The 50,913-nt window shown below is 40.1% G+C and overlaps 2 protein-coding genes and 1 pseudogene across 2 annotated transcripts; 2 read left to right on the top strand and 1 right to left on the bottom strand.

The window, feature by feature from the left end:
* Nucleotides 1–16,978: 16,978 nt before the first annotated feature.
* On the bottom strand, nt 16,979–40,433 carry REST (RE1 silencing transcription factor). The gene is given in 5 exon segments (XM_032632864.1): nt 16,979–21,646; nt 21,648–22,635; nt 28,704–28,787; nt 32,643–33,546; nt 40,405–40,433. Coding segments are annotated over 4 exon segments (2,931 nt in total). The 5' UTR covers nt 33,538–33,546; nt 40,405–40,433; the 3' UTR covers nt 16,979–20,682.
* On the top strand, nt 34,673–35,452 carry LOC116754329 (annotated as a pseudogene).
* Nucleotides 38,850–41,064, top strand: LOC116753958 (translation initiation factor IF-2-like). Its single transcript, XM_032631983.1, has 2 exons — nt 38,850–38,917; nt 40,251–41,064. The coding sequence occupies exons 1-2, from the start codon at nt 38,850–38,852 to the stop codon at nt 41,062–41,064; spliced, it is 882 nt and encodes a 293-aa protein (XP_032487874.1).
* Nucleotides 41,065–50,913: the final 9,849 nt, after the last annotated feature.

Genomic DNA, 50,913 nt, shown 5'->3' with positions numbered 1-50,913 from the left:
CTCAGCAAAAACAGGCAGGAAAGCCAGGAAACGGTGTTTACAATACCTCAGACAGAAAAGGCCCTCAGACCTCAGACAACTGTGCCTAGACAGTTGAGAACTGGTGCTATGATCTGCTATTAATTTACACCACATTCTGCCAACCTAATGCAGCCCAGGATCACTGCTGTTCTATCCAATTGACCCACAATGGGTTTTGGTTTAAGAAAGTTCTCTTACTGTGTTGGTTTCTGAGCATACGTCAGCTTACTGATACTCCTTAATCCATTGATCTTAGTGTGAAGAGTGCCCTCCCATCATTAATCATTTACACTATGACAGCAAGCAGGAATTAGTAAAGAGTAGAAATTAATGGCAAGGTGTCAGTACAGCCCCCTCATGTCCACAGAACAGAAGTTGTTTTGAGGGGCTAGAAAATGATTTAGTAACTTTATACCAGTTGGTTCTGCAACCTTGTTGTGTTCAGCATGTCACCCTTTTGTATTCATGACACCTTAAAAGGAAGAAAATATGTGCCATCAAAGAGTTTTTGACTTCTATGTGATATTAAATATGCATTTTTATTTTTTAAAGTTCCATCATATCTTTCTTCCCCTCTTTAAAACAGGAGCATTTCCTTCAAAGTTACTGAGACAAAGTGAAGTTTAAAAATTTTGCATTTTTAATCACCATAAACAGCAAGCCCTACTAATCATTAGGTCTTTACCGTGTAGTTCCGCAGAGTCTAAATTTGTTTATGTTACTTGCAACAATTCCCATGACAACCAAGGAAAAGTGGAGCACAGATGCAATCCTGTGTGCTTGTGTTTCTTGATCACTCAGACGCTTTTTGCAAAATGGAAATCAAGGCTAGTTTCCTGCAGATGACTAACTTGGAGCTCCACCTGTGCCAGACATGGCAGAGCTGTTAATCACTGAGTAGGCACCCAGCACTGAAGCTGAGGCGAGCTGTTTTGTCGATGGCCTCTGACCATTTACCCTGGCATCCCTCCCACTTGGCTCTGTCTTGTGGAGCAATAGAATCATTTCCATTCTTTCTCAGAATGTTCCATTTTCTCTTGGCTGCTCTTCTCCTCCTCGGGGGATTGTTTTCTTTCAACTGTCAAAGAGTAGTGCTTAAACAATAAAAAAAAAAAAACTTCAGACTCACGTGAATCCAATCGATAGCACCTCTGCCTGCTCTTAATGTCTCTGTTATGTTGTCTGCCCCACTGATGCCCTGTAGTGGGTGGGAATGGCTAAAGATTAACATTTTAACATCATGTAGGAATGATGCCTCACTTTTCCCCTTCATGTCAAAGACCATCGATATTCTCTCATTTAATACAGGAGTTTCATGATCTGATTATTAAGTCTAGACCATCCTTAAAACACTGTTTTGCAGAAGCTTCCTTTTGCTTCTCAAACAATTATCAGAATTTACCTTCTGGCTAATCAACCTAGTGGAAGAATTTGGTTATAATATTCTCACTGGTAGGTGCAATAGGTGTGATGCTTAATCACAGTCAGTCAGTACCTCTGGCCAGTAACTGTGGTAAATCTGAGAAAACTGAGGCCACACACACACACACACACACACACACACACACACACACACACAAAGACACACATGCTAGAGAACACATCATCAGATGATTTTGGACATGAGAGACTGCCAAGATCCTTTCTAATTTTTCAGTAAGTCCCTCGAAAATAGCCAGCATTCAATGCATGAATGAATGAATTAGGAGGAAGAGGGGACTTTTTTGTTTTGGGAGCTGGTTTTTGCCTTCCCTGAAAAATAGCAATAGAGCAGACTTAAATTTGCTTAGTAACTTGACATTTTTCTAGGGTTTCTTCCTGTACTGCCTAAAGACAGTACCTCAGGACAGTTGTATGTGAGACTTCGCAGCTGCTATGATCATGATAGCCCATATAGCTTCTTTTTATTCCTTTACATTCTTATAATAGTAATAATAGCTAACTCTTATTTAAGCAAGCACAATGAGCCTGGCGCTTTTAAGCACTTTACATGATTAACTGAATTCTTACAACAATCCCATGCAGGTGGTACTGTTATTACCTGCATTTGGAGATGAGGAAGCTAGGGAACATGTAACCAGCCCAGGGTCACACAATGAAGGAGTGATGGATCTCTGATTCAAACAAACCCCAGCAGCCTAGCCACAGCACCCTGTGGGTTTGTTTAATTATACAGTAAAACTGACTTTTTTTTCCCTCTTTCGATGTACAGTTCTATGGAGTTTTAATATATGTACAAGTTAATTAACAACCACCATAATCAGGATACAAAACAGTTTCACCAAGACCCAGGTTTTAACCACCACATAATACTTCCTCTATATACTAGAACCCATTACAAGGCTAAAGGCGAGAAGGCAAGAACTTTTCAACCTTAAGAGGTAAACGTGTTATCTTAGAAAAGAAAAGCAACCCACGTTGAAGACCTCAAAGGTTATGACACAATTTCCTTGGAAACCCTGTGTTACTGCCACTTAGTTCTCTTTCTATCTTCCTTTGAACCCTCCCATATACAACTCCAGCCTGAGAACGTTGCTCAGAGCTAAGGTGTGTGATGTGCTGCACCCTTGCTGTCTGACTTCAGCACTGCTGCCCAATCCTAAAGTGTCTCACTGTGATTTCCATGCTGTCTTACCCTCTCAGGTAGTTTTAAATTGAAAGTGCTTTCATGGCTGGCTGGGAATCTTTTCACATTGCTAGTGAGCTTTGTCAAGTACCACGGACAGATCACAGCATGAGTGGAGATCCTGACCCACAATTCTGATGAAGAAAATAACATACACAGGAAATTTGGAATGCAAACATCCAAAGAAACACAACAGTAAAGTATCCTAAAAAACAAAAACTGATATAAAGTCCTGATCCTGATGCTTTAAAAAGTGGAGTCATCTGCAGTTACAGAGCCAGAAGAGAGGTCAGCAGGCAGCAGCTTGACTTCTACATTTGTGCCTATAGCTGTGCTGGAAAATATGTTCTACTCAGAATTTACCACTTCTCATGAAGGTCTGTACTTGATCTAAGAACAAAACCATCGATGCAGCTCTACCCACCACCAGTCCCTCCCATCAGGAAACTTACACAGGCCTCTTAGATAGCCTCATCCACCAAAGGGCAGACAGCAGAAACAAGAAGAACTACAATCCTGCAGCCTGTGGAACAAAAACCACATTCACAGAAAGACAAGATGAAAAGGCAGAGGGCTATGTACCAGATGAAGGAACAAGATAAAACCCCACAAAAACTAAATGAAGTGGAGACAGGCAACCTGCCCGAAAAAGAATTCAAAATAATGATAGTGAAGATGATCCAGGACCTCGGAAAAAGAATGGAGGCAAAGATCGAGAAGATGCAAGAAATGTTTAACAAACACCTAGAAGAATTAAAGAACAAACAGAGATGAACAATACAATAACTGAAATGAAAACTACACTAGAAGGAATCAATAGCAGACTAACTGAGACAGAAGAACAGATAAGTGACCTGGAACACAGAATGGTGGAATTCACTGCTGCGGAACAGAATAAAGAAAAAAGAATGAAAAGAAATGAAGACAGCCTAAGAGACCTCTGGGACAACATTAAACACAACAACATTCACATTATAGGGGTCCCAGAAGAAGGAGAGGGAGAAAGAACCAGAGAAAATATTTGAAGAGATAATAGCTGAAAACTTCCCAAACATGGGAAAGGAAATAGCCACCCAAGTCCAGGAAGCGCAGCGAGTCCCATATAGGATAAACCCAAGGAGAAACATGCTGAGACACACAGTAATCAAATCGGCAAAAATTAAAAACAAAGAAAAATTACTGAAAGCAGCAAGGGAAAAACGACAAATAACATACAAGGGAACTCCCATAAGGTTAACAGCTGATTTCTCAGCAGAAAGTCTACAAGCCAGAAGGGAGTGGCATGATATACTTAAAGTGATGAAAGGGAAGAACCTACAACCAAGATTACTCTACCTGGCAAGGATCTCATTCAGATTCGATGGAGAAATCAAAAGCTGTACAGAGAAGCAAAAGCTAAGAGAATTCAGCACCACCAAACCAGCTCTACAACAAAGGCTAAAGGAACTTCTCTAAGTGGGAAACACAGGAGAAGAAAAGGACCTACAAAAACAAACCCAAAACAATTAAGAAAATGATAACAGGAACATACATATCGATAATTACCTTAAAAGTAAATGGACTAAATGCTCCAACCAAAAGACACAGGCTTGCTGAATGGATACAAAAGCAAGACCCATCTATATGCTGTCTACAAGAGACCCACTTCAGACCTAGGGACACATACAGACTGAAAGTTAGGAGATGGAAAAAGATATTCCATGCAAATGGAAATCAAAAGAAAGCTGGAGTGGCAATACTCATATCAGATAAAATACTTTAAAATAAAGAATGTTACAAGAGACAAAGAAAGACATGACATAATGATCAAGGGATCAATCCAAGAAGAAGATATAACAAATATAAATATATATGCACCCAACATAGGAGCACCTCAATACAAAAGGCAACTGCTAACAGCTATAAAAGAGGAAATCGACACTAACACAGTAATAGTGGGGGACTTTAACACCTCACTTACACCAATGCACAGATCATTCAAACAGAAAATTAATATGGAAACACAGCTTTAAATAGACACAACAGACCAGATAGATTTAATTGATATTTATAGGACATTCCATCCAAGAACAGCTGACTACACTTTCTTATCAAGTGCGCACGGAACATTCTCTAGGATAGATCACATCCTGGGTCACAAATCAAGCATCAATAAATTTAAGAAAATTGAAATCATATCAAGCGTCTTTTCTGACCACAACGCTATGACATTAGAAATCAATTACAGGGGAAAAAACATAAAAAACACAAACATACGGAGGCTAAACAATACGGTACTAAATAACCAAGAGGTCACTGAAGAAGTCAAAGAGGAAATCAAAAAATACCTAGAGACAAATGACAGTGAAAACACGACAAGCCAAAACTACGGGATGCAGCAAAAGCAGTTCTAAGAGGGAAGTTTATAGCTATACAAGCCTACCTCAAGAAACAAGAAAAATCTCAAATAAAAAATCTAACCTTACACCTAAAGGAACTAGAGAAAGAAGAACAAACAAACCCAAAGTTAGCAGAAGAAATCATAAAGATCAGAGCAGAAATAAATGAAATAGAAACAAAGAAAACAATAGCAAAGATCAATAAAACTAAAAGGCTGGTTCTTTGAGAAGATAAACAAAACTGATAAACCATTAGCCAGACTCATCAAGAAAAAGAGGGAGAGGACTCAAATCAATAAAATTAGAAATGAAAAAGGAGAAGTTACAACAGACACTGCAGAAATACAAAGCATCCTAAGAGACTACTACAAGCAACTCTGTGCCAATAAAATGGACAACCTGGAAGAAATAGACAAATTCTTAGAAAAGTATAGCCTTCCAAGACTGAACCAGGAAGAAATAGAAAATATGAACAGACCAATCACAAGTAATGAAATTGAAACTGTGATTAAAAATCTTCCAATAAACAAAAGTCCAGGACCAGATGGCTTCACAGGTGAATTCTATTTAATATTTAGAGAAGAGCTAACACCCAGCCTTCTCAAACTCTTCCAAAAAATTGCAGAGGTAGGAACGCTCCCAAACTCATTCTATGAGGCCACCATCACCCTGATACCAAAACCAGACAAAGATACTACAAAAAAAGAAAATTACAGACCAATATCACTGATGAATATAGATGCAAAAATCCTCAACAAAATACTAGCAAACAGAATCCAACAACATTAAAAGGATCATACACCATCATCAGGTGGGATTTATCCCAGGGATGCAAGGATTCTTCAATATATGCAAATCAATGTGATACACCATATTAACAGACTGAAGAATAAAAACCAAATGATCATCTCAATAGATGCAGAAAAAGCTTCTGACAAAATTCAACACCAATTTATGATAAAAACTCTCCAGAATGTGGGCATAGAGGGAACCTACCTCAACATAATAAAGGCCGTATATGACAAACCCAAAGCAAACATCATTCTCAATGGTGAAAAACTGAAAGCATTTCCTCTAAGATCAGGGACAAGACAAGGATGTCCACTCTCACCACTATTATTCAACATAGTTTTGGAAGTCCTAGCCACAACAATCAGAGAAGAAAAAGAAATAAAGGGAATACAAATTGGAAAAGAAGTAAAACTGTCACTGTTTGCAGATGACATGATACTATACATAGAGAATCCTAAAGATGCCACCAGAAAACTACTAGAGCTAATCAATGAATTTGGTAAAGTTGTAGGATATAAAATTAATGCACAGAAATCTCTTGCATTACTATACAATAACAATGAAAGATCAGAAAGAGAAATTAAGGAAACCCTCCCATTTACCACTGCAACAAAAAGAATAAAATACCTAGGAATAAACCTACCTAGGGAGACAAAAGACGTGTATGCAGAAAACTATAAGACACTGATGAAAGAAATTAAAGATGATACTAACAGATGGAGAGATATACCATGTTCTTGGATTGGAAGAATCGATACTGTGAAAATGACTATACTACCCAAAGCAATCTACAGATTCAATGCAATCCCTATCAAATCACCAATGGCATTTTTTACAGAACTAAAACAAAAAATCGTAAAATTTGTATGGAGACACAAAAGACCCCGAATAGCCAAAGCAGTCTTGAGGGAGAAAAATGGAGCTGGAGGAATCAGACTCCCTGACTTCAGACTATACTACAAAGCTACAGTAATCAAGACAATATGGTACTGGAACAAAAACAGAAACATAGATCAATGGAACAAGATAGAAAGCCCAGAGGTAAACCCACGCACTTATGGTCAACTAATCTATGACAAAGGAGGCAAGGATATACAATGGAGAAAAGACAGTCTCTTCAATAAGTGGTGCTGGGAAAACTGGACAGCTACATGTAAAAGAATGAAATTAGAACCCTCGTTAACACCATACACAAAAATAAACTCAAAATGGATTCGAGACCTAAATGTAAGACCAGACACTATAAAACTCTTAGAGGAAAACATAGGAAGAACACTCTTTGACATAAATCACAAAAAGATCTTTTTTGATCCACCTCCTGAAGTAATGGAAATAAAAACAAAAATAAACAAATGGGACCTAATGAAACTTTAAAGCTTTTGCACAGTAAAGGAAACCATAAACAAGACCAAAAAAGAACCCTCAGAATGGGAGAAAATATTTGCAAATGAATCAACAGAAAAGGAGTAATCTCCAAAATATATAAACAGCCCATGCAGCTCAATATTAAAGAAACAAACAACCCAATCCAAAAATGGGCAGAAGACCTAAATAGACATTTCTCCAAAGAAGACATACAGATGGCCAATAAGCACATGAAAAGCTGCTCAACATCACTAATTATTAGAGAAATGCAAATCAAAACTACAATGAGGTATCACCTCACACCAGTTAGAATGGGCATCATCAGAAAATCTACAAATAACAAATCCTGGAGAGGGTGTGGAGAAAAGGGAACCCTCTTGCACTGTTGGTGGGTATGTAAATTTATACAGCCACTATGAAGAACAATATAGAGGTTCCTTAAAAAACTAAAAATAGAATTACCATATGACCCAGCAATCCCACTACTGGGCATATACCCAGAGAAAACTGTAATTCAAAAAGATGCATGAACCCCAATGTTCATTGCAGCACTATTTACAATAGCCAGGTCATGGAAGCAACCTAAATGCCCAACGACAGATGAATGGATAAATAAGTTGTGGTACATATATACAATGGAATATTACTCAGCCATAAAAAGGAATGAAATTGAGTCATTTCTTGAGACGTGGATGGATGTAGAGACTGTCATACAGAGTGAAGTAAGTCAGAAAGAGAAAAACAAATATCATATATTAATGCATGTATGTGGAACCTAGAAAAATGGTACAGATGAACCGGTTTGCAGGGCAGAAGTTGAGACCCAGATGTAGAGAACAAACGTATAGACACCAAAGGGGGAAAGCCGTGGGGGTGTAGGGATGGTGGTGTGCTGAATTGGGCAATTGGGATTGACATGTATACACTGATGTGTATAAAATTGATGACTAATAAGAACCTGCCAAAAAAAAAAAAAAAAAAAAAGAAAAACCATTGATGGTAAAGGAGAAAAAAGGAAGTTCATTAAGTTTCTTATCAAAGAAACGGAGATGATTAATTTTAAAAATTTCTGTAGTTGTATTTTAAGTAAACTAATGTAATGTTAAATATATATATAAAGTCCTGATCCTATAAGTGACATAGAACTAGTAGTCCCTATTTATTCACAAATCAAATAGCTTCAAAAACCAAATTAATTTGGTTCTGAACTTGTTTAAATGGCCTTGCCTTTCTGCTTAAGCATTCATCCTGTTTCCTGTTCCTTTTCACATCTTAACTGATTTTCACTAAAAGGGGATCTTAGTTGTCCAACTAAAAGCTTTCTATTATCTCCAGTTTTCTCAACATTTAACATGTAGCCTAAAGAGATTTCTCATTTTCCACTGTTCACTTTAAACTTTATGGTTAAATATTCAACTGGAAGAAAAATTAGAGATATGGTGACCTCTTTCCCTTAAATACTAGATAGAGATATATTTTACTGAAACACTTGCTAAGGAAAATGTCTTTTTCACTGGATGAAAAAGCTATTATGTAAAGTTAATTCCAAGAAATGTACTGAACATTTACAGCATGGGAACTTGGATGAGACTATTCAACAAAAGAAAACAATGCTTAACAGTCCCACTTACCAACTCCCCCATTCAGCCTGGCTTCTATCAGTTCTAGGTACAGTTGCTCATTTGTCAATAGGAAATGCTTCTTTTTTAACTAGACTGAAGGCATAATTAGGTTTCTACCCACATCTGTTGCTGAATAACTAACCACCCCAAAACTTAGTGACTTCAAACAAGCTTCTATTTGCTCTTTAGTTTGGCATTTTAATCTGGGCTCAGCTCAATGGTTCTCCCACTCTGTGGGGATATGCATTTGCAGATCTCACTCCATGTCGGGAGCTTCAGCTGGGATGGCTGTAATAACTTGGAAACCTGGGTCTTCTTCCATGGGTCCCTCTCTCTACCTAGAATATCGTCCCGAAGTAGGCCAGTTCAGGCTTGTTCACAAGGTCATCGTGTTCAGAAAAAGCATGAGAGTAGAAGCTGCAAGGCCTCCGAAGCTCAGAGATCACGCAATGTCACTCTGCTGCATTCTACTGGTCAAAGCAAGTTGCAACGGCAGCGCAGGCTCAAGTTGATTGCAAGGCTGCAAAGAACCTGTAGCCACTTTCATCCATTACAAGGTTTCAGCATGTTCATCCCCTTGAGGAAAATGCAGTATAACATGCTATATATTCTGACCTATGTGAAGAGAATCCACTGTAAATTTATCAAATAAGAAATTTGATGCTGACTTAAACTTACCTCAGGAGTCAGATACATAGAACAGCTCATGACTGAGGAAAGGAAGGAACACAAGGCTGTGGGATTTTGATTTCATCATGAATCTTTTAGGAATAGTGTTTTAACTGTGCATGTATTACTTTCATAAATTTAAAGTGAAAAAACAAATCTGTTCAGGTGCAAACCTAGGCAATCTCTACTCCCATCCTGACCCACCCTCATGGAGCACTTACACTATCAGAAAGCTAAATCAGGAAGTCAGCTATCTGCATAGTCTCTGTTAGGGGAGGTAATGAGGACACAGAAATGAAGGAACTTAGTATCTCAAAGTAGTACCCTATTACTCTCCAAGAAGGAGAAAGGAGGTTTTAGGCAGAATCCAAGCTTAGGATCCTGAGGCCCTAGAAACTCTTCCTTTCTTTTCCTGGCTCTACAACCAGGGAGAGGAGTAGAGTGACATGGGGTTGGAAGTGATTTCAGAATCCTGCTCTTAGCATTGGCCACCTACCAGCATTTCTCCATCTCTGACGCCAAACAAGGAGACAGAAACCCACGTGGAGACATTTGTTGCTGTATGTCTCCACCACTCCCTACGGATTCTGAGAGACCAGGAGACAGGCACCTGATGTCAGGTGCCTGCAACTCAAGTGATATTCTAATAAATGGATCAAATGGGACAAATATCTGGGCCTACAATATAGCAGGCTCACAGGGCCCAAGAACCAAGGACATTTCAAAATAAATGCCGCTCTTCTCTTTAAATTATATGTTCTTCTGTTTTCAAATAGTTACCCACAAATCAAAACTAAAATGAAGTATCACCTCACACCGGCCAGAATGGCCATCGTTGAAAACTCCACAAACGGGACTTCCCTGGTGGCACACTGGTTAAGAATCCACCTGCCAATGCAGGGCACATGGGTTTAAGCCCTGTCCAGGAAGATCCCACATGCCATGGAGCAACTAAGCCTGCGCACCACAACTACAGGAACCTGCGTTCCAGAGCCTGCGAGCCACAACTACTGAAGCACCCACGCGCCTAGAGCCCGTGCTCCGCAACAAGAGAAGCCACCACAATGAGAAGCCCGTGCACCACAAAGAGTAGCCCCCACTCACCGCAGCTAGAGAAAAACCCACATGCAGCAACAAAGACCCGACACAGCCAAAAATAATAATTAATTTTTTTAAAAACTACAAACATTAAATGCTGGAGAGGGTGTGGAGAAAAGGGAACCCTCCTACACTGTTAGTGGGAATGTGAATTGGTAGCCGCTATGGAGGACAGTGTGGAGGTTCCTTTAAAAAAAAAAAACAACTAAATATAGAACTACCATATGATCCAGCAATACCACTGCTGGGCATATACCCAGAGAAAACTCTAATTCGAAAAGGTACATGCACCCCAATGTTCACAGCAGCACTATTTACAACAGCCAAGACATGGAAGCAACCTAAGTGTCCATCGACAGAGGAATGGATAAAGAAGATGTGGTATATATATATATACAATGGAATTATTACCCAGCCATAAAAAAGAATGAAACAATGTCATTGGCAGCAACAAGGATGGACCTAGAGATCATCATAGTAAGTAAAGTAAGTCAGACAGAGAAAGATGAATATCATATGATACTGCTTGTATGTGGAATCTTGAAAAATGATACAAATGAACTTATTTACAAAACAGAAAGTCACACAGTAGAAAAACTTAAAACTTATGGTTACCAAGGGGAAAGGGAAGAGGGGAAGGGATAAATTGTGAGATTGGGATTGACATATACACACTATATAAAATAGGTAACTAATAAGGACCTACTGTATAGCACAGGGAACTCTACTCAATACTCTGTAATGACATATATGGGAAAAGAATCTAAAAGAGTGGAAATATGTATAATTGATTCACTTTGCTCTACAGCAGAAACTAGCACAACATTGGAAATCAACTACACTCCAATAAAAAATTTTTAAAATACTATTTTTTAAAAAATAACTACCCACCTAATTTAGTCGCTTACCTAAAAATGCCAGCTTATGCTATCTCAGAACCGGGCATAAGTAGAATCAGGGAACAAGTGTATTACCCTACTTCACTTTCATTTCAAAAAGGTGAAGTTCATCTCACTACTGCTAGTGAACTACTCATGATCGTCAGTAAATATAAACTGGTTAGATGTTATGATAGAGAGAAGGCTGCTTAAAGAGTGACCTCTATATCATGTTAATATAATTAATACATTATCATAAATTGAGAACATTCAGATCAGGCTGAAATCCTTTTCACCACCACTCCTAATTTCCCCACATAAAATTCTTCACTTAATCAGAAAAGCAGTGTAACACAGACCTGCCACTTCCTACTTGTGTGACTTCAGGCAATTGGCTTGTCTGTAGGAAGCAAAGTGGGAATGACAATCTGCTTTTTAGGGATGTTGAGAGGATTCAGAGTTAATGGGATGTGCTTAGAAGAGTGCCTGGTACTTAGAAAAGGACTACTCCTAGATGCTAATGTGGGATCTCCAGTTCTGTGCAAAATGTTTCCCAATTATTTCCGGTGTCCCCAGGGTTGGCTCCCGTGGGTCATGAATAAGGCCAGCCTGCTCTTACGTGAAGTCAGCCATTTCCTTCCTCCCCAACAACAGCTCCCTTCAGTGCAAATTCGTACTTGTGCACACAGGACACAGAGCAGAAACATGCAAGTCTCACCACTCCACTGCTGCTGCTACTAACCTACAGAAAAATGATGTTCATTAGTGTCCCTACCAAAGAGGCTATCTCAGCACTTCTGACACACTAGTGCAGATTCCTGCCCTTGCCTCTCTCTGGTCCCTGGGTACTGCAGTCACTACAGCTACCTCTGCTACTGTTAACTGCAAGGCCTCATGCTTGCTACTAAGCAAACTTGCCTACGTTATTTTCAGTATCTGTAAGATGTGCTGTATCTCATCAGAAAAATTTTTGGTCTTAAACGAACTGAAAGGGAAAAAAAGAAAAAAAGTCTTTGTCCTGCCATGCAGATAAAACTCCTGCCGGGATCCCCACACTGGTCCACTAGACATGGCAAAATAACAGCTACCATTGTAGCTCGTGCTCAAGCAGGGACCTCTGTCTTATTAACTTGCAATTCCTTAATATACCATCATATGGAGAAGTCATTTCCCCCCAGTAAAATTAGCTGAGTTCCAAGGTGCCATTCCCCTATCACATCAATGGTGAATGTTAAATGAAAATGTTACTCATCATTCTGTTACTTTAAGCAACACTAAATTAAACATCCATCTTCTGTATTTAAAAAAAAACCACCTTGAAATAGGGTACAAGACTTAATTACTATTAGCAAATATAAAAGTTGTTGTACTTTAAGAACATAAGCATAAACATAACTTGTGGGCTTCCCTGGTGGCGCAGTGGTTGACAGTCCGCCTGCTGATGCAGGGGACACAGGTTCATGCCCCGGTCCGGGAAGATCCCACGTGCCGCGGAACGGCTAGGCCCGTGAGCCATGGCTGCTGAGCCTGCGCGTCTGGAGCACAGGCTCCGCAACAGGAGAGGCCACAACAGTGAGAGGCCCGCGTACCACAAAAAACAAACAAACAAACAAACAAAAAACATAACTTGTAAGGTTGTAAGATCCTTTGGATCCCCTGAACCACTCACTCCACTTGGTGTCCACTCTCAAAATACTTCCAGATGGTCAATTTTCACTATAATCAGTGATTAAACCATGATACTATGAAATATTATGCAACAGTTGTAAAGAATAAGGAAGGTCCTTAACTAGGACAAAGATCCTCAAATTCTACTCACTGCAGAATATCAATAACCTGAATTATGTAAAAAGCATAGAAATCAAGCATTTCAATATGCATACACATATGGAGGTTAAGAGTTAACAGCAGATCATTAACAGTAGTTAACTCTAGAGGAGAAACAAATGAGAGTAAGAGGATTAGTAGGAAGAGAGCTAGTCGGGATGAATTTTAACTTGCTTGAATTTTGAGTATGTAGTTGTACTTGCATTATGTCTTTTAAGAATTAGAGCACACCAAAAAAGAAATGAAAGGTGTGGTATTTTAAAATCAATAAAAGAATTAAAACATCATTCTCTAAAATTGCCTTCTGGTGGTAGAATCTCTACCACTGGCAAATTTCTACTTGCAGTTTATCCCTTAAGGCATTCCATCAAGCTTCCATAACTTTTATTGACTGTTATGACTTAAGCACAGAGAAATGTAGTATTTCTGAGTTTCAGTCGTTCAGTGTGATACTCAAACTGTAATAGTCTCGTTTAGCTTAAAAGGGCACCCCGCCCCCCCCCCCGCCCCGAACTGGGGTAAAGTGAATAACTCAGCTCATGAAACAAGAACCTAGGTCTATGGGGAAAAGAGAAAGCTGTTTTTGATAGAGAATATCAGTTACCATAGAAGATATATAATTGACTTAAACAAAAATCAGTAGATGCTAAAATCAATGGCTGTGTTGAAGAATAAGATCGTTTCACTATATCATCCTACAGAATATTAATTATAAATGGAGAAAAAAACTTTCCGATTGAGAAATGTGGTGGACAACACCTTAACCAAATAATAAAAGTTAACACAACCAATAATGGCATCATATGCCTTCTGATGTAATGCACCAGTACTTACTATTCCTACGAAGATGCGTAACCTGAACTGAAGCATGAGGAAAACAATTAGAATAACCCAAATTAAGGAACATTCTTTAAACAGCTGGCATACGCTCTTCAAACTCTTAATGTTGTAAAGGACAAAAGCACAGAGTTGTTCCAAATTAAAGGAAACTGAAGAGATGTGACAACGAAATGCGATGAGGGATTAGGAACAGGGAGATTGTTGAAGGTTAATATTAAGACATTTGGCACACTCTGAATATAGACTGTGTATTAAAGACTACACCCATCTTTAAAGTCATGAATTTCAACATTATAAGAGAATGCCCTAACCCTTAAGAGATAAACTGAAGTATTCAGAGATGAACAGGTATGCTTGCAACTTAATTTCTGGGGGTCCACCACATAATATGTAGATAATAGAAAGCAAATGTGAGTAGTGGATCACAATAAGGGGTACACAAGGGACTTCCTTGGTGATGCAGTGGTTAAGACTCTGAGCTCCCAATGCAGGAGGCCCGGGTTCGATCCCTGGTCAGGGAACTAGATCCCACATGCATGCTGCAACTAAGAGTTCGCATGCCACAACTAAAGAGCCGGCGAGCCGCAACTAAGGAGCACACATACTGCAACTAAGACCTGGCACTACCAAATAAATAAAATTAAATTAAAATTTTAAAAAATAATAAGAGGTACACAAGAATTCAGGGTACCATTTCTGTAACATCTCTGTAAGTCTGAACCTTTCTCAAAATAAAGTTTCTTTTTTTAACTTACTTATCTGGCTGCGCTGGGTCTTAGCTGCAGCACACGGGATCTTCATTGCGGCATGTGGGATCTAGTGCCCTGACCAGGGATCAAATCCAAGCCCCCTGCATTGGGAGCACAGAGTCTTAACCACTGGACTACCAGGGAAGTCCCAAAATAAAGTTTCTTCACTAAGTCTCTTTCTCAAAACTTACTATTTCCTGCTACTTGGGTGAACTCTCCTTGACTTGTTAATGCACCCAGAAAAAAAATCCTACTCTATGAACAGAGATTTCTGCATTATCAAAATCTTAAAATTACCACTACCATTGTATTATTAGTTGAAATCAAGGAAACACACACACACCAAGGCACCACGCACATAATTATGCTTGGCCTGGGCAATTAAAAACGATTTGCCTTTCCACGGGCCAGATACTGTTTTAGGTGCTTGAGGAAAGCAGTGAACACAAAAGCATTCTGACTGTTAATGGAGATTACAATATAGTTGAGTAAAGTAGTGGACACAAAAGCCCACATATAACATTAAAACTCCACTATTTTGCAAGACATGAAGACAAGCAGGTGGATTATACAATTTAATAATGTCAAATACAGGAAGCACACTATATATTTAAGGATACTTACTTGCTCTGTTATCTAGTGGAAAATGTCTTAATATTAAAACTACATGCCAAGCACTAGGCTAAGTGCTCAATAAGCATTTAACACTCAAAGCCACTCTATGGACAGAAGTACCATATGCCCCCATTTTCTGGATGAAGAAAGAGGTTTAATAAAGTTAAAAATGATTTGCCCAGTTATAGTAGTAAGAAGAGAGGCCCATTGTGAACCCAGCTCTAATTGCAAGGGCCACAGAGCACCTCATACAGCAAACATCGAAATCCTTTAAAAAGGCAATTTCATACCACAAACCTTCCCTGATTACCAAACATTAGCACATTGTTTTAGCAGCTTCACCAACCTGCCTTTATGGAGCTAAGGATGAGAGCTGTAACGTACCCTAGAGATCATACTACTGTACCGTTAACTCTACCTACAAACTAGTGTTAAGCCCTGACTGAGACCATGGGCAGAATACAAAGAAAGGATGGCCAAAAGTTAAGTGTAAACAGATGATACATATAAAAATCATAACAGGGTGAGCCTCTGAGAAAGGAGTAGCAAGGGACTGGAGAAACACACTAATAACAATTCTTTCCTTCCTTAAAATAACAAACCAAGTCACACATCAGTAACATTTATATATTCATGATAAATTTCCCATATATCCTTGCATTAGGCAGAAACTTACAGCTCCTCATCACTGATTCTACCATGCCAATAAAACAAATGCTTGGAAACTCATTTTGCTTTGTTCATGATAAGGACTCTTGCAAGAGGCAGAAGCAACAGGGGCAAGAGAGTGAATCACACTCATCGGTTCAACGAGAAATATCTATCCTTTCCTGACAGCTTCCAGGTCACTTGCTGCATCAGGACAGGATGCAATCCAGGTGTTTTGATGCTTTGCATCGCTTTCCCTTTTCCCTAAAGTCCACAAAAACACCTAAGCCTTCAACATACAGCACCACTGTTTATGTGAACTAACAAAGGAAAAAGAACCTTACTAGAATGTGGCTTATCACTTTTTCATGGGTTTCATATTCTTCTCAGACTCTCACTGAATACAGTAAAATCCTTAAAGTAGTGCCCGGGCTTTCAGTGAACATTCAATGTAACTCATTTTATTTTCTCTTCAGTGCATCTTTTTCCAATTATGAGTCAAAATTTACTAATACCAGGCCTGCAACTGAGAACGGACGTGTACATTAAAACTGTTAAAGGGACCTGTAGTTGGGAAGGAATTACTACGTAAAATCTCCTATAAACTGTCTGCAGGTTGTTTTTTCCCAACCTTCAGCTCTGCCTCCCAAAAAGCAAATTATAGAAAGATGGGCTTTAGACTACTACCCACTGGGATTGTTAACTCAAACAAAAACATCTGCCACAACCTTTCTACCTACCATGGGTTATCTGGGGTAAAAGATTTTGAAAATTAATACACTTGCAATTCCAGCCAAATAAATTGACTTCCTTGATACTTGATGTACCAATAATAAACAAAGGCATAAAATGCTTTTTAAAACTTTATTTCAACATAACTATACTTACAGAAATACACTCATATTGGTTATTAGAATGCAATTTAACTTATCCTACACAATTTGGACCAAAAAACTTGGTACATGGTTTGCTTTAAAAAAGAAAGAAAACGCATTTGCAATCTGGTTTATTTTTCCATCTATTACAAATGTATATAAAAGATCCACCATCAAATGCTGCTAAAGCAAACAGCATGAACCTTGAGAAATTAAACTTTGGTTTGTCTCTGAAAAATAACATGTATTGCACTGTAAAAGTTTATAAAATTGGTGCAACAAAACATTGTTGTAATGTTTCAATGCCAGTTCACAAAGTTCGATAACTAATGGATGTTGATGAGGGTGGGGAGTGCCTATGTGTACGTGTGAAAATATAAAAGCAATCCAATCTAGTTAATATTGCATGTAGATCACAAGTTTACTCAAATCAAGATTCAGATAATTTCTTAAATCTGAATTAACACTACCAGTCCAGTTCATCTGCTGAGGTCAACAAGGAAACTGCACAGTAGCTGTTTTTCTGATTTGTGCAAAAAAGAAAATGAAGTTTCTTCCCCCAGGTTTTGTCTAGAACTGAAACTACAGGAAAGGTATTCCTTCCACTGTCAACATTCATGGGGTGATAGGCGATGACTCAAGCTTAAATCTGAATTAGCACTCAGATGAGAAATAGTTCCCAAAGTTAAAGACCACATGACTTTAGAAGTGACTCTAGAGGGAATCTAAAGTCATGACAAAGATAAAATGGCCCTTCTTGGGAGACCAGAGTAAAACACCCAGCCATAGTCATAAGAAACCTTAACAAAAAATGCAGCCCTTTGTGAATGACACCTCAATTTAACTTTAAAAAAGAAAAAAAGGCAGCCCCACAGAAGCAGCTCTGAAAAGAGGAAGAAAATATAACTTAAAATACCTTGAAAACCAATGTGAATATAGGTTCAGAAGATAGTTAAAAGATATATTTTTATAAGACTACCAAGGATTAGGCTTATATTCTAATATTTCAACTTTTGCTCTAGTACTAAACATCAATCTACAAATAACATGTTCACTTTTCATTCCTTTATCAAAAGGGAAAATTCTAGCTTCAATCCTATTCAGTGGAGGGTATACTGAGAAAATAAAAAGATTCAAACAGTTCCATGCAAATATCACATTTTTCAAATGGAAGAACTCCCAACTAGACCAGAAGTTCTTATTACTAATGCACTTTTCATTGAAACAATTTTTAATAAGAACAAATACATGGCATTAAGGTTCAGAACCTAATATAGGCCTGACAATCAAGTCCTTGTTTTCTGGAAGAAAGGCCTCAAGTTCATTCAATTTCCAGTAACAATGTTTTCACAGATCACTTTCATAATAAGGAGTTTTAATTTCCTTCACATTTTTGTTTTTGGCATTCTAGTCTTAAAATCTAGATAAGAAAATTAGTCCAATTCCCCAGAAGTCAGATTTTTTTCTTTTGAAGTATCAAAAGAATCCACAAAACCTCTTCCCAAAACTGATTCCCAATCTGTAGTTTGTACTTAACATGAATCTTTTCATGTATACTGTAAAAGGTAACTTATATAAAATGTACCCATGAATATTAAAAAATAGTTGTTAGAAAGATTTAACTAGCCTTATAATTTAAGTTTTAAAACATAAATATTTGCAGCTTAATCTTCCATTGACAATGATTGTCGGAGCTTAGAATTCAACATCATTTACAAATCCCCAACGTGCACACAAAACACACACCAGTAACACAACTTACTCCTCATGTCTTGAGAGAATCTTCTGCTTCTTTAAATCTTTGGCCTCCCAGTCAATTCCAAGTTCAAATGTCTTTTAACTTGGACTTCACTCTCAGAATTTTAACAAGTTTTCCACCCATACTTCAATACTTTTCCTAATCTTTCCTGTTGCATTGCCAAACTCTGAAACCTGCTTCAGAGGTCATCAGACAAAAGAAAATCAATGAAATATAAAGTGGTTATTTCAGAATAGAACATGGGTGAACTGGAATTGTTCAGGGTTCCCTATGGGGATCATACTTTATTGGACTACAATGAATAACTGCTGTCAACAAGAAAAATCCTTTACTGGATTCTTTCATATTCTTTGGTGACTGGCCAAAGAACCTACCAACAAAGTTTGGAAGTACATACTCTTCCATACAAAGTGCCCCACAGGAACACGAGAATAGCTTCAGCTCATTTGAGTCCTCACCTGTAGAAAAAGGCAGTCACAGGAACAGCTAGGACACCTACTAGTTGGTGGAGATCCCTGAGAAAGTGTGATTTTTCTAATCTGGACTGAATTTAACTTTCACCAGCCCTTTTCACTGTATTCACAGGAAGTAGCAGCTGGTCCACCAGCACTCATACTACCTTTCTCATCATAGGTTTTCTGTAAAATCGCTATGGCTTTGGAATCTCACAAACTGATATTCTGTATAACTTGAAGGAGTAAATTATGCCTCCTAATTCCAGATTTGCAGTTTCCAAATAAAAATTACAGTTCTTTATTCAGCGGAGTAGACATAAAAACACCAACCATCTATGAAAGAGGTTTCCCTCTAAGATACGATTTAACACTGTACATTTAGGAAGTAGATGTACTAAGACAGGCCAAAAGTTTACTTATGGTTGGTATTTGAGATAAAAATCCATTCAGAAAAAAAAAAAATCCATTCAGTATAGACCTAGTGGCTTATTTATTGTAAAGTTCAAACTGAGAGCTATGAATTCATTATACGCATTTAAAATAAATAGCTTATATGAAATGCAGATTCTGGCATAGATATGAATATCAAAATCAATGAATTTAACCTGCATGTTTCATTTGCTCAGAAATTTGCACACACTAATATTCTGCAAAAACGACAATTGCAGCAAAGGAAAAAAGAAAACTGCCCTTTTGCAAACAAGATTAAAAGCATCCCTCCAAAGAGGAAAAAATAAAATGCAAATATATGTATAAAGTGTTACTATTCAACAAAAATGCTAGTTCTAGAAAAAAATGTAACTGCATAGATTAAAAAAAACCAAAAAAACAATGTGCAACATCTTAAGCTATTAAAGCACCGAAATAAAAAAACACACCAAAATCAATGTTTTTATGACGATTAACATATACACAAATAAGAAATACGTATTGATCAAAACTCAGGAAGTAAATACCTGGGCTGATATACTGTCCATTGTTGGCAGAACTTCTCTTCAATTTAAATGTCTCTTTTCATCTCTAAAACAATTTTAAAGTGCTAACTTTATATAAAGCAGGCAAATTCTTCAAGTAAGTTGCTATTTAAGTATGCCAATTTTTACAGAGCTAAACAAGGAACTAAGAATAAACTAAAGTGAAACAGGAGTAGACATGGGAAAAAAACTCAATAGTTATAGTTGAACAAATCAATAGAATGCTCTAATACCACCTTGGCCCTCTTGGTTCAATTAAAAGCAAAAGCTAACAGATTTAGCTGGTTTATTACACTAACTCCCTTGGATTTGCTAAAATGTGTACATCATTAGGTACACGGATTCCTAAGGAAAAGAATGCCACTTAAAAATCAAGACTGGATACTAATTAAAGCAATTTTTTAAAAACAAAAGGCTGTCTACTACTACAAATGAATACAAAATGTCACAGACCTTACAAACTAAGAACTGAAGCCTTGCCCAAAGTTTATTTACTCCTGCCCTTGAGCTGCCTCTTCAAGGAAGTATACATTAACCAAATGGCGATTGAGGTGTTTGCTGTAATCTTTTTCCTTTCTAAAAGAACGATCACAGAAGATACAAACAAAATCTCCCTCGGCCACTTTGACTGCCAAGGCTTCCTTTCCATTTTTTCTACTAGTCTCTTGTGGAACCGGCCGAGCCCCATTCAATCCAGAGTCATCACTATCCTCTGACATGTTGTCACTTAGGTCACTTCCATCATGACTGTGGATGCCTTCGTCTTCATCCATTTCCTGAGACTCATTTACTGCCACGGTGACAGGAGGTGATGCCACAGTAGCTGTGGACACTGCTTCACATTTTTCTAGCGGTAGAGGAAGAAGTGGCGGTGAAGCTGGTTCTTCAACCGCCGAGTCTCTGCCGGGGGGATTCTCTGTTTTCTTCTCATCAGCGTCCATCTTCATTTCACAAAGCATAGCGTCAGCCTGATGTTTACCATCTGAAGTTTCACCCTCTGGCATATTCAAGTTTTGTTCAGAGGATGAAATACTGGCAGATGCCTTGGTAACAGCAGCAAGACCAGCTAGACTCTTATCTGCCTCTTCTGCTTCCACTTTTTGAAGAGGAGCCTCTTTATGTCCTTCGCCTGCAGGGACTAATTTTTGGTCTTCTGACTCTTCCTCTTTTAAGTCTTCCTTTGGCAGAGGTGGTGATGGTGGTAAGAGATCCTGTGCACCGGCACTTTTCTTTAGAAGCTGCCTGTCTTTAACAGGCACTAAGCCAACTTCAATAAGGACTTGCTCCTTCTGCGCCATTTCACTCTGCATGTTGGACTTTTCCTTGCCATTATCTTTGTGAGGAGACCTTTTGGGGATCGGCTCCACGGGAGGAGGAGGTTCCGCATGAACAGGCCCCTTCTCAACAACCTCGACCTCAGCATGCCCCCCGGGGGGAAGAGGTGGAGGAGGAGATGGGGGGGGGAGGGGGAGGAGGAGGCGGCGGCTCCGCCTGAACAACCTCGACCTCAGCATGCCGCTCGGGGGCAAGGGGAGGGGGAGGAGATGGGGGGGCGGCGGGAGGAGGCTCCGTCTGAACAGGCCCCCCCTCAGCAGACTCCAAGGGAGGAGGAGGCTCTATCTGAGTGGGCCTCCTCTGAGCAGGCTTGCCGCTTTTTTTACATGATTTACTTCTCAGAGTTTTCTTCTTTGCACTGTTTTTCATGCAACTACTTTGCTTTTTATTCTCCTCTACTTTGCTGTCACCCTTCGGCACTTCCTGACTATTTCTGGATTTGCTTTCTGCCTTCTTTTTCTTTTTTGTCACAGGTTCCTCATCATTCACAGGTTCTTGTAAGGAACGGGCTTCAGCTTCTGTCTTCCTTTTGCTTTTCTTGCTTTTACAGCTTTTTTCTGCATTATTTCCCGGGTGCACATCCATCTCTTTAGCTTCCAGTGCCGATTTGCGAGTTCTGGTAGTCACTTGGCTTGAGGCATTACTACAAGGCTTTTTCTCTTTTGGAACATTATCTTTTTTCTCCACTTTTACAGACCTCTCGTTCTTCTTCCCAGTCACATCCCCCTTCATTTTGGTCTGCTCTGTTTCTGTCTTCTCATTGGTGATTTTGTTATCAGGCAAGTCAGCCTCTCGCTTTTTGGTTTTCTTTAGCTTCACTTTTGAGACATCCATGGTCTTATTAGGACAAGTAGGATGCTTAGATTTGAAATGATACTGCAGATTACACTTCTTGGAAGCTGCGTAGTCGCATACAGGGCAGTTGAACTGCCGTGGATTAACATGTAGCTCCACGTGTTTTTTGAAGTTACTTCTATCTGCTGTTTTGTAGTCACAGTGCGGGCAGTTAAGAGGTTTAGGCCCATTGTGAACCTGTCTTGCGTGACGGGTTACTTCATGTTGATTAGAGGCCACATAACTGCACTGGTCACACTTAAATGGCTTCTCACCTGAAGGTAAACAAGAGACGTTGCAGAAGGCATACATTAAGAAATGAATTCAAGATTTACTCAAGCATACTTACAAGGAATTGGATATATATTGAAAAACAAAAAACAAAAAAAACTCACAGAAACTATTTCTTGAAGACTTTATCATGCAACTCATATTTACCATATTTATTTGTATATCTTTTCTCTATCCCTTGACATAGATTCTCATATCAAATGGAGGAATAATCATCTCAGTTAATCATCATCTTCTAAAAAGTTCATCAAATACAGATTCATCAAGAAGTACACAACAGGACTTCCCTACCATTCCAGTGGTTAAGACTCCGAGCTCCCAATGCAGGGGGCATGGGTTCGATCCCTGGTCGGGGAAGATCCTGCATGCTGAGTGGCGTGGCCACGAAAAAAAAAAAAAAAAAAAAAAAAAAAGAAGTACACAATTACTGGCAAAGTGACTTGTGCTCTTGATGTTAATTTTGGGACAAGGGCACTAAAAAAGAAGGTAATTTTAAAGTTTTCATGTTTAGTTAAAACAAAAGTATAATGGAATAGAACATAAAATTCCCATACATTTCAGATAAACCTTGAGACTTCAAAAGAAATATTATACACTATAGGCTACACTCCCAGACCTTCCAAGTGAAAGTTTTAAAACAATTCTTGGCCTCAAGGAACAAAAGGCTTTTTCTTTAAATTTAACCCTTTGGTCTATCCATCGTGGCAAGAGCTGAGTCAAGTTTCACTCAGCAAACTTTTCCACTGCCAGAGTTGCTATTCCACAGCAAAAATAAAACAAGTCAGAAATCTTTTCTTGATTTTCTCTCACCTTCTTCTAAAGAATGGGCAAAGAAACTAGGTAGGCAAAAAGGGGCATACAAATATATATGGTATATAAAATAAGCACGAAAAGTCATAATCACAGGTACATACAAGACCAGAAGCCCACCCCCAACCCCCAAATTAAAGGCATTAAGATTAACTCATTCTACCTGAATACATACCCATCTAGATCACACTCTAGCAAATATTACCAAATGGTATCCATACCCCACTGGTCCAATGGAATGCATAGCAGAAAAATGGAAATTGACATTTATGAAAATTCATCTCTCAAACATTCTCAAATTCACATCAAATCTTATTTAATTTTTTTCATAAAGCAAAACTACTCAGACATGAAGTAAAACCATATAGATGGTAAGCTTTACATGATTAAAAAATGTCTGATGATAGAATACTCGATCACAAAAACAAAAACTTATCCACGTATGTCAGATTGTAAACGTAGCTAACTGGACAACTCTTCTCCACATTAGTCCACTAACAGATTCATAAATGGAGGTTTCTAACAACATGCTGCATTAGTCTACACCTGGCCCTATCTTGTCCTCTCCATTGAATGACTTCAAAGGAGACAAACATTTACTTAACATATATAGACACAGAATGGGGAAAAGATATGTGACATAACAGTTAAGAATTTGTTCTACAGTAAGAATACCTGGGGGGATCAAATATGGGCTCTGCAAATTACTGTGAAGTCTTGAGCAAGGTACTGAAAACTCTGTAAGCCTCAATTTCCTCATCTGTAAAATATTCTTAAGTGTTGTGAACTATAAATAATCTAATCCACATAGAGCTCTTAGCAAAGGATAGATAGCCAAGCAGTCAATACACATTACCTGTAATGCATCACTTTTGGAATGGCTGGTAGGTTTTAGAATGGGTAAACAAAAGGGACGATTTCACGTGTTTATTCTGCCTTACCATATAAACCCTACCTCTCAGTAAACAAAGAGCTGATGAATGGAGCTGATCTCTTTAGGAAAGTATTTGTGCTCATAAAATAATTTAAATGAAAACGGTCATTTTTAAGTCCTAATGAATGAGGGTATTTACACAGCCAGCATCAAGCAAGGTGCAAACCTCCATCTGTGAAATGGTCAGGGAATGGGAGTTCGTAGGACTCTCTTTAAACAGCGGTGGCATCATTTAGTTGCTTCATTCACCCTACCCACATTTTTGCTTTGTTGCCGTTAACCTCTTTCTTGTATTGAAAGATCTATTCATCAAGTTTAGTTTATTAATACCTAGCTGAATGAAAATTCTTTTGCCCTGAACCAACAGTAATATTTACCTGTTTTTGATCTTTATAAATGTGTCAGATGTCTATTTTATTCTTCCTAAATTAATTTACAGAGATAAGGGAAATTCAAAAAGGGGGTTTTACAAGCTTTACACATTCTTATCAAGAGCCCAGAAAGAGTAACAAGGGAACTTTTAATTAAAGAGTAATGGGGGGGGCTTCCCTGGTGGCGCAGTGGTTGGGAGTCCGCCTGCCGATGCAGGGGACACGGGTTCGTGCCCCGGTCTGGGAAGATCCCACATGCCGCGGAGCGGCTGGGCCCGTGAGCCATGGCCGCTGAGCCTGCGCGTCCGGAGCCTGTGCTCCGCAACGGGAGAGGCCACAACAGTGAGAGGCCCGCGTAACGCATAAAAAAAAAAAAAAAAAAAAAAAAAAGAGTAATAGGGGGATATTACTCAGCAATAAACACAAAGTTCTGATAATGCAGCATGGAAAGAATCTCAAAAATATTTTACAGAAGGATGTTACATTTAAGTCAGAGTATCAGTTGAGGGGAGACTATGGAAGTATTGACTAGAAAGGGTAAGGAGGGAACTTTTCTGAGGGTGGTAAAACATTTCATGCCTTCACCTAGATGGTAGTCAAACAAGAGAAAACATACATAAGGTCACTGACCTGTATACCTAAGATGTGTGCATTTTCATGTGTATTAATTAAACCTTAACACTATTTTTAAAATTATTCTAAAATTCACAAAAAGACTCTCAAACCATAACATGTTTCAAATACTTGGTGAAAGGAAAATAATTTTTGCTGAAAAAAAATATTTTTCCATCTTAAAGAGTAGTTGATGGAGGTGGAACTTGGCAAGTTGTTAGTTTCCTTTAACAAACATCCATTATACTCATAATGGGAAAATAATCAAAATGAACTCCTATGCTGGCAGGACGGGAGAACTATCCAGTGTGATATCTACAAAAACATCATAAACTGGATGTATTTCCTCCAGGATGAAATGGCAGCATATCCACTCAGAATAGGAAATGGAGAGCTGTGGATTATGTCAGGATCTCTAGACTACCCAAGTGAGGATACTTCAAAACCATTAGTTACAAACACCAATAAAACGCAGAATAACACCAGATTAGGTTAGTGTGTCTGTATATTTCACCAAACCAATACTCTGATTCCTTCTTACTTTAGCCTCAGAAGACCTACCCTAATGGAAGTGCTCCAAGGAAATAACCAATGTGGTTTTGCTTTATAAACCAATTTGTCATTTTAGCTAAAATGTACCAACTCAGCAGAGCCTAGTCTCTTCCAGAAATAAGAGACTGAGCATACACTTCTCTTCCCTAAAATACATTCACATGAACAAGGAAGTGAATGCCCAAGATGACCTATAAAGATCAGACTCAAGACCACAGAGAAAGCATCCAAGATATTCACTCCATGCAACCCAGTCAGAAAGACTACCTACCCAATTTGACCACACTTAGCCTCACTTAATTTGCAAGTGTTATTATCAGCAACTTCAAAGAGAAGTACTAAAACATAGGATCGGCTGGAAATAATTCAGCACACTTATACACAAAACAAACTAACCATGTTTGTTTCCTGTTTGTGACTCACAAATTATTGGCATACAATAAAAGACAATGGCTCTGCTCTCTCCATACTCTGTGCTATGCTGTAGTTTCTTGAGCCATTTTCTGAGCCATAATATTCTTTAAACACTGCTGATGACTGAAAATGAGGGTGGGGGAGTCGAGGCCAAACTCGAGCTCTTCTAAATTGGAAGAATGACAATTAACCTTAGATAAAACACTTATCTTCTCTAAGCCAGTGTCCTAATCTATAAGCTGGGATTTAAGTATTCTAGAGGTACTAAGATTATAGATAACAAATTCCAATTTTTCAGTACCCAGCATGCATACAATAAATAGTAACTGCTACTCATTATTATGACACTTTTTAAATACTTGCTGTACTATAACAGCAACTACTAAAAATCACCTTTAAAATATAGCAGACAAAAGATAACAGTAACCAATGCAAAATCATTAAGGCAATCATTATTGTCTGGTGTAAAACACCATAGATAAAAATTTATACAGTGACAAAAGTATTATCGATTCAATGAAAAAAATACAAGTGTGTTGTCATTCTGATCCAGTGACACTAATATTAGGTCAACCAGATATGACTTCAAGTAAGACACATTATTATCTACAATTCAAGCATCTAGATTTAATTTCCAGTGTACAAGTTATACAAGGCACAGGGACAGAGGAAAAACTAAACGATACCATGAGAAAGCAAATTAACACAAATCCAGAAGAGGGGACATTCCAGAGGAAAAATGGCCATACTTCTCCAAGGCCTTAGTTTCCCCATTTGTAAAATGGGGACAATAACAGAATTTACTCATCATGAGACAGTTATGAAAACGGAAATGATCCAACTCATGAAAAGCTCTTAAATATTTTATTTAAGGGCTAGAGCACAAGTATCAGTAGGATATGATGGCCTACCCTCAATAAAGCAACCATATTACCCACAGAAAATGAAACCAGGAAGCACCCAATAGTAATACTAAAAACAGGTTTCTGGTTAAGTGACTCAATAGTTTAGGAGATTGAGAAGGAACATTCAAAGTATAAAACTTGACAAGCATGTAAGGTCAAGTTGAGCCAGTAAGCATGCTGTGAGCCCTCACAGTTGCTCAAATTAGGATTCATACTATAATCAAGTCTTACTCAATCACTGACTTAAAACAGCAATACCCAATAGAAGTAAAATGCAAGCAACATAGGTAACTTTAAATTGTCTAGCAGTCACATTACAAAAGTAAAAAAGAGGTAACATTAACTTTACTACTTATTTAACCCAATATATTCAGTATCATGCCAACGTGTAATATTAAAAAATAGATATTTTACATAATTTTCTTCATACTGTTTAAATTCAGGTGTGTTATTTTATACATCTCAATTCAAACCGGCCACATTTCACATGTGGCTAGTGGCTATCCAATTAGACAGCACAAACTGTTAACCTAAGGTAATTGGTAATTGTTAAGGGAGTTGGGTCTACATATACTTTGGTAAACAGCAAGATTTTAGCATACCTCCCCCACAGGGGTATATATTCTAAATTTAGGAAGAGAGTACTCTGATCAGATGTGACTGTTCACCCAGGGTCAGTGTGGCCAAAATGAAATAATTATCCATTCAAGACCACTATGCTTTTTAACTTTGCCATCTACCTACATATTTCGACTTTTTAACTTTGCCATTTACCTACATATTTTGATAATGGGGACCAATTCTGGTGGTGATCATGATAATTTCAGTCACTAGAGGGGATATAAATCTCCCACTTGTTATAGCCCTGCATTTTATCTATTATAGGTGAATAAAATGGGATCCTGGATTATTTATCATTCTTTAAAGTTTGGCTTTTATAAATCAGTCCTCAGATGCCCTATCAATTGTCAAGAGAATAAAGCCAAATTTCAGGACCTGAGCAGGTAGCTAATAAGGAACCCCTGGAACCTGGCAACCACACACTATGAAACTTGGTGTTATACTCTGTTGGGGATGCGGAGGGAGAGTCGGGAAGGAGTATAAGAAGGCAGAGGTTGCTCAAAAAGGATAAACCAGCCTTGGTCTATGATAGCATTTCAACTTTTATTACATCATGGAACTTGATGAAGGTCTGATGAAATTAAGGACACTCCTCCCAGAAAAAGTACACACATACATTTACATTTAGTTTTGGACATTCCACCTACAGACTCCCTGGTTAGGAATCTCCATTTAAATACAGCTCCACACTAGTAGACCATGAATTTTTAACTCTAATTTCAAAATTATATCATAAATGAACTATAAATAAGGAACCAGTTCCAAGTCTAGAAGAACTTTTTTATAATGGTAGTTTACCAAAGATGATAGAAACGTTCCCATTTCTTACCAACCTGAATGAGTACGCATATGTCTGGTTAAATGAGTCTTCTGAGAACTTGAGTAAGGACAAAGTTCACATTTATACGGACGTTCTCCTACAAAAATATAATGATTAGTGTTCAAATATGATAAAATAATGCAATTACGATTCTCACTAACAATATACACATCATTCAGTATTGAGCACTTTTTAACAAGGATTTCTTTTTTCCTGTCCCTGGCAAAATGATCGATTTTTATCATGTATTAGAAAGATTATTCAGAATACAACTAACTACATTATTTTAGCTTTGCTGACAAAAAATACCATTGGCTTTCTGAATTCTCACAGCCCTTTTAATTTTCACAGTAATGCTACATGTTATTACATTAAATATTAAGAACTGAAAAAGTATCTTAGATCAGGTATAAAATTAGAATTATCCTTTTTAAAAAAATCCACATTGTAAATCAACAGTACTTCAATAAAATTTAAAAAAAAAACTACCCAAATTTTCTGATGCTATGACTTAGGTAACTTTTTTTTTTTTTTTTTTGTGGTACGCGGGCCTCTCACTATTGTGGCCTCTCCTGTTGCAGAGCACAGGCTCCGGATGCACAGGCTCAGCGGCCATGGCTCACGGGCCTAGCTGCTCCCCGGCATGTGGGATCTTCCCGGACCGGGGCACAAACCCGTGTCCCCTGCATCGGCAGGCGGACTCCCAACCACTGCGCCACCAGGGAAGCCCAGGTAATTTTTTTGATCCTTATAAATGATAAATCTACCATTTGAAATTGTTAGCTTAAAGCAATAATTTTTGAGTGGGGAAGCTGTTGTTGTAAGCTAAAAATTTCAAGTGGTAGATAGAACTTTTATAAAATAGTCAGCTCAGTGTTAAAACAAATTATAATCATAAGGCCACAGGGACTGAGAGCAACTGAAGATGAGAGGCCAGTGATTTAATAAAGAATTTAAGACTCAAAGGCAGGAAACGTGTATTTTTTGGAAACACGTTGTCAACCACAAAACATATCAAAAAACCAGCTTGCTAATTTGTTTTCATATATTCTTTAACCACAAGGTAATAATTATGACCTCAGGCAAGCTTCCTCATCTGTAAAAGTAATAGTACCTTCACTTCCTAGAATTGTGAGAATTTAAATCAAGATAATATATTCAGAGCATTTGACGTGGTGCCTGGCACATAAAAGCCCTCAAAAACCATCAGTTATTATTTTGTCTACACTATAAGTTACAGTAATAGATGTGTCTAAAAAAATGGGATAAGGAAAAGACGAGTACAAAAAAAAAAGAAAGAAAAAAGAGAATGTGTTGATGATGGGACTTCCCTGGTGGCGCAGTGGTTAAGAATCCGCCTGCCAACGCAGGGGACATGGGTTCAAGCCCTGGTCCGGGAAGATTCCACATGCCATGAAGCAACGAAGCCCGTGCACCACAACTACTGAGCCTGTGCTCTAGAGCCTGCGAGCCACAGCTACTGAAGCTCATGCGCCTAGAGCCCGTGCTCCACAATAAGAGAAGCCACTGCAATGAGAAGCCTGTGCACCACAATGAAGAGTAGCCCCCATTCATTGCAACTAGAGAAAGATAGCGAGCAGCAACAAAGAACCAATAAAACCATAAATAAATAAACAAACAGAATGTGTTGATAACTGTGAAATGTGTTCCTAGTAACTATTCAGCTGTTATTAGCCAGTAGCTATAGATTAGCTGTAAATACATTATAGCAACAAAATGCCTACTTTGACCTAGAATTATTTTAAAACAGCTTAAAAATGCTGAATGTATTTCTGTAAGGAAGATACATACGGACTTCCCCGGTGGCACAGTGGTTAAGAATCCACCTGCCAATGCAGGGGACATGGGTTCAATCCCTGGTCCGGGAAGATCTCACGTGCCGCAGAGCAACTAGCTACGCCCCCGTGCCACAATTACTGAGCCTGCGCTCTACAGCCCACGTGCCACAACTACTGAAGCCCATGCACCCTAGAGCCTGCGTGCCACAACTACTGAGCCCACATGCTGCAACTATTGAAGCCCAGGTGCCTAGAGACCGTGCTCCAGAAGAGAAGCCATCGCAATGAGAAGCCTGCACACTGCAACACAGAGTAGCCCCCACTCACCGCAACTAGAGAAAGCCCACGTGCAGCAACAAAGACCCAATGCAGCCAGTAATTAAATAAATAAGTTAATGGAAGAAAAATTTAATACCCTTACAGATTAACATGAAGAATCCACTAAGGACAATTTACTTTAAAATTCTTCATAACAAAATAGATTGCTTCTAACTGTGCAACTCACCAAAAAAGGCATAAATACTCTAGAAACACTAGTAATTTTTCAGTCATACATATAGGCAAAACTGTCATCTTTTTTTTTTTAATGTCATCTTTTAAAGTAGAATTTGTGTACTCCAATAAAAATTGATTTTAAAAAAAGTAGAATTTGTGAACTGGTTAAATATCGAGACTACAAACTGAAAAATCTTTTGACTGAAGACTCAAATGAAAATCCTCAGCCCCCTACCATGATAACTACCTATAGAAATGACATTTGGAACTTTGAATCTTAGTTGTATGTGACCCTGAGCACATCACTTTAGGCTTTCAGTAAACACTTACCCTGTTTTCCTTAGTAAATTGTTCTGAAGATTAGCAGAGAGTAGAAGAAAGCACCTAACACTGAGCCCTCAATACAGGAACATAAGAGACTCACTAAGTGAACTTGAAAAGCAGGCTACCTAAGTGAGAAATAAGAAACAAGCGATTCCTGTTGATGATCATTTCTTATCTCTGCTCTTCAGCACTAGCTGAATTTTTCCATAAATACAACTTCAGAACCATGCATTTAATACCACTGATACTCTCAGAATTTACATAATCAAAATACTATCCTTCTGTTTATACACCAACAACCTGTTTTGAAATTTTTTTCTTTTAAAAAACCACAAATTAGGTAATACTGGGGGGAAAAGCTTTTAAAAAGTATTTTTAAAAGACAGGGACTTCCCCGGTGGTCCAGTGGTTAAGAATCCACCTTCCAATGCAGGGGACATGGGTTCGATCCCTGGTCCGGGAACTAAGATCCCACATACCACTGGGCAACTGAGCCTGAGCTCCACCAACTAATGAGCCCGTGTACCACAAATGCAGAGCCCATGTGCTCTGGACCCCTGCACCACAACTAGAGAGAAGCCCACGCATGGCAATGAAAGATCCCACATGCTGCAACTAAGACCCAACACAGCCAAAAATAAGGTAAATAAATAATTTTTTTAAATGTATTAAGTCCAAATAAGTTTAACATTAAAATGTGAAATGAGATATGTACAACCAATGTTAGCTATGTAAGTCATAACCTTATTGTGGAAATATCAACTTTAATGTGGAGAAAAAGTAATGAATGATGAAATATATAAAATACAGCTATTAAAATTAGTCACCTGGACTGTAATTAAGTGAAAATAAACCACTATAAGAAAAAAAATTAAATGGCAAAAAGTAGAGATCCTACTTAAAAAAAAAAGTATACATAAAGTATACATAAAAAATTGGAAATATACAACAAAACTGAAATTTTTCCAGTTCTTTCCATTTTCTTTTAATTCTAAAAATGTCTTACATTTTTAGAATCTAAAAATGTCTTACATTTTTAGAATCTAAAAATGTCTTACATTTTTAGAATCTAAAAATGTCTTACATCTAAAAATGTCTTACATCTAAAAATGTCTTACATTACATTACATTGGAGTACATCTCAATAAAGCTGTTATTTAAAAAATTGAATTGCCAAATATGACAAAATATTAATAACTCTTCAGTATAGCTGATGGGGACCCATGGGTGCAGTGGGGCATTCTCTTTACTTCTGAGATGTTTGAAATTTTTCATTTTTAAAGTGTTTCATTTGGGGGGTAGCGTACACTTATAAACAAGAAAGGTCCTCTTACCTGTATGAGTTCGAACATGCTGAACATAATTGTTTTTTCTGTCTGAAAAATAGTTGCATTTTCCACATGTGTATACTTTCCTTGGAAAATGGTTTCTCAAGTGTTTCCTCCAGTGATATTCGCTTACTGTGGTGTACGTGCAAATGATGCACTTGTAGACTCGCTCATTGTCCCCGGCTCGGGTGTGGTGTTTCAGGTGAGCAGTATAGTGATCATAGCGATTGGTATTGTAGCCGCAGCGGTCACAGCGGATGGGGCCCTTGGAGAAATCTCCCTCTTCCCCAGTGGAAGAGCCGCATTCCCTGGCTTTGGCTTGCTTCTCTGCACTTTCCTCCACAAAAAATTTCTTGGCACTATGAACTCGGATGTGATGCACAAACTGTTCTTCAGATTCTGCTTCATACTGGCATGGTTTACAGCGAAACGGCTTGGTCTTCAAGTTCTTGCATTTGTCCTCTGCTACAGGTGTTTCCCGAGGAAGATCTTTATTTGCGCTGTACGGCTCTGAGGCAGCTGACACCTCAAACACAGGCCGCGGTTGCACAACACTGAGTTCCAAACTCTCCAGTTCCATGTTTTCCAGCGCACTGGGCTCGCCTTTGACCTCAGGAGACTCCTCAAGTCCTTCTCCATCACTATCTGAAAAGTTGTTATCCCCAACAGGCATCAATTCTGCCATCTGTCTTTCTTCGCCAACCAGGTAATCACAGCAGCCGCCGTTTACTTCTCCAGTTAAGGCCACATTTGCCAACATGATGAGCTGAGGCGCAGCCAGTTCAGCTCTGGAGAGATCAGGCAAGTCATACATGTCGTTAGGCAAGGCCATGCCCATGGTGCCGCTGCCGGTGAACAGACCTCCTCCTCCGGAAGACTGCCCCATTACCTGGGTGGCCATAACGGTGTTCTGCATTCAAAACAAAACAAATAACATGAAAGCACCAGTTTAAACACAACTTTTACTGGTCTAAAACCACAACATCACTGTAATTCTCCGTAACTTAAAAAAAATACATTTTCCCATATAAGCTTTAAACTCAATCAGCCTCATTAACTACTGAAAATAAGCCTTTACAATATTTTTATAATTCCAAATTCTCTTTACTGCAGTCATCAAAAAAATTTCTATGACCCCCTACAAAAAATTCTATCAAGCGTTTGACACAACTCATCCATCAACTAGGTTTACCACTAGTGTGCCTTCCCTCAAGCACTTTTAATTTCTCTGGTAGAAAAATATAAGTAACCTTCATTTTTAGTGTTAATTAAAATTATATTTTATATTCCATACATGAATTCCATACATAAATTCCAAACATGCTGTCCTCCCATCTCCTGCTTCAACAGCTTACTGGTCTGAATCAGAAAGGGGAAAAATTCAAAAGCCAACTGTGCACTTATTAAGTATAGTCTGGAAAGTAGAAGCCTGTAATAATTGGCCAGTGGATTAAATCTCATATGAACTCAACTACCTCCAAAAGAATAAACTACAGTTGACCCTTGAACAAGGGGCTAGGGGCACTAACTCCCTGGTGTAGTCTTAAATCTGAGTATAACTTTTGACTCTACAAAAACTTAACTACCAACAGCCTACTGTTGACCAGAAGTTTACCGATAACATAAAGAGTACATTAACACATACTGTGCATGTTACATGTATTATATATACTGTATTCTTACAATTAAGTGAGCTGAGAAAAGAAAATGTTATTAAGAAAATCAGGGGCTTCCCTGGTGGCGCAGTGGTTGAGAGTCCGCCTGCCGATGCAGGGGATGCGGGTTCGTGCCCCGGAGCGGCTGGGCCCGTGAGCCACGGCCGCTGGGCCTGCACGTCCGGAGCCCGTGCTCCGCGGCACGAGGGGCCACAATGGTGAGAGGCCCACATACCGCAAAAAAAAAAAAAAAAAAAGAAAATCAAAAGAGGGGCCAGGCCGGGCTGGGCTGGGCGGGAACAGGAGACTCAACCCCAGCACCCATGACCATGATTTTCCAGGTGATGCCTGTGATTCTTGACGCCTTCATTTATCCAACACCTTCCGAGGCCTGGCCCTGGGATGCAGCCTGGCAACAATCAGCTCAGTCTCTCCCTTTGAGGGTTGACAGCCTAGCAGCGATACATCATCCTGATAAGCCTGTTGACTCACCAAAGTTGTGACAAAGTAGCCTGCAGAATAGGGAGCTAGTCCTGGGGTTCTGGGCCTGCTGAATCCTGCTTATCTATGAAATGCAGTTAACACATCAGCTGGACCTATTTCCCAAACACAGGGTGACCCTTTTGTTATTTAATGATGTAAAAAATGCTTGAGAATAAAGGCCATGGAAGGCGACATTGATGGCTTGTTAATAAACCCTACAGTGACTGTCGATCCATTTCAGATACTTGTGGCAGCAAACAAAGCAGTTCACCTCTACAAACTGGGAAAAATGAAGACAAAAACTCTATCTACTGAAATTATTTTCAATCTTTCCCCAAATAACAATACTTCAGAGGCCTTGAAAAAATTTGGTACCTCGGCAAATGACACATCAATTCTAACTGCTTATACTGAAGAGGGAGAAAAACAAATAAATCAAGAAGACCTAATATCTCTGATAGAAGGTCAAAAGTTTCTCTGAAAAATCTCCCAGAAATAACACATATTACAGAAGTCAAAAAGATATATGAACTATCTTCACAGGAAGAAAGTATTGGGACATTATTGGATGGTATCATTTGTAGAATGTCAACAAAAGATGTTTTGTGAAATGGGGACTTCCCTGGCAGTCCAGCAGTTAGGACTCCACGCTTCCAATGGCAGGGTGTGGAGGCGCGTGGGTTCAATCCCTGCTCGAGGAACTGAGATCCCACATGCTGTGCAGCGTGGCCAAAATATAAATTGGAAAAAAAAAAAAAAAAAAAAAGATGTTTTGTGAAATGACAGAAATATTAAAAATTTTCAGCACTAAAAAAAAGAAAATCATAAGTGAAAATATATTTAAAGTACTGTATTTATTGATACCATAAGTTTGTGTACAACATGTGTATAAGACATCCATCTTGTCCTATATGATACAAAATACTGTTGATGTTAAACACTACTAACACTAGACACCAAAAATGAAAATATGAAAAAGAAATTCATACTTTTTTACAGGTATAACACTTATGCATTGACAACAAAGAAGCAGCAATATGATTGCTTTATGGTAACCTAATACCATCAACACGATTGTATCCCGGTAGTCTAGTGTACATGCAAACGAATCTTTATTAAAATTTATGGCATATAGTATTACAGTTATATTCATCATACAGCATTGGAAATGTCACATTTTTTTTAAAAAGCCACTTACCTGAGATGACAGGCTGATACATAATTTGACCAAGTAGGAGAGAGAAAGGCATACTGTTTGGTACTATAATTTTTGAAAGCAAAGTTACAAAACAGTAGGAAAACTAACACATAATTAATTTTATATTAAATATCAGTCACCTTATACCAATGTAAGGATAGGCTATCCACGTCAATACAGGTTTTGCACACCATGTTCTACACAATGAACCTATAGGCGATAAAGATGATGACACAATAATGTCTCAGGGTTCTTGCCATAAAGTTACTAGATTTTCACAAGACACTAACACACAACAGATTAGTTCATTAACTGTACAGTATATTGATTATTTACTATTCATTAAGTGGAAGTGGATCATCACAAAGGTCTTCATCCTAATAGTTGTCATTCACACTGAGTAGGTTGAGGGGAGGAAGAGGAGGGGTTGGCCTTGCTGTCTAAGGGGTGGAAGAAGTGAAGGAGATGAAGGGTAAGGCAGGAGAGCCAGGCACACTCATGTAACTTAATGGAAATACATCCTATTTTTCTGTCTGACTTTTTTGCTTTTTTTATTTCTCCCAAAATCTTTCCATGTGGTACCAATCCTTCCACGCTTTGCTTTAGTTTTAGTGCCTGTATCACAGAAGGTCCATGCTGTGAAAGGAGTCAAAAACAGTCTTGAATAATCAGAACCCTTCGGTCAGATTGTCAATTTGTTTCTGACACTGCTTCTTCTGCATCTTATTCCTCATCACCTGGCGCTGGTTCCAAAGCACTCATCTCCATCAAGTCATCTTAATTCCTCTGATGTGTTTATTAGCTCTTGAATTTCTCCAAGATCCCTATCTTGACACCCTTCATCCTCCACCTTTTTTCTTTTTCTTTTTGCCATATCCAGAATCTCATGATTTCCTTGATTGGCTCTGTTGTAAATCCTGTAAGTCATGCACAACAGCTGGACACAGTTTTCTCCAGCAGGAATTTACTGTTTGGGGCTTGACAGTCTTCACAGCTTTTCCTATAACAACAGCCAACTTCAATCATGTAATCCTTCCAGACTTTCATGATGTTCTATCAGGGTTCCCCTTCCACAGCACTGACAATCTTTCCAATCTTTCCATAGACTACCACGTGTAATGAGCTTTAAAAGACTCCCTAATCTAGAGGCTGAATTAGAGACAGTTCTGTCTGGGGGAAAGCAGACCACTTCAACATCATTAATGTTGAACTCATGGGGTTCTGGGTGGCCAGGGGTATTGTCCAAATCAAAACTACTTTAAAAGGCAGTCCCTTACTGGCAATGTATTTCCTGACTTCAGAGACAAAGTATCAATGGAATCAATGCAGAAAAAGGGTTCCCATTGTCCAGGCCTTCTTGTTGTACAACCAAAAGACTGGCAGCTGGGGACTTCCCTGGTGGCACAGTGGTTAAGAATCCACCTGCCAATACAGGGGACACAGGTTCGATCCCTGGTCCGGGAAGATCCCACATGCCGCAGAGCAACTAAGCCCGTGCGCCACAACTACTGAGCCTGCGATCTAGAGCCCGCACACCGCAACGAAGAGTAGCCCCCACTCACTGTAACTAGAGATAGCCCACACGCAGCAACGAAGACCCAATGCAGTCAAAATATATATAAAATAAATAAATTTAAAAAAAAAAGACTGGTGGCTGGTGTTTATCCTTTCCCCTCAAGGCTCGGGGGTTAGCAGCTTTATAAGGGCAGTCCTGATCCTAAACCCCACTGCATTTGCACAAAACAGAAGAGTTAGCCTATCCCCTCCTGTCTTAAATCCTGGTGCTCATTCCTCTTCCTAATAAATGTCCTCTCAATTTTTTCCACTATAGGGCACTTTTGTCTGCACTAAAAACCTTGAGACTTGTGGTTGCCAAGGGGGAGGGGGGGTTGGGAGAGGGATAGAGTAGGAAGTTGGGGTTAGCAGATGTAAGCTATTATATATAGAATGGATAAACAAAGTCCTACTGTATAGCACAAAGAACTACATTCAATATCCTACGATAAACCATAAAAAAGAATATTAAAAAAAAGAATTTATATATATGTATAACAATCACTTTGCTGTACAGCAGAAATTAATACAACATTGCAAATCAACTATACTTCAATTTTAAAAAAGTCATTGAGGAAAAAGAATAGCCTGAACAGGTTTGTTTTTTTTTTAACTGAAGTATAGTTGATTTACAATGTTGTGATCAACGACTTTCTTTTAATATTTATTTATTTATTTGGTTGCACCAGGTCTTAGTTTCAGCTCTCCAGCTCCTTAGTTGTGGCATACAAACTCTTAGTTGCGGCATTCATGTGGGATCTAGTTCCCTGACCAGGGATCGAACTTGGGCCCCATGCACTGATCCACCAGTGGACTGGGAACTTGTCTGCTGTGTCTTGATTGGCAGACACTACTTCTGTTATCTTGACATGTTTTAAGCTAAATCTCTTCCTAAAATTATCAAAACAACCTTTGCTGGCATAGAATTCTCCAGCTTTAGATCTTTTACCTTCCTTTTGCTTTACGTCATCATATAATGACTTTGCTTTTTCTCAAATCATATTTAGAGTCCATAGCCTTACTTATAGCAATCCTGCACCAACGTAAAAACTAAATTTTTAATTCGAGATAAAAAGGTATTTCCCAAAACATGCAAGGTTTTCAGGCCTGCTGGTGTAGATGCAGTGATGACCTCACAAATTTCCTTTTTTTTCTTTTTTAACCATTGGTCCTTAGGGTCAATTCATTTATCTTGAAATGGTGAGCAACCTCAAGTGCTGATATCAATCTACCCCAGTACACATCAAACAATTCAACTTTTTCTTGTAAAGTCTTGACTCTACTCTGCTTCTGGGGAGCACTTCCAGCATCACAAGTGGCACTATGGGGTCCATGATGTTATTCAAGGTTTCTGGTATTGCACTGAACAGGATGAAAAATATGCGAGAACCGTGAGTGGTGACTTTTTACTGCCACACAATTTACTGGAGAGACTGCTCACATGGAGATGATTACCTCACCTGGCATTTTAAGCAGATACTTGCAACACTTGAGCTCACCAAAATTAACAAGAGATGGCCACAAAATTACTACATTAGTACAGTATGTACTACAGTTAATTTTAAGCAATTATGATTTAATAATGAATCTTTATGTTTGCATTTCTGTGAATGGCACTCATGTGTGGTTGGTTATGAGTTTGTGTGCAATAAGTCTTGATAAATTTTAACCTTTTATTAGATTTTTGTTATTTTATGGCAGTAAATGATAAGAGACTAGTATCTACATATATTTTACATATTAATAACATCTATTTCCTAATTTTTTATATTAATAGGCTACATGGTTCAACTGTTAATTTTTTCAAAATATTGCAAATCTCCAAAAAATTACAATATATTTCTTGAAAAACAGCCACGTATAAGTGGACCCGCAGAGTTCAATCATGTATTGTTCAAGGATCAACTATATTATAAAAGTACCACTTAGTTTCTTCCCTTTCTTTTTTTTTTTTTTTGTGATGACGACCTGTTAAAAAGTAAAAAAAAATTACGGACCTTTTCTCCTGTGAAAAGAGAAGTTTGGTGTACTTAAGAGATCACAAATCAAAGTAAAGAAACTTTCAAATCCCCATATAAAATAGCCGATCAAGTCATCTCCGCAATCAGCAACTTTCTTGCACTGCGCTTGACTTGGCTCACTTGCCTACCGGAGCCATTACAAGATCACCTTGAAAACTTGTTGGTCTTTTTATAAACCGTCTTCACACTTTACTTTCCAATCTAAAAGGTGTTATTCACAAATTAGGTGTTCTCCTGCAAAATAGGTGGCAAAGGCTAAAAAAAAATGTTAAACCCAAAATACAAAAAGTAATCCTGTCTCACCCAAGTGCATAAACACAAACCGGTTGAGTCACAGGTACCAACAAAAGTTGGAATCAAATGCCATCACACAAAGCAAACGCTGTCCAAGGGTTTAACATAACAGCCCAGAATACTCGGTAATTTCTAATTCTTCCCAAACTCTAACTCTAACTACCATCTCCAAAGGGATTTTAACGTTGGTCGGGAAGACTGTCCAAGCACAGTCAGAAAGCCCAACGTGCTACGCGAATTCCTACGTGCTGCTGCCACCAGCGCCTGCCTCGGCGGCGGCATTCCTAACTCAAATAGGCATTCGGCCATTTTCTCAAAATACGTACCAAACACAAAGCAGCTCTTTGCAAACTCGGGAGCTCTCGCTTCCTCTCGGCTCGGCCCGCTCACTGCACCACTGACACACCAGTTGCCGCCACACTCGTCCTGAACTTTTCCCTGGGCTCCCCAACACTAAAGACGGGCAAACTCGGGGTGCCGCTGAGCCAGGTCAAGTCTTCCCCAGTCCAGGCTGCCCCCTCCTGGCCCGCGCGCCCGAGTCCGGGAAGAGGGAGGAAAGTTACCGCGTCGCCGCCGTCCCGGCTGCTCGCCGGCCCCAGGCTCGCCCTCCGCAGGTGGCCGAGGAGCCGCCGCGAGCGCCCTCCCGAGGCGCCGGGCCCCGAGCGCCGGAGGGGGCCCCCCGCGCCCCGGAAGTTTGCGGGTTCACTCCCCCACGGCGCCCCGCGGGACGCGCGCCCCGGCCCCGCCGACGGCGGCGGCTAGGTGGCCCCACGCAGAGGGCCCCGGCGGCGGGGCGGCCCGATCGCAGAAATCGCTGTCCAGCCCCATTGGCAGAACCACCCGAGCCCCAGGCTGACTCAACCCTCCCGGCCGCACTCAACGGCGCCTTCCGGCGAAAGGGAGAGGCCGCAGTGGGAGGGGGCGGGAGGACCGCCGGCAGGCAAGGAGCTGCGGCGGGACCCGGAGCAGGAGCACGAGAGGAAGTTTCAGAACTAAGGCCCCAAGCAGCTCCGCTCCTGGCCTCAGGACAAGACTCCCAGGGACGCCCGGGCCCGCGCGGAGGCGGCGGCCCGGCCTCAACTGGGGAGGGGGTCCCGGCGCCGCGCCGCTCCCCACCAACGCCCCCGGCCCAGCCCCCGGACCGCGACGGTGTAACCCGATCCCGTTCAGCCGCCAGTCCCCGCCCGACGCGGCCGCCACCGCCGGAGCCACAGTATCTGTAAATCAGCCCTGGACAGCGCCTCGCTCCGCGTCCTTCCGCGCCCTCCCCCTCCCGCGGCCACCGCCGCCACGACCGCCCGGCCGGCCCGCCGCCCCCACCCGACCGTCTCCCAGACCGCGCCACGCTTACCGTCCTTCCTGGGCGAGGAAGGGCGACGACCCGCGTCGCCGCTCCTTCTCGGACTACTTTTCTTTGTTGCTGGAGTTTCGGGGGAGGGGAGGGAGAGGGCGGAAAAGTTAGACGCTGGGGCAGTCGAGGCCCGCGAAGACCCAGGAGAGGGGCTGCAGAGAGTGTTCAGGCCTCCGGTTCTCGACCTGCCGTCCCGGCCGCCGCCGCCGCCGCCGCCTGGGGCCCCGGGCCTCGGCGGCGCTCGCTCTGCTCCTGCGCCGTGAGCTCTCGGGAGCCGCACATTCCAGCACAGAAGGCTGCAACGCGCTCCCGGCCCGCGCCGCCGCCGCCGCCGCCGCCGCCGCCGCAGCCACTCCCGGGACACGCCCCCTCCGCCTCCCGCGCGCGCCCGCGGGACACGCCCCCTCCACCGCCCCCGCGCGTGGCCGCCTGGCGCGCCCCGCCCCTGGACGAAGGAGGTTGCTCTGGGCCCCGGCTGTGCTGGGGGCGCGCCAAGAGGTGGAGGTCCGTAATCTCCCCAGAGCCCCAACTCTGACCCTTAGGTCTAAAGAGAAGAGCGCTCCGCTCCCATTCTTGATTTCCTTCATAAACTAACAACAGAAAAGTTATCCCCCAGCCCTGGAGTGCATGCACGAAAAAGGCGCTGTTAAAAGAAAAATCTACAGACTTTGACCATTCTCTTTAGAAGGATTGTCACCCGCCCTTTCAAGTCTAAAGTGCTCAAAAATACCTTTCAGAATCTCTTCAAGTCTCCATCCATAGCCACCCTTAACCAATTAAGCTTCGTTTTAAGCTTCTTTAGAAAAAAACAAAAAAACTATATATATATATGAACTGATTGAGGTTTTCTTCTTACTGTTTAAAATTTGGAAGGCATATATATGTATATATGTAAGAAAAAAAACCTCAATCAGTGAGTTGTAAGAAGAAAATGTTTCGGGAAGATCGTGGACCCAAAATTCACGAATGAGGACTGAGGGGACAAGTCCCTAGACACAGAAAATAGCAGGTCATTGCCGAACCTTCGAAGCACTATCTCAGTGTAGCAATTACCCTCAGATTATAGAGGGTAAAAAGGGTGTTAAACACATGGCGGCTGCTTCGTGAGCAAGTGTCCCATAGTAACCTGCTTCCACGTTTATAAAGTGGGGCAACCATGCATGTTACCTGGTACATAGTAATATGCTATAAAGGTAGCAGCAAGTACTAGGAGGCTTCAGAGTAGGAAGATAGTTTCTAACCAAGAGGATCTAGAAACTTCTCACCGTAGGTGATTATCCAGTCTGGTCCTGGAGAATTAGAATTTCAACAGGTGGAAAATAGAGGAAGGAATATTTCACACGGTGAAAACAGCAAGCCTCAAAACCCATCCACTGAGGCTTCCCTAACTCTTTCCGGAGCTCCCCCAGTTCCTTCTCTTTTCAAGTTCCTTCATTTGTCTAGCTTTTTCGAGAGCTTCCAAACTCCTTACTCCCCTGGTCTACTCCTCAGTAGAACCGTTTCCCTAAATCTAGACAATATATTATTAATTTTGCAGTGTCAGATGCAAGATGGAATGAAGGCCCCAATGTGTTTACCAAAGGCTTTGATTCTTAATATCAAATGCAAGCCCTCTCCATAAATCAAACTTGAGAACTATTCATTTTCATTGAACCAAAGAGAAAAAGAAATGCAGAAAGGAAGGAAGAAAGAAAGAGAAAGAAAAATGAAAGAGAGGAAGGAAGGAAAGAAGGAGGGAAAAAAGGGAGAAAAAAACTTTTGTAGAACTGGTACAAAATTTTCAACATTTATTCTTTTTTTAAAAATGTATTTTTTTTTAAAACTAAAATCTAATTTGAGGTTGCATGGCTTTCTTAGATGCTGTACCCCAGGGAACAATTCTGGCCTCAATCAATACCTCAAAGATATATACTTTCTTTCCTTTTTTCATGTCCAAAAAGGCAAAAATGTAACATCTTTTTTTTTGAAACATCTTTTTAAACTTACTAGATAAATGTTCTTCATTTCCTCAGTCTGACTGTTACTGGAAATGTTTTATTAATTGCAAATTTATTCCCACATATTGTGATACAAATAAATGAATGGCAAATCGGAAGCTGCATTCATTTAAAATTAGTAGAGGCCCTTGTTCAAGAGATGGCATATTCAGAGTGACCCAAATTATCCTTACATGAAGGCCACAGGTCAAATTCAAGGCCAGGTTACAAATCAATAGGAACTCTCCTTGGGGGAAACTAGTGTTATAAACTTGAATTCTTAATTGTTTTTCAAGAGGTTGTATTTTACTTTGCTTCAAGCAAAATTTAAGATCTTCTGCAAAATAAAGACTTTAAAATGTCAATGAATTCTGGTTTTCTTATTTTGAGAATATGGATTTTTTTCCCATATATTTAATTCATCATTAAAAAAAATTTAGGGCTTCCCTGGTGGCGCAGTGGTTGAGAGTCCGCCTGCCGATGCAGGGGACGCGGGTTCGTGCCCCGGTCCGGGAAGACCCCACATGCCTCGGAGCAGCTAGGCCTGTGAGCCATGGCCGCTGAGCCTGCGCGTCCGGAGCCTGTGCTCCGCAACGGGAGAGGCCACAACAGTGAGAGGCTCGCATACCACACACACACACACAAAAAAAATTAATTATCATATGCTGTTAGTAATATTTTTCTCTAGAGACTTATTTCACAAGTTCGGTTTAATATTGTTTTTGAGCTTCCATGTACTTTTTATTCCTTACCATGTTTCATTTTTTCCTTTAGAAAAAAGCTTATCTTGACTGAACTTATGTTAATGTTACACTGAATTACAACAATCTGCTTTAAATGTTACATATTACATAAAGTTAGTGCTATTTAAAAATAAGGGTACAACATCTGCATCCTGATGTTGTTGGGTTTCAGGTCTATTCTTGCTGTCACCAGCCAGAGCTGGCTTTGGTCTGTTAGGGACTTATGTATGGTGCCCTTCTCCCATTTTCCCTACATTTCCAATAGTACCTGTCAATGCTTGTCCCTCCAGGAATCTCCTCCTGATATAACTGATCATATAGGGATTGAATTCTGGCTCTGAAATTTTTGTCCTCTGAGTCAGCACAATTTCTATTTCTCATTTAGGTCACAGTGAACTTACAACATAATTTAGAATATTGCTTTGTGCTCTCTACAACCTTATTCTGAAGCTTTTGGTGAAGTTTAAAAAATGGTGATAAATTAGACACTGTACTGGCCATGTAGGCTAGAGAACTGTTTCTCCTTTCCTCTGTTGCTTTGAGAAATCACTTCTCTTAGAATGGATAAATGACAAGGTCCTACTGTATAGCACAGGCAACTATATTCAATATCCTGTGATAAATCATAAAGGAAAAGAATATGAAAAAGAATATATGTATAAATGAGTCACTTTGCTGTACAGCAGAAATTAAACACAACATTGTAAATCACCTATACTTCTATAAAATTAAAAAAAAAAAGAAATAACATCTCTTGAGTTTTGTCCAAAAAATGAAGAGGTTGCACTAGTGATGTCTAAAATTCTCAGCAGCTTAGAAATCTGAAGTGCTTTTTATTCTGTTAAATTTTGAATCTCCTGCAGGTGTTTTCTAGAAAAATTATATATATATATTTTTTAGTTCAATATACCCTAGTTTCTTCTCTGTAGCTTCTTTTGCCCTCTGTGGGGAGACCCACCAGTAGGTCTTGAGCCACACTGGCTTCAAGAATGATGGTGTCTGAAGACAGGGATTTACAGCCTGATCTAGTGCTGTTGGTGGCAGCTTCATCTCCCCTCGCTGCCAGTTGGGCCCCGACCTTCTGTTCTGGTTCTGGTAACTGGAACACAGTGTCTTATCCATGACAGTATCTGCAGCTTGAGCCACAGAGGTGTTCCCTAAATGCTGAGGGACGGGAAGGAGGTGAGCAAGGGAGCTCCAGAATGAGCCGGGATCCTTCCTGCCTCCTCATGGAGCCCAGACCACATTTTGAACTACTCTCCCCTCGTTCCTCTTCCCTTCACCTCACTGGCCTTGTCGAACCCTGGCTACTCTCCCAACTTGCTGTTCTTTTTCTGAAAGACTATCCAGTACCTCTCTGTCCATCCCACTCACTCCCTCCCCTCCTGGGTCCGATGTTATCTTCTCAGTGGTCGCACTCTTTAGAATTACAGCCCCATTCCCTTTACACCCAATCCTACTGTCCTTCCCTGCTTTGTTTCTCTTATTAGCATTTATCACTAACAAACATGCCATGTATTTTATTTATTCATTTTATTTACCATTTTATTGTTTATCTTTCCTTACTAGAACCAAGGTGCAGAAGGGCAGAGAAATTAGTCTTTATCTCCAGTGCCTGTAACATGATAGTTACTCAACAAGTGTTCGTTAAGTTTACAGGATCCTAGCTTGGTGTCACAGTCTCTCAAAATGGGGCCCTTCATATCCCCATTGGTACCCCCAGCTCAATACCCATCACAGACTTCCCTCATGCTAAATGCTGGCCTGCCTCTTTGAATGGCCCTTAAAATATTTCCTTTTCAATAGCTATTTGTTGAATGGACAAATAAATGCTCTCAGATCACCGGTCCCTGTGCACTGCCTTCCTGTCGAAAATCTCCCTTCCTGCTCTTCTGCATTTTGTATTCCTAGCACACTCCTAGTTCCACACACCAGTCTTTCCTTGGATTTTCCTTGGTGAAATTTAAGAGTCCGTTTGGGCCTCAAGGGTCCCTCCATTTGCCCCTGTTTAAATACAAGCCATAACCCTCTCCCTGCACAGCCCTGCCCCTCCCCTGCATTCCATCTATTTGCTCTTGCCTTCCCTATTATCCTTCTTCCTAGGATTCTTCCTCCATATGGTATGCAGACCAGAAAATGTCACAACTGAAAGAGACCTTAGAGGTCCAAGTTGTTTTGCAGATGAAAAGAAACAGGCCTGCAAGCATTTGGCTTGTCCACGTTTGCACAACTAGTTAGAGCACCGCTGGAACTCGGATCCAGAGACACAGATTTCCAACCAGTCTGCTGATCTTTCTACGTCTCTCAAACTCTCCAGGCTTCCTCTGTTCTTTCCTGACCCCAGCAGCACTCCTTTCTGAAAACCCCTCTGGGCCTGTTGAGCTACTTTGTTCAATGGCTGTACAGACAGGGTATTTGAGGTAAGAAGTCTCTTCAGACCACATTTTCTTAACTTTTAAGTATATTTTTATGTTAAAATTAATTATCTTCTGGCTAGGAGAGGCCTTATTGTCTTCTATTGCTTTTAAAATACTGAAGACCCAGGATTGACATTTTAATGTACAAAGCTCATCATCAGTTTAGGGGAAAGGGGACTTGACTCAAAATACAACTTCTCTCAGCCTTTCTCTTCCATTGAGAAACAGGCAAAATGCTTCTAGTCTGTGCTCCCAAAGTGCCGTGGGAAATGTACTTGTGCACATACTTTCTTTCCCATGTCTTTCTGACATGACCATGAGGACATTGAGATAAAGAAATGTGTTATCCGTTCTCCACATGATCTTATTCCTGACAGTCAAGAAAATCAAACATCTGACAAAGTGTAGCAACCCAGCCAAAGTTAACTGGCTTTATCAATAAATGTTTCTTTGATGGGTGAACCTGTGTGTTTTCCTTATTTGTCTTCAAATTATCACTTAACCTTCCAGAATGGCTGAAAGTAAAACAGCGGGCAATATAAAGTGCTGACGAGGATGCTAAGCAACTGGAACTTCATATATTAATGATGACAATGCAAACTGTTACAAATGAGACAGGAAGGGGACAGGGCACAACCTTTAAAAGAATGACATACCCTGAGGACACGACAGAAACTGGTTAGAACCAGCTAGGTCCAAGATGGCAGACAAGTCGACTTCCACTAGACCTTGAGCCTCAGTATATGCTCACTGTAACACATCAGCATGCTAAATGACACAACCACAGGCACTATGACGGTTCCAAGGCCGACTAGAAAAGGTCATAACGTGGGTGGTGGCCCAATTCCTGGAAATCCCCACCCCTTCCCCCAAATAGCTGGAAACTCCTCCCACTCATTAGCCTATGAGATTACCTAGCCTATGAGATTACACTCCTATAAAAACTGACAACCTCATACCCTGGAGCCGCTCTCCCCTTCTGAGATGGCCGACACTCTGTCTGTGGGGTGTGTATCTCCCTGAATAACCTTCTTTCTCTTTACTATGGCTTGCTCTTGAATTCTTTCCTGCACAAAGCCAAGAACCCACACTTGGTGGCCATCCCAGGGACTCGCCTGCAACCTGTAACATGACCATCCTCTCTTGCCCCACTCTCTTTCCTGCAATACAACCATTTTGGAAAACAATCTTGAAGTTTCCTATAGAGATATATAGCATATAATCTAGATATCCCATTTCAGAACAGAACTGAAATTTCATGCTATGCAAAGACCTGGTAGGGAAGTGTCCAAAAACTGGGAAGAGCCCAAAAGTCCAACTGGTGAATGGATAAAACAACTTTAGTACACTCACACAATGGAATAAAGTCTCAGGGAATTACAACTTTTCCTGTACTCTCTTTAGTGATTTGGATCTTTCAAATTCAACTGATAAAAGACAGATTAGCAAAAGATAACATTCAATCACCGTATTTTTGTTAAGGTAGTAGAGGGTGCAGAGAAAAGGGTGACTCAAGGGGTAGTTAGAATTTGGGGCTTATATACCATTTTAATAGGGGAAGGGGAGGGAGAGAAAGACAATTATGGGGAAACAAATGAGTTCTCAATAAGGGAAAGGGAGGGAGAAAGGGAACTCATGGGAAAACAAATGACTTTCTGGAAAGATAAATGGACCTCAGGAGAACAGATGGGAGATAGGATAGTTTTGTGACAATGTCTGTTTATATGTGGTGTGGAGACTTCTCATGGCTCTTGATAAGAGTCAATCATCCCTGGTGGATCCCAGGGATGGCCTCTAGTGGAGGGGATTTGAGTTCATGTTAGTTCTGTTTTTAGGAAGATAAGTAATTTCAGGAACTCAAATGCCTTCTGCTAAAAGTAATTTTTATATGCCACAATGAGTGGGTATTACTGACCCTTTAAATATCAATAAAAAGGAGCTAGCTATTAATAGAGGCAACTACACAGATGAATCTCAAAAGCATTATGCTAAGTGAAAGAAGCCAGATACAAAAGGCTACTTACCTTATGATTTCATTTATACAGCATTCTGGGAAAGGTTCTAGAGATACAAATGAGATTAGTAATTGCCAGGAGCTGGTGGTGAGGGAAATGGATTGACTATAAAAGGGCACAAGGCAATTGGGGGGGGGGGGGTGATGTAAATGATCTATATCTTGGCTGTAGTAATGGATACCTAACTGTAAAAATTACTCAAAATTCATAGACATGAACTTAAAAGGGTAAATTTTGCTAAATGCAAATTATATCTCAATAAACCTAACTTGAAAAAATGTAACTATAAACAATGGAGACTTGATCTATTGGGGTGTTTTAGTTATTTGCATTATTTTGGTAAGTGTTCCAAACCTTTTCACAAAATATTGTATCCAAGGATGTTGATTTTCCTCCTGATAGAGTCTCTACTAATTTATACTATAAAGTCACTTCTTATCCTTAAAGCTGCTTTATTCAACAGGTACTTATCAAGCATCTTCTCTGTTTAAGGTGAAAAGTGGTATGGGGGTGGAGGGCGAGTAAAGAAGTATAAAATAGGTTTTTTTTTTTTTTTTTTTTTTTTTTTTTTTTGCGGTATATGGGCCTCTCACTGTTGTGGCCTCTCCCGTTGCGGAGCACAGGCTCCGGACGCGCAGGCTCAGTGGCCATGGCTCACGGGCCCAGCCGCTCCGCGGCATGTGGGATCCTCCCGGATCGGGATACGAACCCGTGTCCCCTGCATCGGCAGGCGGACTCCCAACCACTGCGCCACCAGGGAAGCCCTAAAATAGGTTTTGACCTTCGCCAAACTTACGATCTAGTTTGGGAAATAAAACATACCCTGCTTTAGTAAAAGCACAAACAGTAAGAGTTTTTAGAGTTTGGAGGAGAAATGGCTTCTAGCTAGGCAAAGCTTCGGAGGAGTATTTATTTCAGGAAAGTAAGCAACTCATGGGCAGTTTATAAGCAAAAACTCCAAAGTCTAGAGATCCGTTACCTTAAGGTCTTTTTTTTAAATAAATTTATTTATTTTTATTTTTTACATTTATATTTTGGCTGCATTGGGTCTTTGTTGCTGTGCACGGGCTTCTCATTGCGGTGGCTTCTCTTGTTGCGGCGCATGGGCTCTAGGCACGCGGGCTTCAGTAGTTGTGGCTCGCAGGCTTTAGAGCACAGGCTCAGTAGTTGTGGCGCATGGGCTTCATTGCTCTGAGGCATGTGGGATCTTCCCAGACCAGGGCTTGAACCCATGTCCCCTGCACTGGCAGGCGGATTCTTAACCACTGTGCCACCAGGGAAGTCCCCTTAAGGTCATTCTTAATGTGTCATCCGAGAGGAGGGGAGCCTGGTCCTCTGCTGAAAGATGAAGAGGCAGGAGAAGGGATGCAGGAAACTCAAGTAAACCAGAATGGCAAAGCACCTGGCGTTGGAGCAAATCAGGACTGAAGATAAAGTGCATGGCATCAGTCTAGAACAGATACCATTTTAAGCATGGGCTTGGCTTGCTCCAAGGAAGTCTTAAATAAGCAGTGATGAAGTCTCTTTGGAAAACAAAACCAGACCACTACAATCCAATCACAGCTGTGGTTGTCACACCATGAAACCTTATCCGAATTCAGTATACTGATTTGGACAAAAATGAAATCTAAATTCCTGTGTTGTGGAAGATAGATAGATTCTATCAGAAGATAGACTGTTTCCATAAGAAGCCAGTCTGCATGTAACCTAGAAAAGAGGAAAACAAAGGGGGGAAAACTGGCACTGTTTACCTAACAGTCCACAGAGCATTGAGATACTGAATCTGGCAGATAGAGGTTCATCATCCAGGTTTAGGACAAGCATAAGTTCACTTGGTTTTTTTGGCTCAGAATAGATGTGAAGATTATCTCTCCTGACATTAAGTCCATACTCTCAAAGTCACTTAATAGCTAATAACATATATCGTCCATACTTTGATTTCAAGAGACAATTATGTCATTTAACAACTAGTATTCTCATTTTTGCATCTCCTCCTCCTACTCTCCCCCTAACGTCTCTTACTATATCTCTTCCTTTTCTTACCCTCACTCACTGGGCTCCAGCCACACATGCCTTGCATAGTGCTGTCTTAAGGCCTTTGCAGATGTACTTAAATGAAGGATCTTGAAATGAGGAGATCATTCTGGATTATCTGGTTGTGTCCTAAATCCAATGACAGGTGTCTTTATAAAGCACACACAGAGGGGAAAACAGAGAAGGCAATGTGAAGACTGAAGCAGAAATTGGAGTGATGTGGCCACAAGCCAAGGAAGCTGGCAACCACCAGAATTTAGGAGAGGCATGGAATGGATCCTCCCCTAGAGGCCATTCAGAGGCAGCATGGCTCTGCTGACACCTTGGTTTTGGACTTCCAGCCTCAAGAACTGTGAGAGAATAAATTTCTCTTCAATTCTAAGCCAGATCAGCCAACGCTACAAAGGTTTATGCTCCAAGCTTTGAAAAATGAATTCTAAGACAAATTGACAATGGTTGAATGAAAAGACTATAAATACATTATGTCAACTTAATGCATAAATTTAGCATTTATTAAATGTCATTATATCTTTTAA

This window comes from Phocoena sinus, chromosome 5, assembly GCF_008692025.1.
Source record: "Phocoena sinus isolate mPhoSin1 chromosome 5, mPhoSin1.pri, whole genome shotgun sequence".
Lineage (NCBI taxonomy): Eukaryota > Metazoa > Chordata > Mammalia > Artiodactyla > Phocoenidae > Phocoena > Phocoena sinus.
Note: the sequence above shows the minus strand (reverse complement) of the source record. Positions and strands in the feature narration are given on the sequence as shown.

What these genes read in the sequence shown, in the direction of transcription:
- LOC116753958 (XM_032631983.1), top strand. Translation starts at nt 38,850, where the DNA reads ATGGGGTCCATGATGTTATTCAAGGTTTCTGGTATTGCACTGAACAGG. An exon ending in ATGAAAAATATGCGAGAACC is followed by an intron (nt 38,918 to 40,250) that starts GTGAGTGGTGAC and finishes CTGACACACCAG; the next exon opens with TTGCCGCCACACTCGTCCTG.